Genomic DNA, 72089 nt, shown 5'->3' with positions numbered 1-72089 from the left:
TAGATGTTTATGCCCCATTGACTATATATCTTATTTCCTAGTTACATGCAAAAACTTTTTTTAACATCTTCTTTTAAAACTTTGAGTTCCAAATTCTCTCCCTTCTTCCCTCCCAACCCACCCTTTCTAAGAAGGCAAGCAATTCAACACAGGCCACATGTGTATCATTATGCAACACCACTCCACCATACTCACATTGTGAAAGAGTAACTATATTTGCTCCTGCCTAACCTACCCCCCTTTATTCTATTTTCTCCCTTGAACCTGTCCCTTTTCAAAAGTGTTTGCTTTTGATTACCGCCTCCTCTTATTTGCCCTCCCTTCTATCGTCCCCCCTTTTTATCTCTTCCTCCTTCTTTCCCATGGGGTAAGATACCTAACTGAGTGTGTATGTTATTCCCTCCTCAGGTCAAATCCAATGAGAGCAAGATTCACTCATTCCCCCTCACCTGCTCCCTCTTACCTTCCTATAGAACTGCTTTTTCTTGCCACTTTTATGTGAGATAATTTACCCCATTCTATCTCTCCCTTTCTCCCTCTCTCAATATATTCCTCTCTCATCCCTTAATTTAATTTTTTTAGCTAACATCCCTTCATATTCAACTCACTCTGTGCCCTCTGTCTCTCTCTCTCTCTCTCTCTCTCTCTCTCTCTGTCTGTCTCTCTGTCTGTCTCTCTGTCTCTCTGTCTCTCTCTCTCTCTCTCTCTCTCTCTCTCTCTCTCTGTTTATATATATATATATAATACACATCATCTTTCCATGTAGGAATGTAAACAAAACAGTTCAACTTCAGTACGTCCCTTGTGATTTCTCTTTCTTGTTTACCTTTTCATGCGTCTCTTGATTCTTGTGTTTGAAAGTCAAATTTTCTAGTCAGCTCTGGTCTTTTCACTGGGAAAGCTTGAAAGTCCTCTATTTTATTGAAAATCCATATTTTGCCTTGGAGCATGATACTTAGTTTTGGTGGGTAGGTGATTCTTGGTTTTAATCTTAGCTCCACTGACCTCCGGAATATCATATTCCAAGCCCTTCGATCCCTTAATGTAGAAGCTGCTAGATCTGGTGTTATTCTGATTGTATTTCCACAATACTCCAATTGTTTCTTTCTGGCTGCTTGCAATATTTTCTCCTTGATCTGGGAGCTCTGGAAATTGGCAACAATATTCCTAGGAATTTCCTTTTGGTATCTTTTTCAGGAGGTGATCTGTGTATTCTTTCAATTTATATTTTACCCTCTGGCTCTAGAATATCAGGGCAGTTCTCCATGATAATTTCTTGAAAAATGATATCTAGGCTCTCTTTTTGATCATGGCTTTTGGGCAGTTCAATAATTTTTAAATTATCTCTCCTGGATCTATTTTCCAGGTCAGTGGTTTTTCTAATGAGATATTTCACATTGTCTTCCACTTTTTCATTCCTTTGGTTCTGTCTTATAATATCTTGATTTCTCATAAAGTCACTAGCTTCCACTTGCTCCAATCTAATTTTTAAGGTAGTATTTTCTTCAGTGGTCTTTTGGACATCCTTTTCCACTTGGCTAATTCTGCCTTTCAAGGCATTCTTCTCCTCATTGACTTTTGGGAGCTCTTTTGCCATTTGAGTCAGTCTATTTTTTAAGGTATTGTTTTTTCAGTATTTTGGGGGTCTCTTTTAGCAAGTCATTGACTTGTTTTTCATGGTTTTCTGGCATCATTCTCATTTCTCTTCCCAACTTTTCTTCTACTTCTCTAATTTGCTTTTCCAAATCCTTTTTGAGCTCTTCCATGGCCTGAGACCAGTTCACGTTTTTCTTGGAGGCTTTCGTTGTAGGCTCTTTGACTTTGTTGACTTCTTCTGGCTGTATGTTTTGGTCTTCTTTGTCATGAAAGAAAGATTCCAAAGTCTGAGTCTGAATCTGAGTTCATTTTTGCTGCCTGGCCCTGTTCCCAGCCAACTACTTGACCCCTGAGTTTTTTGTCAGTGTATGACTGCTTTTGGAGTAGAGAGCACTTTGTCCCAATGTTGAGTGTCTGTGCTGTTGTTTTCAGAGCTATTTCTATACAGCAAGCTCTGCCACAGCAGTGCTCCTCCTCCCCCAAGAACCGCCAATCCTGACTGGACTCAGATCTTAAGCAGGCTCTGCACTCCTGCTCTGATCCACCACTTAACTCCTCCCACCAGGTGGGCCTGGGGCCAGAAGCAACTGCAGCTGTGGTTCTGTAGCTGCACTACCCCCGCTGTTCCTGGGGAGGTGGCTGAACCATGAACTCCTTTCACTCTGTTCCCCGCAGGTTTTCCCACTAACCTTCTCTGTTGTCTTTGGTGTTTGTGAGTTGAGAAGTCTGGTAACTGCCACAGCTCACTGATTCAGGGTGCTAGGGCCTGTTCTGCCCGGCTCCTGGACTGGTTGGTCCAGGCGCAGCCCATGCTGGGCTCTGCTCTGCTCTACTCCCAGCTCCATGCGTGATAGACCTTACCCAGTGACCATCCAGTCTGTCCTGGGCTGAAGCCCTGTTTCCCTCTGCTATTTCGTGGGTTCTGCAGTTATAGAATTTGTTCAGAGCCATTTTTATCAGTGTTAGGAGCGTCTTGGGGGAGAGCCCTAGGCAAGTCCCCACTTTCCAGCTGCCATCTTGGCTCTGTCCCCAAGAATCTATATTTTAACACTGGGATACAATACACAAGGGGATAATCCAGGGAAGATCATTTTGGTCGGGGAGTCACAGGGACAGTGAGTGGATATGTGAAGACAATTGACCCACCTTTTAAAAAAAATAAAAAACAAACAAACAAAAAACAACAGTTGTGCTACTGATTTGACAGTTGTTTAGACAACAAGAATTTAAAAGTAAATGGGGAGGGAGAGACATAAAGTGTTACAGGTGGCAGATTGGAAGGAAGCCTAGGAGGTTAAATTTTTGGACAGGCTTTCAAACATAGTGTTAGGTTTGGGCATATAGTGGACATATTGTACTAAGGGGACTAGTCTGCACTAACTCAGTCATTAATCAAGATATGACTGTAGGTCTAGAGTTTCAAAGATGAGCAGGTTAGCCTCAAAAGGACTGAGGACATAGATTTTAGAGGTCCCGGGTGCAGAAGTTTAGGTCTAGTGCTGAGTGTGCTGCTGTGGAATTTAGGTGAGGGTATTTAGCTTGAAGAGAGATGGAGCTCTCTTCAAGTATTTGTATAGCTATTATATGTAAGAATCATTCGACTTAATCTGTTTGATTCTGGTGGGCACAACTAAGAGGAATAAGTGGAAGGTGCCAAGAAACCAAAACTTCCTAAAAACCAGAACTGTCCAAATCTGAAAAGAATAGCCCTAGGAATTAGAACAAAAAACTACATTATGGAGCAGATAGGTGGCAAAGTGCATAGAGCACCAGGCTTGAAGTAAGAAGGACCTGAGTTCAAATTCAGCCTCACAAAGACCTGCATAAATCACTTAAGCCCAAATGCCTCCAAAAAAGCAAAAGAAACAAAGAAAAGAATAACCATATTATTATTTGTGCTGAAGGGATTCTTGTTCAGGGATGTTTGGAAGAAATGTCCTTAAACATTCATTAAAACACTGAAATTCTATGATTCAGGGCCAAGTTCAACTGTCTTAGATTTGATTACTCTTAAGAACCCATGTGTAATGTCACCCTCTGCTTTTGCATAGTATCAGGTCATTAGGTTGAACTAACTTCACTGATACAGAATCCTATACACAAATGTTTAACCTTGAAATTATAAGGATATTTGTTTTCAGTAAAATCAATTTAAATTGATTTAGTTTAAGGTGATTTAATTTTAAGAATAAGCACATGGTATATTCCTAAGAAAATGTAGGGATAGACTATATAAATAAATGTCATTTTATTCAGTTGGTAAACTTTATTCATTTTTTAACAAAGAAATTTACTGCTCAAAACACATTCTATTTTTTTTATTTTGAGAAGATTTCAGATTAAATGGAGATACTGAGATATGCTGTAACTTAGTATCATAATTATCAACCATCATCAATATTATAATCATCATCCACAATCATTTATTAACCATTTACTATGTTCTCAGGCAATGCACTAAGATCTGTGAATACAAAGAAAGGCAAAAATACAGTAACTGCCTTCAAGGAAATCACAATCTAATGAAAGAGGGAGGGAGAGAGGGTGAGGGACATACAGGGACAGACAAAGACAGAGATAGAGAGAGACAGAGACAAAGAGAAGGAGCGAGGGAGGGAGAGAGAGAGAGAGACAGAGACAGAGAGAGACAGAGAGAGAGACAGAGAGAGAGACAGAGAGAGAGACAGAGAGAGAGTAATACCTATTGGCATATGAAATACACACAATCTAATTAGTGTAATGATAAGGTAATCTCAGAGGGAAGGCATTGGTGAGGTGTGGAGAGAAAGAAGACTTAGTTTTTAATTTAAAAATATATATGTATATATATATATATATATATTTGTCCACCACAATGTGTGTGTTGCCCACACACAGACACATACATATTATATGCATACACATGTCTTAGAAATTCCTCTAAAATGATAAGAGAACCTTTAAAAATCTTTTAAAAGAATGCCAGACAAATACTCACACAAATAAGGCAGCTATGTAGAGTAATAAACAGAATTCTGGCTATGGAGTCAGAAAGACCTGAGTTTGAATGTCGCCTCAGACATTTATTAGCTTTGTGACTCTGGGTAAGTCACTTAACTTCTTTTTGCCTTAGTTTCCTCATCTGTAATGATAGTAGCACTTTCCACTTTTGTTGTTGAGAAGAAAATGAGTTAATATTTGTAACACACTTTGTAAAGCTCAAAGCACTAAGTAAATGTTAATTATTATTATCACTATCATAATAACTGTTACTATTACACTGATCATGTATGAAGGTTAAGGAATGTACTGTAATGGCAAAAGTATTGGAACTAGAATTAGAATTCAAAGGAATTGAGTCCAAGTTCAAGTTCTAATTAGCAGTCTGATAAGAGCACATCACTTTACCTCTCTTAGGTAATTTCTTATTTCTAAAATGGCAGGAGTAATAATAGCTTGCACTGCCTACATTGCAAGGCTCTAGTGAGGAAAACAGACTATACACAGTAAAGTGCTAAGCATAGTGAGCTATTATTTTTAACATCATTATCATTATCGAAAGCCACAGAAACTCTGGTTTCTCTGTCCTTGAAAAGTACACCAAGTGCAGATAATACCAGATCATTTGGTAAATATCATATCATCTTCAACAACTAGAATGGAAGGTAATTCCAATTACAGATACTTTAAGTTGCATATGTCAATTAAACAGAGGCCTCACTTGCCTATATCATGAACATTTTATGTGAAGAATAAAAAACAAACCAGTAGATGCTGGATTTGAGAATATCTCTATTCTTCCTTGAATAAATAAGCAATTTAATTTCATCCAAAGCTCTCATAACAAATTAATGATGAGTGGTAGATAGTAGATAAAGGATTTGCATTCTTCATTCATTTGGTTATTAGACACCTGCTATCTATGGTGCCCTGTCCTAAGTGCTGAGAAAGATAGAAAAGTAAATACAGTTCTGCTCTAAAAGAGTATACTATTTGCAATGTAAAACTTACATGCAAATATAACACAAATTAGGGTGCGATACATCCACAAAAGAAACAAAAGTGCTATGAGGCTCTATTATAAATGTACAATGTAAATTATAATTAATTCAGATGAATTAGAGGAAGGTCAGCTTAAATTAGTGAAAACTGAATTAGAGATTAGTTTTAAATATATGCAGTAAGTAAAACTAGACAAACCAAATGTTTTCTATTATAAATGTTTTCATAGCCTATGGGAGGATATAAGCAGAATTTGTAACTTAGCACATGTGCAAGGACTTCGAAAACATGTTCTTGGTACGTTGAGCACCATTAATATTCCAGTCAATCAACAAGCACATATCAATAATCTATGTACAAGGCCTCGTACTAAATTTAGAGGATTCAAAGACAATAATGAAAAGCTGATGCCCTCAGGGAACTAACAGTTTAATAAGAAAAAATATAAAGTGGATACAAGTTAACCTTTGAGGGAAAGGCTCTGGCAGTTGGGAGCATCAGGACATTCTCCAGACAGTGACACTTCGGCTGAGTTTTGAAGTAAATTAGGGATTTCAAAAAGCATAGGTGTAGAAGGAGAGTATTCCAGAAATGAAGGATAGCCAGTACAAAGGGACAGGAAATGATCAAGTATCAGTTGTGAATAAGAGTAAGAAAGTCAATCAGCATGGACTGTGAAGAGTATGGAGGGGAATAGGTTAGGAGACAAGAATGATAGGAAAGGACAAGACTCCGAAGTATTTTGAATGCTAAATTAAAGAGTTATATTTGTTCCTAGAAATAACAGACATTGGCGTTTGTAAACAGTACAAGGGGAAGGGATATGTACAAACTGTATTTTAGAAATATTTCTTTGGTTCTTCTGTATAAGATAGATTGGAATAGGGAAGGAAGAATCAAAGAGGGAGATCAATTGTGAGCCTTTTGTAATTGTCCAAATAAAAGGTGATGAGGGCCTGAACTAAGGAGTTAGCTATCTGAATTGGGAAACGTGACATGTATGAATCATGTTATCTATATGAAAACTGTGACTGGTTGGATATATGGGGTGTGAGACTAAGGAATCAAGGATGAGATTGAAGTTATGACTGTGTGACTGGAAAGATGGTGATACCAATCTGACTGGGTCCACTACAAATTTATATTACATAACCTCAACTAGACCCTCATCGCTGCTAGGCAATCCTTGTCTACCTCCCTAATTAACTTACAATCCCACTGTCCACAGCAGTTCTTCCAAACCTTTTCATCCCTCTTGAAGCTTCCCATGGATCCCCCTACCCCCACTCTCTCAGTTGAGAATTTGACTCATGTTTTACATGAAAAAGCCATTCTCTGAGCTCCTTCTTCTCTGTTCTTCCATCTTCTATCTTCTATCACTCAGGTGCCTTCCACCACTACCTCCTCCTTTCTTCCTATCTCACATGATAAAGTGGCTTTATTTCTTAGTAAGGCTAAGCCCTCTACTTGTTCAAGTGATCCCATGTCATCTTGTCTTCTCCAATAGATTGCCCCCTCTGTCATCCCTATTCTTTCACTTATTTTCAATTTTTTGTCTCTACTAGCTCATTTCCTACTGCCTAAAAACATACCCATGTTTCCCCTATTTTGAAAAAAAACCTCACTTGATCCTTCCATCCTTGCTAATTATCATACCATATCTCTTCTGCCCTTTGTAAGTGAAGTCCTTGATAACAGCCATCTATAATAGGTACCTCCACTTTCTTTCTTCTTAACCCCATACAATCTGGTTTCTGACCTTGTAATTCCACCAGAACTGCTCTCTCCAAAGTTATTAAGAATCTCTTATTTGCCAAATCCAATGGCCTTTTCCCAGTCCTCAGTCTCCTTGACCTCTGCAGGTTTTGACACTGTTGATCTCTGTACCCTTTAGATGTTTTCTTCTCTCTAGCTTTTCAGGATAGTACTCTCTCCTGATTTTGCTCCTGTCTATCTGACCACTTCTCTGCCTTCTTTTCTGAATCCTTCTCCAGATCATTATTTTAGCTAAAAGTGTCCCTCAGGTTTCTGTCGTGGGCCCTCTTCTCTTCTCCTTCTATACTACTTCATTTGGTGATTTAATCAGCTCTCATGGATTTAATTATCATATCTATACAGATGATTCTTAAATCTACCTATCCTGCCACAAACTTTCTGCTGATTTCCTATCTCAAACTGGATGTCCAGTAGTCAACTTAAACTCAATATGTCCAAAACAGAACTCACTATCTTTCTCCTAAAGTTTCAACCCCACCTTCCCTATTACTACAGACTACCAGATTACCATCCTCCTAATTCCTCAGGCTCACAACCTAGGAGTGATATTGGATTCCTCACTATTTTTGCTCTCCCCTCCCCCCATCATATACACCCTTGCAATATCTCTTGAATAAACCCCCTTCTCTCCTCCGACATTGAGACCACTCTAGTGTAGGCTGTCATCACCTCACACTTGTATTATTGCAAAGACCTACTAGTGGGTTTACCTGCCTCATCCCCAACTCCAATTCATTTAGCCTTCAGCCACTAAAGTGATTTTCCAAAACACAAGTCTGATCATGTCACCCCATGATTCATGTGACTTCCTATTGCTTTCAGGGGCAAATACAAAGTTCTCTGTTTAAGCATTCCCCAACCTGTACTCTTTGATCCGGTGACATTGACTCCATGGAAGTTCCATGAATCAGACAAAACATCTTTCACCTCAGGGAATTCTTTCTGGCTGTCTGCATACCTGGAATGCTCTCCTTCTTCTGATCCAACTACTGACCTCCCTGGCTTCCTTTAAGTCACAACTAAAATCCCAACTCTTACAGGAAGCCTTCCTCAAACCCACTTGATTCTTGTCCCTTCCTTCTGTTAATTAACTTCTCATTTATCTTGATATTTGTTTGCACCTTAGATTGTGAGCTCCTGGAGGGCAAGGACTATCTTTTGAATCATTTTATACCTCCAGCACTTAGCACTGTGCCTGGAACATTGCAGGCACTTAATGAATGTTTGTTCTTTGATACTTTCAACAGTAATAGAGAATTTTGGTAGAGGGATTCCTGAGAGGCACAGAGAAGAAAATTAGGTCTGTTTTGGAAATGCAAGTACAAGATGTCCATGGGACATCCATAAATAAATGTCTAATAGGCATTTGATTGTGTTGAAGTAAAACATGGAGAGGAGAGAGAGAGAGAGTGAGTAGGGAGAGGGAGAGAGAGAGAGAGAGAGAGAGAGAGAGAGAGAGAGAGAGAGAGAGAGATCTGAATATATAGATTATATAGATCTTGGAATCATCTATATGGGGATGCTAATTGAACCCATGGGAGCTAATGAGACCACTGAGTGAGATAGTATAGACAGTAAACAGAAAATGGCCCCAGACAGAATCATATATTGTAACCAGTCTTGGAAAGTATAATAAGAAAATATATATATACGAAAAGTTCATAACTAAACAATGGATAGAAAGGATTATAAAAATTGTTCATTTTAATTACATAAAATTAAAATGGTTTGTTGTTGGTGTTTAGAAATAAATAAAATAAAGCAAAAAACAAAACAATTAACTGGGAAAAAATCTTTGTAACAAGTTTTCTCTGATAAGAATCTTCTTTTCAAGATAATAATAATAGTTGTGATAATATAATAATAGCTAATATTTATATTGTACTCACTATGTGCCAAGTGCTTTACAAATATCAAGTTCTTTGATACTCACAATAATCCTGTACAGTTGAGGAAGCTGAGACAAATAAGGTTAAGTGACTTGCCCAAGGTCATATAGTAAGTGTCTGAGGCTGGACTGAACTCATATGTTCCTGATTACAGGCCTGGCACTCTATTCACTTTAACACCTAGCTGCCACTCTCACTTCATAAGGAAGCAATTAAAATTTATAATAATAAGAGACCTTCTTCAATTGACAAATGGTCTAAGGATATGAAAATTCTTTCAAGGAAAGAAATCAGATTGTCAAAGTTAATAAAAAATGATAAATATTAAAGGAGTTAGGGGGAAACAGGTACATTGATACACTAGTTTTGGACCTGAGAATGGATTAAGACTATTCCAAAAAGCAGTTTGGAATTTTTTTAAAGTTACTGTACAGTTCTCGCATTATAACCCAGCTATACCACTGCTAGGCCTCTACCCCCAAAAGAATAAAGAAATAGGAAATTTTCATATCATTTGTGGAGTCAAAAATTGGAAATTAAAGGGATACTCATAGTTTAAGGAATGACTAAATAAATTTTGGTATAAGAATGTCATGGAACACTACTGCAGCATAAGAAATGAGGGAATAGAAGATTTCAGAGACATAGAAAGACTTAAATTAACTGATGCAGAGTGAGGTAAGTAGAACTAGAAGGATAATTTATACTATGACATCAATAGTATAGAAAGAGTAATTTTGCAGACTTTTATAAACTGATGAAGAATGAAAGGACCAGAACCAAAAGAACAATTTGTATAATGACAACATTATAGAAGTAAAGGGCTTTGAAAGTTGTAAAATCTATTATCAATTCAATTACCATCCTTAATTCTAGAGGATTGAAGAAGAAACATAACTAGCCACCTTCTCACAGACAAGTAATAGATTTAGCATGCACAATGAGACTTTTTAACATAGCCAATGAGGGTATTTATTTTGCTTGAATGTAGGTATATTTGTGTAGTATTAATGCCATCAAAGATCTTCCCCACCCCTTCAGGCCTCAGGTGGGTCGAGGTTGGAAAGCTTGATTATATCTTTGTTTGTAAGTAGGCCTAAAGTCCCTAATTACTGCGTACTAAGTTGACGTGGGCATGAAGCCCTCAGGACCCTAAGGGGAGTTGCTAAGACCATAAAATGGTATGTGTACTGAGTTCTGGTCACTGATGAATTCAGCCAATCAGAGACCAGAGTTCTAGCCAATCAGATGGTGGCTAGGACTGTAAAGAAGGAGAGTGCAGAATTGAAGAAGGGAAGCATTGAATGGGAAGTAGAGTGGAAGAAGAGAAGACAATTGGAGAGCAACAGAACTGAGAGGAAGACATTGAGGCAGCAGACATCAAGAGATCATTGAAGAACACACATTGAGAGAACTAGCATCAGCAGAGCTGCAGAAGAGAGTGCTGAGGAGAGATTTAGGATTCACGAGTGATGGTTTACAGGAAGGCCCTAGACGGGGGGAATGTTACAGGATGACTTGGTTCCTTGATATAACACTGTGTTACAAATTCCTTGTTGCTACATTGAGGTGATCTTACTTTGGTTTTGGAATATAATTGCTACTGTATCAAATTGGGAGTATTGGTTCTCAGATTTGATCCTCTGGAGTCTAAATAAATGCAGTACTTCCTCTGCCTTCTACATAGAGAGTTTTTCATACCTTGTGATTCCAAACCATTCAGGCATGTTCATGGTCATCCTCCAAGTCATGAATCTTGCCTTACTGATATGATTTGTTATAAGGAATTTGTTTATTTTCTATTTTTAAATATGGTAGGAAGTGATAGATAAATTAGATATTTGTTACTAATATTTAAGATAAGGAGGTGGGCTAGTGTTTCAACAATCCAGCTAGCAGCTTCTGTGGGGGTGTAAGATCCACCCACAGCCAGCACCCAGAAAGCTGCCAAAAGCACAGTTTCTTTTGATCTGCTTAACTAAGGAAAGAAAGGTGAAGGGGTTGACAAGCTTACTTTAATAAAGCATACAAATATCATTCACTTAGTTCAGAGGAAAAAGCCAGCACCCTGAACTTCAGAACAAAATACAAACAAATTGCAAACATCAACAGACAGACCTTGTCTGATTCAAATCCCAATACATAGTTACCAGAGTTCAACAAAGCCTCAGCATCCGGGTTTACAAGCTGGAGGGCTCCTTAGATACAGCTGCCCAGAGTCTCCTCATTAACACCATCTCGAGAGCCCTGCACAAATGGCTCTGTCCTCCCTTCTTATAGGGCTTCAGACGTCATGAAACATCATCTGAATGACCAGAACTTAGGCTGCTATGATTGGCTCTTGAGTTAGCCCCTCCCCTTAGGACCCTGGGAGGTTTGCATCCACATAGGTTAGGTTAACACCTAATAGGGCATGGCTCTGGGGCGTAGCACCTAGTAAGGCTCAATGAAATACACTGAATTACTCAAAGCAAACAAAAGCCAAATTCTTCAAGGGCACTAAGTGCTAAGGAGCCCATTTTGCTTACCAACACAGCTAGGTACTACAAATGAGGAATGTTGCATTCACTTTCAGATGATGTCACTATATTGTCATTTATATTTAAGTGTTTTACTTTGTTACAAGAGATTTCTAGAGATGAGGGGATGGTGCTATGTAAATGTTTGTAATGTTAAAAAATTAATGAAATTAAAAAAAAAACAAAAAAGCATGACATGAATGAAGATCCACTACCAAGAAAGAGTGGTCAGACAGGTAAGAGAGAAACCAAGAAGAAGCATCCAAGAAGAGATCGGGTCAACAATATCAAATGCTGCAGAGAAGTCAATAATGATGACAATCTCAAAAAGACCATGATTTGACAATTAAGAGATAACTGGTAAATTTAGGGAGAATAGTTTTAGCTAAGTGATCAGACCAGAAACTTATTCAAGAAAATTTTGATGAAGAGTGATAGGAGAAATAAAGATTTCTGGAAGTTTTGAAGTAAATCCCTGTTGCTTTGACTTCACTATTAGTTTGAACCAGAACTATAACTAGATGGTATTTTTTTTTATAAATTTCTTTATTTATTTTTGGTTTACCACACATGGTTCTCCATAGTTTTGAGTTCCAGATTTTCTCCCCTCCCTCCCCCCTCCCTTCCCAAGACGGCATGGAGTCTCATATAACTGTCATGAATGACTTTGCATTGAATTAATTTATGCACTAGTCAAGTCATGGAAAAGAATTTTGACCAATGGAATGAATCATGAGAAAGAAGAAACAGAACCAAAAAAAAAACCCCAAAAACAAAAACAAAAGAGAAGCAGAAAAGGCGAGCATGTAGTGTGCCTCAGTCTGTATTCAAACTTCGCAGTTCTTTGTCTGGTTGAAGATAGCATTCTCCATCATGAGTCCCCTGGAGTTGTCCTTGCCCTTTAGGTTGCTGAGAAAAGCGCAGTATGTCAGGGTTGGTCCTCACGGAATCCACATATCTGTGGCTGTGCACAAAGTTCTCCTGGCTCTGCTCCGCTCACTCAGCATTATGTCGTGTAGGTTTTTCCAGGTTGTTATGAAGTCTGCATCATCCCCATTTCTTATGGCACAATAGTATTCCATCACCTTCATATACCACAGCTTGTTCAGCCATTCCCCAATTGATGGGCATCCCTTTGATTTCCAATTCTTGGCTACCACAAAGAGAGCTGCTATAAATATTCTTGTACATATGGGTCCTTTTCCCGCTTGCGTGATTTCTTTGGGATACAGCCCTAGAAGTGGTATTGCTGGGTCAGAGGGTATGAACATTTCTATAGCCCTTTGGGCATAGTTCCACACCGCCCTCCAAAATGGCTGGATCAGCTCACAACTCCACCAGCAATGCAACAATGTTCCAATTTCCCCACATCCTTTCCAGCATTTATCATTGTTCTGATTTGTTATTTTAGCCAATCTGACAGGAGAGATGTGGTATCTAAGAGTTGTTTTGATTTGCATTTCTCTAATCAGCAGCGATCCAGAGCATTTTTCCATATGCCTGTAGATAGCTTTAATTTCTTCCTCTGAAAACTGCCTGTTCATATCCTTTGACCATTTCTCAATTGGGGAATGGCTTGTATTCCTATATATTGGGCTCAGCTCCCTGTATATTTTAGAGATGAGGCCTTTATCAAAGATACTAGTTGCAAAGATTTTCTCCCAATTTTCTGCTTCTCTCCTAATTCTTGTTGCATTGGCTTTTTTTGTACAAAAACATTTCAATTTGACATAATCAAAATTATTAATTTTGCATTTTGTAATGCTCTCTATCTCTTATTGGGTCATGAATTCTTTACTTTCCCACAAATCTGATAAGTAAACTATTCCTTGCTTTCCCAAATTACTTAGAGTATCAACTTTTACTCCTAAATCATGAACCCATTTTGACTTTATTTTGGTATATGGTGTAAGATATTGGGCTATGCCCAGTTTTTGCCCTACCATTTTCCAATTTTCCCAACAGTTTTTGTGAAATAGTGAATTCTTAGCCCAGAAGCTGGCCTCTTTGGGTTTATCAAAGAGTAGATTGCTAAACTTGTTGATTTCACCTACTTGTGTACCTATCCTATTCCACTGATCCACACCCCTGTTTCTTAACCAGTACCAGGCAGTTTTGATGACTGCTGCTGTGTAGTACAGTTTAATACCTGGTGTGGCTAAACCACCATCTCTAGCATGTTTTTCATTAATATCCTAGATACTCTAGACCTCTTGTTTTTCCAAATGAATATTGTTATTATTTTGTCCAGCTCAGTAAAAAAATTTTTTGGTAGTTCGATTGGTATGGCACTGAATGGATAGATTAATTTAGGTAGAATTGTCATTTTTATTATATTAGCTCGGCCTAACCATGAACAACTGATATTTCTCCATTTATTTAGATGTGATTTTATTCGCGTGAAAAGTGTTTCATAGTTATGTTCATATAGGCCCTGGGTTTGTCTTGGCAAATAGACTCCCAAATATATTATAGTGCCTTCAGTAACTTTGAATGGAATTTCTCTTTCTATCTCTTGCTGTTGGGCTTTGTCAGTAATGTATAGGAATGCTGAGGATTTATGGGGGTTTATTTTATATCCTGCAACTTTGCTAAAGTTGTTTATTATTTCAAGTAGTTTTTTAATTGATTCTCTAGGATTCTCTAGATAAATCATCATATCATCTGCAAAAAGTGATAATTTAGTTTCTTCTTTTCCTATTCTAATTCCTTCAATTTCTTTTTCTTCTCTTATTGCTACAGCTAGTGTTTCTAGTACCAAATTGAATAATAGGGGTGATAATGGACATCCTTGTTTCACCCCTGATCTTATTGGGAATGCATCTAGTTTGTCCCCATTACAAATAATGCTTGTTTATGGTTTTAGGTAGATGCTATTTATAATTTTGAGGAAGGTTCCACTTATTCCTATGCTTTCTAGTGTTTTTAATAGGAATGGGTGTTGTACTTTGTCAAAGGCTTTTTCTGCGTCTATTGAGATGATCATATGGTTTCTGCTAGTTTTGTTGTTGATATGGTCAATTATGCCAATAGTTTTCCTAATATTGAACCAGCCTTGCATTCCTGGAATAAATCCTACCTGGTCATAGTGTATTATTCTCGTAATGAGTTGCTGCAATCTTTTTGCTAATATTTTATTTAAAATTTTTGCATCAATATTCATTAGAGAAATTGGTCTATAATCTTCTCTCTCTGTTTTAACTCTACCTGGTTTGGGTATTAGTACCATATTTGTGTCATAAAACGAATTTGGTAGGACTCTTTCTTCACCTATTTTCCCAAATAGTTTACAAAGTATTGGAATTAGTTGTTCTTTAAATGTTTGATAGAATTCACATGTAAAACCATCTGGCCCTGGAGATTTTTTCCTAGGGAGTTCGTTGATGGCCTGCTCAATTTCTTTTTCTGATATGGGGTCATTAAGATATTTCACTTCCTTCTCTGTTAGTCTGGGCAGTTTATGTTTTTGTAGATATTCATCCATATCTCTAAGGTTGTCAAATTTATGGGCATACAGTTGGGCAAAATAATTCCTAATTATTGTTTTGATTTCCTCTTCATTAGAGGTGACCTCACCCTTTTCATTTTTGATACTGGTAATTTGATTTTCTTCTTTCTTTTTTTTAATCAAATTGGCCAAAGGTTTGTCAATTTTATTGGTTTTTTCATAAAACCAGCTCTTTGTTTTATTTATTAATTCAATAGTTTTCTTGGTTTCAATTTTATTAATCTCTCCTTTGATTTTCATTATTTCTAATTTGGTATTTAATTGGGAGTTTTCAATTTGCTCTTTTTCTAGCTTTTTCAGCTGTATGCCCAGATCATTGATCTCCTCTTTCCCTATTTTATTCATGTAGGCATTTAGAGATATAAAACTTCCCCTAAGAACTGCTTTTGCTGCATCCCATAGGTTTTGGTATGTTGTTTCATTATTGTCATTCTCTTGAATGAAATTATTAATTGTTTCTCTGATTTGTTCTTTGGCCCACTCACTCTTTAGAATTAAATTATTTAGTTTCCAATTAGTTTTTAGCTTATTTTTCCATGGCACTTTATTAAAAATGATTCTTATTGCATCATGATCTGAAAAGGATGCATTGACTACTTCTGCTTTTCTGCACTGGATTGTGAGATTTTCATGCCCTAGTACATGGTCAATTTTTGAGTATGTGCCATGTACTTTTGAGAAGAAAGTATATTCCTTTTTATCCCCATTCAGTTTTCTCCAGAGGTCTATCATATGTGCCTTTTCTAAAATTCTGTTTACCTCCTTAAGTTTTTTCTTATTTATTTTGAGGTTAGATTTATCAAGTTCAGAAAGGGGGAGGTTGAGGTCTCCCAATATTATAATTTTGCTGTCTATTTCTTCCTGTAACTCCCTTAACCTCTCCTCTAAGAATTTGTATGCCTTACCACTTGGTGCATACATGTTAAGCAATGTTATTGCTTCATTGTTTATGGTGCCTTTTAGCAGGATATAATGTCCTTCCTTATCTCTTTTAATTAGATCTATCTTTACTTTTGCTTTGTCTGAGATTAGGATTGCTACACCTGCTTTTTTTACTTTAGCTGAGGCACAATATATTTTACTCCAGCCTTTTACCTTAACCCTATGTGTATCCCCCTGTTTCAGATGCGTTTCTTGTAAACAACATATTGTAGGATTATGGTTTTTAATCCATTCTGCTATCTGCTTCTGTTTTGTGAGAATGTTCATCCCCTGCACGTTCAGGGTTATGATTTCTATCTGTGTCTTTTTCTCCATCCTAATTCCCCCTGTTTATGCTTTTATTTCTCCCTTTCCCCTTCTCCTCCTCAACAAAGTTTTGCTTTTGACCGCCGCTTTCCTCAGTTAGCCCTCCCTCTTTATTCCCCTCCCTTATCTTACCATTACCCACTTGCTACTTCTCCTCTTCCTTCTGCCCTCCCCCCTCCCTTTTTCCCCCCTTTCCCTCCCACTTCCCGTAGGACAAGTTAGATTTCTAAACTTATCAGAGTATGTTATTCCCTTCTTGAACTAGATCAGATGACAGTAAAGCTCAAATACTGCTCTTCTCCCTCCCTTCTTTCCCTCTACTATAATATGTTTTTTTGCCACTTCCTTTGGTGTAATTTACCCTTTTCTACTACCTCCTTACCACTTCCCTCATAGCCCTCCCTTTATATCTCTTATTTATATTTTATATCTTTACATCAGTTAATTTATACAGGCATTCACAACCTATGTATATCCCTTTCATTTGTCATAATAGTTGTACCATTCACAAGAATGACTTATATATGTATATGTATGTATATATATATATATATATGTATATATATATATATATACACACATAAAAAACATACATAAGATGATATAATCCCACATAAATATGTAAACAACCTAAGCTTATTGGTTAATGAGGTTTGTGGGGTTTTTCCCCCTGGTTACCTTTTTATGTCTCTCTTCAGTTTTGTATTTGGAGATCAAATTTTCCATTGAGTTCTGGCCTTTTCATCAGGAAGGTCTGGAATTCCCTTATTTCATTGAATGTCCATCGCCTTGCCTGGAAAATTATGCTTAATTTTGCTGGGTAGTTGATCCTTGGTTGTAGTCCCAGCTCCTTTGCCCTTCGGAATATCATATTCCAATTTCTCCTGTCTTTTAATGTGGAAGCTGAGAGATCCTGAGTGATCCTGACTGTAGTTCCACGATATTTGAATTGCTTCTTTTTGGCTGCTTGCAGTATTTTCTCCTTGAGTTTATAGCTCTGAAATTTGGCTATAATATTTCTTGGTGTTTTCAGTTTGGGATCTCTTTCAGGGGGTGATCGGTGAATTCTTTCAATGACTATTTTGCCCTCTGGTTCTAGGACCTCTGGGCAGTTGTCTTTGATAATTTCTTCGAAGATACTGTCAAGGCTCCTTTTTTCATCGTGGATTTCCGGTAGACCAATAACTCTCAAATTGTCTCTCCTGGATCTATTTTCCAGGTCAGTTGTTTTGCCAATCAGATATTTCACATTTTTTTCTATTTTTTCATTCTTTACATTTTGTTTTATTACTTCTTGATGCCTCATAGATTCATTAGCTTCCACTTGCTCAAGTCTAATTTTAAATGAGTTAGTGTTTACATTTTGCTTTTGAGCCTCCATTTTCAATTGGTTGATTTCACCTCTCAGGGTGTCCTTTTCTCTCTCTAGATTCTGAATCTCCGTAGCCATTTCACCAATCTTATTCTTTAGGGACTTGATTTCATAAGTGGATTTTTTCTCCATTTTTTCCATATTTTCTTTTAGCTCCCTAATTTGGTTTTTAAAATCCTCCTTTAGCTCTTCCAGCAGTGCTTTTTGGGCTGGAGACCAGTTCATATTAGCTTTTGAGGTATCTGATGTATCTACCGTGTCATTGCCATCCACCACCATATCGATATTTTGATCCTGCCTGTCTCCATAAAAAGAATCTATTGTCCTCGGTTTTTTTGTATTCTTCTTCATGTTTGTTGTTTTCCCTTTTCCTGGCGTTAGAACGAATTTCCGTCTGTGGGTCTCAGGGCTTTCTGTCCCAGCTTACTTATTCTGGGGGTTGTGAGTCTAGAATTATAACCTTCAGTTTCCTGAGGTGTGGGGGAGGGGTCTGGCTCCCTGGCGTCTCACTCCCTGTGGGTGCTCTCCAGCACTTGCTTTTCAGCAATGGTTTCAGCTGTTTGTTGTTTGAGCTGATGACTGGCGCTTCCCCTGGGGGAGCAAGATTATGTCTGGGCTCCTGGCGTTGGCCCCTGCAGACTCTTCCCCTCTGGGACTAATTAGGTTCTAGTATTTGTCCTGTGAGGCCCCGCTACTCTCTCCTCTGTTTCAGTTCTCTTTTTTTTTTTCCCGACGAATTCTCTGGGTGGGGAGGGGAGGGATTAGAGCCGTTTACCTGGCCATTGAGTCTTCCGGAAGTTTAAGAAGCCGAGTTACTGGGTTTTGCAAGCATCAGGACTGGGTGTTTTCACGGCTGGTGGCGTTGCGCTGCCTCTCGTCGCTCCCACAGACTGCCGTCCTGTGTTGGGAGGCCTGGGGATCTCTGCCGGTTTCGGGCGCCCAGCTTTCTCCCAGCCCGTCTCCCACGTGGATTTCTAGATGGTTTTTTTTTTTAAGTGGGGTTAAACAATCTCTGCTGAGTCTGAGGGTTGGATTGGTAAGAAGGGAAAAAAAGGCAAAACCCAATATACCTGCATTAGACCATTGCTTCCTGTCGTACCTCAGAGGGAGCAGAAAATGGAAGAGAAATAGCTCAAATAAGCAAATCATCTGGCAGTTTCCTATTTTAGCAACTTCTTCTTGTAAACTATGTGCTAAGAACTATTGTTTCTTTACTACTAGATGTCAGCACTTCTAACTTTAGCACCTTGTGACAAAGGATTAGTTGTCCTGTACTAGTTATAACTCTGGTTTGATATCATTGTTAAGAAAGTAACTTCTTAGTAAAGGTTAAAAACTCCTGTCTAGACCTTATCTAAGTGACCAAAAATTTAAAATTAGTAGTTCAATCAAATAGTTGAACTTTGATTATATTGCTATAAAACAATCAAGAGTTCAGTCTTTTACTTTGTAATATTTCATTGCTAGATATGATTTATATAATTTTATTTTCAGTTTTCAACATTCACTTCCACAAGATTTTGAATTCCAAATTTTCTCCTCATCTCTCCCCTCTCCCAAACCCAAGAAAGCATGCACTCTGATAATCCCTTTCCTCAGTCTACCCTCCTATCTACTGTGGCAATGGCTGTTGCTGCCCTGGGGCTGTGGCCTGACCACCCTCCTCTCTCACCCAGGTAAGAGAGATTTTCCACTGACCTTTGAAGCTGTCTTTAGTGTTTGTGGGTTGAGAAGTCTGCAAAACACTGCAGCTGCCAGTGATTCAGTGCCCTGAGGCCTGCTCCAGTCCTGTCTGTGTGGTATGGCCCATGCTGGGCTGTGTTCTGCTTGGAACCCAGCCCAACCCTTCTTGTTGGCCTTCCAAATTGTCTTGGGCTAGAAATCTGTTTCACTCTATCATTTTGTGGTTTCTGCTGCTCTAGAATTTACTTAGAGTCATTTTTACAGGTATTTTGAGGTGTTTGAGGGGACAGCTCAAGCAGGTCCCTGCTTCTACTCTGCCATCTTGGCTCCACTCCCTCTGCATATGATTTAAAAAAAATGTTTTAGCATGATCATTTGCCTTTGCAAGTATCAGAATTGATTTCCCCCTGTCAGGAAGAGAATTGAGCTTCAAATATTGAAAAGCTTTATACTCTATCATTCATCAAGCCTTACTAAGCTATATTCAGTTTTGCAATTGTTTTCTGTGGAGAGAACTCTGTATCTCAGGTAGCTAGACCTCTGCTATCACCCCCAGTTACATACATTGGAGAAAGACTAGGCATGTCAGCAGGGCAAATCCTTAGCAGAAAAATGTTTTGAGGGAGTACCTCGGAGGAAGGACTATCAATCTAAAAGTTGTGCTATTATTATTATTATTTTAAGTTAAAAGATACCTTAACATTTCAAATGCATATTCAGATCCCTTGAGTGGACAAAATTAAGCTGAACCTCTTTCACAGCTTTTCAGAATTTTACTTTTTTATGAAGTATTAATTAAACATGGAGACATCTATTTAAAATGACATTTCACCTAAATATACTTGTAAGTACAAAATGTAGCTATGTGAGAAAAATTTTATAGATGTGCAAATCTATATGCCTCTACATTATGTGTATGCATATATACATATATATCCATACATATCCACCTACAAACTTATATGTGTTTGTAAACATGTGTGTTTATATATGTGTGTGTGTGTATATGTATAAATAACATCCACATTTTCCAAATTCAGTTTAGATTCACCTAGTACATAATCTTACGTAACTAATATTTTATTCTTAACAATTTATTCCATCTTAATTAAAATATGATGAAAAAGAGGGTATCTAGCTGGCTCCCAGGGGTAGATGTAAATTTCAGGTGTTCAAATAGTCAATTTTCTTAAGAAAAAGTTTAAATAGTCAAAGTTTATACATTATGCAATTTCAAAGTGCTTATGAACTATGAATTTTTTAAAAAAAACAGCTCCTGGGTAGATGTTAGTATTAGATTCAAAGCAGTAAAAGAGGCCTCTCTTGGCACTTCCAATTTTGAAAGCCAGTCCTGCACCCCTCATGTCTGATGAACATTCTTCCCTCCCTACCCACCTACCCCCCAACAACCTTTGATGAATCAGCATTTGATGCACAGAAGATGAATCTATGTTTGATCCTAGTATCAAGCTTTGTGCATAAGAGCAAGAATTAATACCCCTCTGAAATTATGAAACCTGTAATGTCTAATGTTTCTCATCATATGGATTTATCTTTCTTATTTCTTTGCATCAGTTTCTCTTGAATCTTATTCACTTTTAATCAGCAGCCACTGTTCACTGCATTAAAGCTTTGCTTAGCACAATCATGAATGGCATAATTTAATAACAAGAAATGCAATTTGTTAAGTGCCTTTCATGATCTTCCTCTAAGGAAAAGGGGGAAAAAGAAAAAAAAAGTTTTATAAATATAGACAAACTGATGAATCTCATGTAATAAAGAGCTAAGCAAATTCAAAAGGCACACTCACTTGGTTTCATTTGTCCCTTTAGACACAAATTTTTACTTTCTTTGTGCAGTTTCCTTGGAACTCAGAAAAGGTGCTGCAAGGGCAAGAGGATATGAGATGTTTATTTCTATTAATTCTTTGGGAATTTAAGAATTTCAAGAAGATTCATGAATTAACATTCTTATTTCTGGATTTTATACACACACACACACATATATATATAACATATACATATATATATATATTTGTAAATTTTGTTGCTAATGTATTGAATGGTTTTAAGGACACCATTCTATTTCTTGCTTAGTACTAGAGAGTGGTTGCTCTGATAATGCAGTCTTAGAATACTTTCTATCTGCATAAAGAGTCTTCTAGCACCCTGTTGTTAGGAAGTGAGAAAATCATCAATTCACTCTTTGAGACCAGATAGAGTCCTATATAATTCTATAATTGGATTGAAAATGGAATCAGATTGGCCTAGGACCAACTGTCACCAGAGACAATGTTCCCACCTGGCCAACCAAATGTACATGTTGATGATGGTAATTCTGTCCAGGATCAGATTATCTTTCTAGTCCAGTCTCCTCTGACATAAACGATACAGACCTGACTCACGGGGAGAATTCCTAGGGTTGTTATGACAATCCAGTGATGCATCGATGGAGAAATAAGAACTATACCCTTCCCCCACCCCCAGTAGTCCATGAGAGATTGTGTCTCATTGAGCTAAATAGCTCCCTGAGCCTGAGTCATATACTGTATCACTGAAATATCCTGACCCACATTTTGCCAGGGATCATCCCTTCAGGGTTCTTCTCTCTTTTTTTGCAGGGGGTAAGGCAGGGCAATTGGGGTTAAGTGACTTGCCCAAGGTCGTACAGCTAGTAAGTGTGTCAAGCGAACTCAGGTCCTCCTGACTCCAAGGCCACTGTTCTACTCACTGCACCACCTAGCTGCCCCTTGGGGTTCTTCTCTATCCTACCTACTGAATTTTATTATTTATTAGTCTATGTCTATGCTAAACACTGAAGTAGGCTCTTGGGATTTTTAAATTCCTCACTTCTAAATTCCGTACAACAATGAAATCATAGATCTTGACTAAAAAAGGAGGGATGCAATTGAAATAAACTAATAATTTTGGAGAATTTATTACTGTAATTATCCCCATTCAATACATATTTACAAATATACATACATCAGGTACTCATTAACATCAACTCAAGAAAGTACATGCAGAATTGATCAGACATATATATATATATATATATATGCATATATATACATATATATATATATTTAAAATATATCAAAGATAATTTACTAAATATATTGGACATTTAAATGTATACCAGTATATATAGATATATTCCCATACATGTATATATACTAAATTTTCATATATAGTATGCAGCATATGAATAGTTAATTTGAATTGACTGCATTTCTATGCAAAGATTTTATGGTTAGCATATGAAAACTAAATATATATTTAACACTACTCCATTCTCTCTCTCTCTCTCTCTCTCTCTCTCTCTCTCTCTCTCTCCCCTTCTCTCTCTCTTTCTCCCTTTCTCTCTCTTTCTCTCTCTCTCTCTCTCTCTTTCTCTCCATCTATATGTATAAACACACATACATATGTAGCCAATTCATTACTGTTATAATTAAAATATTTCAACAAATTTACTGTAGCAAAACTATATTTTATACTAGGGACAAGTATCTCCAAGATATTGAAAATACACCTCAATATCCCAATGTAATATAAAATTTTGAAAAATCCTTTGTAGGTCACTGAAACAATATCCTATTTGCATCTGTAAATTAAGCTACATCAAATCTAAAAACTGAGAAATGTCAGAGTTAAACAAAAGGGTGAGTGGGTGTTGCAAGGGGTTCTACATACCAGTGTAGCATCTATTTTATTGAATTTAGAGTTAATTTGGGAGAGGATCTACTCAGAGCCAATTATTAAAATGTCATTAGATCTGAAGTGGGCCTTAGAAATTATATTTTTAAACTCCTCTAGAGATCAGAAAACTAAGGCCCAAAAGAGCTGAGCTGATCTGACTTTCCCAAAGTCTTACAGACAGCAAGTGGTAGAAGAAGGAGACAAAAAGTCTTCCGATTCCTCATTCAGGAATCCTTTTTCTGCCTATCTACCTCAAAAACTCAGAATCCACATATCTGCAGTTCTGATACATATAAGTGTTTCTAATTACTTGCCATGTCACCAAGAGATGTCTATCCCAACAATAGATTACTATAATATGGTTGGGCATACTGTAATAATGAGTTAACTCCAATTTCATTTGAATCATAAAAATATAATGATAATAATATAATGGTAATGATGATAAAGTGACTTGTACCTGGTCAGTATAGTGAATCAGAAATAGATGTAGTTAGAAAACTTAGGTGTTCCAGTAATCCACTAAATCATGCCTCCTTTCTGATTTTAAAAGCCCAATAATAATGCATATTCATTAAAGATGTAACAGTTAAAAAATTAAAAAGCAATATATCCTAGCTGCCTAAGAGAGAACAAATGGTTCTCACTTCTAGTCATTTTCCTTTCTTCAACTATAGTATTTCCCAAGATATTAATCTCATATATTACTTCTGGAAATTGTTGGTTTTAAGCCTCTATGAATTGTCAGAGAACTCTTCCTTGGCCTATGGTAACAAAAGATTTTTTTAACTGCACCTATGATTTTATTGGTGGAGTAAACTTCCAGTGAGGAAACTCCCTTTAGTAATGTAGATGAATAGCAGCTTTAAAACTTGTATTCTTAGAGATTTGCCTGAGACACTGAGAAATTAAAGACTTGTCTGGTCATATAGCCAATATGTGTCATAGGCTAGGCTTGAACACAGATCTTCCTGACTTTGAGTCCAGCTCTAGGAGCCATGTTTCTTTTATATTTAGCTTAATCCTTTTATTTTAACAATATGAACAAAGTTTTTTGGCTGGACATATGATTTATAAAATAATTTTTAAATGAGTCTCCCAAAGAGGAAATTCTCTCTACCAAATAGAGATCAGCTATTTTCCCTCAATTTTACTGAGACACAGAAAAGCTAAATAACATGGCTGGGGGCACATAGTCAATACATGTAAGAAATAAAATTAGGACTTAGCTCTTGTCTCTGAGTCGAAGTCATTATACACTATGCCAGTGGGTTCTCAAAGTATATTCTGGGGACTCCCAGGTTCTTCAGGAAACTTTAAATAAATCTATAAGATTCAAACTGTTTTCTCAAAAATACTATTTTAATTTCTAATATAGTAAATATCAATAGATAAAAGCAGCATAAGCAAAAATTCTTTAGGAGTCTTCAACAATTTTTAGGAGTATAAAAGGACCCTGAAAAAACCACTACATTTTGCCACTGTGCTTTTCTGACAAAAAAAAGTATGTAATTGGCTAATATCATCTAAGAAGAATGAAATTTTGCAAAATGTCTGTGGAAAAACAATTTTCTCTTAATAAAGAGTGTCTTGGGGGAAAGTAGATGTTGAGAAAATAAATGACAGTAATCTTGATAGTCTATTGAAAAATCACCCTGAAGTAGATTAAGACCACCAGAACTAATGGAAGAAATTGGGGTTATGCTTTGTTTTGAAATCTTATAAACTTCAAAAGGACATGAAAGGAATCTTAGAAGGATTATTTGACATGTGATGGAGATGCCATAAAATAAACCAGCATTGGATTATATTACTTAACTATTAGGAGCTGGACAAGAAGATCGGGCAGAGTGTTTGCAGTTAATTCTTGCCCATGGAATAGGAAATCCTGAGTTACACTATATTTATAGTTTTATTGTTCAATTAGCCAAGGATCTGTGATTTTGTCAATAATGTGAGTCACAGCTGCAGCAGGTCGCAATTCCCCTACCCTTAAGAAATGACCTTTGAGAGTTGCCAAAGCTCAGAAACATCACCTTGTAGTTAACCTCCTACTAAATCTCTCTGAAACTTTTTAGGTAGACCTTCAGACAACAGGCACAAGTCTTCTGCCAGGGCTGTATTAAAAGGTTCTCCATTTCAGTCAGACCTGCCAGAGCTTCTGCTCTGGGATATAGCCTTTGAAAACTTCCTGCCCAGACAAATAGGAAGAAGACTTTAACACAGTTGTGTTAATATCACAAAATGACCAACTTAGGATAATGTCTTAGGACATTATCAGAGGTTGTCATTTTGTCATGCTATGAACAATCACTTATCTTGGTTTGGATTACCACCTTCAGTGGTCTGTGATGATGATGCTAAACTGATAGTCAAAAATACTGTAAGATTCTTATCTGTGCCATAAGAAATGGGGATGATACGGACTTCGTAACAACCTGGAAAAACCTACATGACATAATGCTGAGTGAGCGGAGCAGAGCCAGGAGAGCATTGTACACAACCACAGATATATGGATTCCATGAGGACCAACCCTGACAGACTTCACTCTTCTCAGCAACGCAAGGTGCGAGGACAACTCCAGGGGACTCAAGATGGAGAAGGCTATCTTCATCCAGAGAAAGAACTGTGAAGTTTGAATGCAGATTGAGGCACACTACATGCTCGCCTTTTTACTTCTCTTTTGTTTTTGTTTTCGCATTTTTTTTTTGGTTCTGTCTCTTCTTTCTCATGATTCATTCCATTGGTCATAATTCTTCTCCACAACTTGACTAGTGTATAAATTAATTCAATGCAAAGGTATACATGGTAGTTATATAACATTTCATGCCATCTTGGGGAGGGAGGGGATAGGGAGGTGAGAAAATCTGGAACCCAAAATTATGTAGAACTGTGTGTCATAAACTAAAAATAAAAAAATATTAAAAAAATAAAATAAAATAAAGATTCTTATCTGTTAGTTCTGGATATTCATCTCTGAGGGTCTCCTGGAAATTGATCTGTGTTGAAATAGCATCAAATTTTGGGATCATAGATGTAAAACTATAAGGGATATAAACATCCATCTAAATTAGCCCTCTCATTTTTGCAGTTGAGGTAACTGAAAAGCAGAAAGGTCAAGTAACTTACCCAAGTTCAGACAGCTAATGAATAGTAGAGCTGTGATTTTGGCACAGATCTTCATACCATATTTCACTGAACAATCATTGCCACCACATAATCTTTGCACCCTGTTTTTTCAGCCCAAAAATTAGTTTATAACATTTCTACACATAATCGTCGTATGATATAATTCTGTTCATCATGCTGCTTAAAAGGTAAACAGAGCAGCAATGTATTCACCAGTGCCATACGGATGTGCATGTATCTCTTGAATTGTGAGTCATGAGCCTAAAATTCTCAGTGCACCATGCATTCAGTGTGTTTCTGAACGCCAACTTGTGTGGTTTGTTTAGAGCACTGTAGTACTAATGGTATTGTCACTCAACCCAGTGAAGAGCCGTAGGTGCAACGGGAGCAGGTAGGAAGGCAAAGCTGCCATGAGTAAGTCACATGATATGGTAAAGTTTGCATCTTCCCAATTTTAATGTATATTCACAAGTATTCTGTGAATCCTAATCTTGTACCAACGACAGTTTACTAATAAATGGTTTTTAGATACTATCAGCAGAATTTTTTAAAAAAGCTTCACATAATAGTTGTACCCCACTTTTCCACAAAAAAAAATTTGACATAAAATCTGTGATGATTATGTGGTGAAATATAGTATTTGATAATAAAACGAGATTTCCGTTAAATTATCTATCTGATAATCAGAGAACAATGAAATTTAAAAGATTAAATAGAATCAGATACAATAAATAACTTGATTAAATTAATATATCCCTTTAAGTCAGTGACCTCAGTTTTTACTGTGGTTATCCCTACTTCTGCTTACCAACTACTGTCATATTTCAGAAAAGATACAGAAACTTACTGAATAGGTTAGGAAGAAAGAATGAAAATATATCATGTTTCCCAGAAGCCACACTGACAGCCAGCAGCCAATATTATGAAACATTAAAATGCATTTTTAGCATTAAATACTTTGCATGGTTAGAATTTATGCACTTTACATATAAAACACATTAAAGGTCAGCAAATCAATCAGCTAAGTTTTACTTGTCATGCCTACTGGGTTAAGCCAATATAAAATAATGAATACTGCTCTGTATTACAGCTCTGTCCTGGCCTGATTGATTCTCTATAAACCCATTATAAAGGTCACAGTATGGTAGGTCAAAGGCTGCTTCAGAAAGAAAGAAGGGAAAGTGAGCACGTGTAACCTATCCAGCCATAGATTTAATCCTTTCTATAGTTAGTGAAAACTCAGGAAAAGATCTCAAAAGCCTAGAGAAAATGTTTGTATGTCATAGGACTTTCTACAACATGGAAGCACCAACATCCTCTTTATCTACCAGAGAAAGTATCTGTAGCTGTGGGAACTTATGATATGGAAATTTATTGAACCAAAATGCCAAAAAGAGAATGCCGTAATTGAATTGCCAAGAATAAGTGAATTTCACCTTTATAGTACTGTATTGGAAAGAAAATTAAGATGTAGAACAAACAAAATGCCTTTTACTATAAGTGAGCTGCTATCTACCTTTTGGAGTTCTTAGTGGATGAGATGTGGTAAAGAAAAGGAGCACATTAAACTATAGCATTTATCTAAGATATAGATAAAATACATGAATGCTTTGTGGGCAATATTAGCGGTTTTATTGGACTATAATCTTTTATCTGCATACAGGTACCACTGAAAGGAAGACTTACAGGAGTCAATAATAAATTACATTCTATTCACAGGACTCTTGAAAGAGACAAAAAATTACAAAAGGTTTACAATAATAGTAATAATTCACATTTGTACAGTATTTACCAGATATAATGTAATACTTTGTACATATTATCCTGTTTGTAAAGCTTATGGAACTTACTCAAAAAGCTACATGCCATTGTTCATTTTAACTCATAGTAATTATAACCATTTTACATCCATGATATTTATATTATTGAAAGTTCTTCCCTATATGTAATATTAGTTAATTCTTGCAACAACACCATGAAAGTCGCAGGTCAAGTTTCACTATCTTCATTTTACTTCTTTAATATTTCAAGAATTTGTGGCTGTCGGTGATAATATGCCTCCAGTAAAGGAGGTGACAATCCTTTTTTACCAGTGCCTAAGTTAAGTCTTTATTTTGGTGACAAAATAAATCAAATCAAAGCGAATCTGTTACTAAAGTTTAGCAAAGCTGAAGCTTGAACAACAGGAATACAGCCTTTCACTGGATCCATGTTCAAATGAGCCTTTCCAAGCTTGACAATAAATCCCTGGCTTGTACTCCATTTTAATAAGGTAGCTTTGGAAAATCCAAGGTCACCTCCAGGTCACAATGATATATGCCAATAAGGGTTTAGTGGAGGTCCCTACTTGTAAATGAAGAGAATGAAGCCTTTAGGTTTGGTGTTTTACTTAATATAACACAATGAGTTCATGATATCTAAGGTTGAGCCCTAGGCATACTGAATTCCAGTTGAACAAAGTCTTTCTATTCTACCATACAGTTTTGGTAGATATAAATGGTCTACGTGCTTTAGGATATTTCTTTGGTGTTTAGCCAACTTGAATCTGATCTTCAGTCTTCTTCTTTGGACTCATGAATGAACCACTAGGCATCCTTTTGAGACTCTATTTGATTAAGGACCCTTTGCTTAAGGATGCTCAGAGTAAACTTACATTGTCCCTTGCTTCTATGATAACTTGCCCCATTCTCTTAGAGGTCTTATAAACTCCAACCCTTAGCAATGAAGTCAAATTTTCCATGTGTGTGAAGGGAATAGAGATAATTACATAACAGTTTTTTCTTACGGCACACCTTTAAATCAAATGCTTATCCAGAAAATATTACCTACCTGGGTATTTCTAATTCAGTCTTGTTACTAATGTTCTATAGGTGCTTCATCATTAAACATTGCTCTTTGAAGTGAGAGACATCTTACAAATCTTTGAAAAATACCTATGGTACTTGGGGGAAAGCTCAGAAGTTGAAGAGCAAAAATTTGTTTTAATTGCATATTATCCTTGAATGTTAGTGATGAATTTCTAAAGAAGTGACTTCAAAACAAGCACAAAGAAACAAAGATAACTCTCTTGGTCAACAGAAAGACACAAACTGTATGAAGACTAGTCGCCATAATTACTGTCTCTGTATGTGCCAATCAGAGGATGACATGTTTCAATAAAGTGGAATGGGAATAACCCAGTAAATATATGTCTAGAAAGACAGAACAGAGAGTTAACAAGAAAAGTCATCAATAGAAGGATGCCCATATTCACCACCCCCACCCTTCAAACCTGTGGTAAAAAAAAAAAATTATGAGGAAAATCAAGAGATTTATTTTCTAAATTTTTCATACATTTAGTAAATATATCATGACTAATTCACTGTTGTCAGCTCAATTCAATTAAGAACTTTATTAATCACCTAATATGCTCAAGCATTGTGCTACACTTTACTACACTAGGTGGACTTAACCTTTTATAGGTATAAGATTTCCTTTAAAAAAAAATCTTGAATCAAAACTGCCTGGTACTGGTTAAGAAACAGGGGTGTGGATCAGTGGAATAGGATAGGTACACAAGTAGGTGAAATCAACAAGTTTAGCAATCTACTCTTTGATAAACCCAAAGAGTCCAGCTTCTGGGCTAATAATTCACTATTTCACAAAAACTGTTGGGAAAATTGGAAAATGGTAGGGCAAAAACTGGGCATAGATCAATATCTTACACCATATACCAAAATAAAGTCAAAATGGGTTCATGATTTAGGAGTAAAAGTTGATACTCTAAGCAATTTGGGAAAGCAAGGAATAGTTTACTTATCAGATTTATGGAAAAGTAAAGAATTCATGACCCAACAGGAGATAGAGAGCATTACAAAATGCAAAATGGATAATTTTGATTATGTCAAATTGAAATGTTTTGTACCAAAAAAAGCCAATGCAACAAGAATTAGGAGGGAAGCAGAAAACTGGGAGAAAATCTTTGCAACTAGTATCTCTGATAAAGGCCTCATCTCTAAAATATACAGGGAGCTGAGCCAAATATATAGGAATACAAGCCATTCCCCAATTGAGAAATGGTCAAAGGATCTGAACAGGCAGTTTTCAGAGGAAGAAATTAAAGCTATCTACAGGCATATGGAAAAATGCTCTGGATCACTACTGATTAGAGAAATGCAAATCAAAACAACTCTTAGATACCACATCTCTCCTGTCAGATTGGCTAAAATAACAAAACAGGAAAATGATAAATGCTGGAAAGGATGTGGGGAAATTGGAACATTGTTGCATTGCTGGTGGAGTTGTGAGCTGATCCAGCCATTTTGGAGAGCAGTTTGGAACTATGCCCAAAGGGCTATAGAAATGTTCATACCCTTTGACCCAGTAATACCACTTCTAGGGTTGTATCCCAAAGAAATCATGCAAGCGGGAAAAGGACCCATATGTACAAGAATATTTATAGCAGCTCTCTTTGTGGTAGCCAAGAATTGGAAAGCAAAGGGATGCCCATCAATTGGGGAATGGCTGAACAAGCTGTGGTATATGAAGGTGATGGAATACTATTGTGCCATAAGAAATGGGGATGATGCAGACTTCATAACAACCTGGAAAAACCTACACGACATAATGCTGAGTGAGCGGAGTAGAGCCAGGAGAACGTTGTGCACAGCCACAGATATGTGGATTCCGTGAGGACCAACCCTGACATACTGCGCTTCTTTCAGCAACCTAAAGGGGCAAGGACAATTCCAGGGGACTCACGATGGAGAATGCTATCTTCATTCAGAGAAAGAACTGCGAAGTTTGAATACAGATTGAGGCACACTACATGCTCGCCTTTTCTGCTTCTCTTTTGTTTTTGTTTTTGGGGTTTTTTTTTTCTTGTTTGTTTTGTTTTTTTTTTTGTTTTTTTTTTTTTTTTGGTTCTGTTTCTTCTTTCTCATGATTCATTCCATTGGTCAAAATTCTTCTCCACGACTTGACTAGAGCATAAATTAATTCAATGCAAAGTTATACATGACAGTTATATGAGACTTCATGCCGTCTTGGGAAGGGAGGGGGGAGGGAGGGGAGAAAAACTGGAACTCAAAACTATGTAGAACCGTGTGTGGTAAACTAAAAATAAATAAAACACCTTTAAAAAAAAATCCATATTTTGCCTTGGAGCATGATACTCAGTTTTGCTGGGCAGGTGATTCTTGGTTTTAATCCTAGCTCCATTGACCTCCAGAATATCGTATTCCAGGCCCTTCGATCTCTTAATGTAGAAGCTGCCAGATCTTGGATTATTCTGATTGGGTTTCCACAATACTCAAATTGTTTCTTTCTGGCTGCTTGCAGTATTTTCTCCTTGATCTGGGAGCTCTGGAATTGGGCGACAATAGTCCTAGGAGATTTCTTTTTGGGATCTATTTGAGGAGGCAATCGATGGATTCTTTCAATTTCTATTTTGCCCTGTGGCTCTAGAATATCAGGGCAGTTCTCCTTGATAATTTCTTGAAAGATGATATCTAGGCTCTTTTCTTGATCATGGCTTTCAAGTAGTCCAATAATTTTTAAATGATCTCTCCTGGATCTATTTTCCAGGTCAGTGATTTTTCCAATGAGTTATTTCACATTGTCTTCCATTTTTTAATTCCTTTGGTTCTGTTTTATAATATCCTGATTTCTCATCAAGTCACTAGTTTCCACTTGCTCCAGTCTAATTTTTAAAGTAGTATTTTCTTCAGCGGTCTTTTGGACCTCCTTTTCCATTTGGCTAATTCTGCCTTTCAAGGCATTCTTCTCCTCATTGACTTTTGGGAGCTCTTTTGCCATTTGAGTTAGTTTATTTTTTAAGGTGTTGTTTTCTTCAGTGTATTTTTCAGTATTTTTTTGGGTCTCCTTTAGCAAGTCATTGACTTGTTTTTCATGGTTTTCTCGCATCCTTCTCATTTCTCTTCCCAATTTTTCCTCTACTTCTCTAACTTGCTTTTCCAAATCCTTTTTGAGCTCTTCCATGGCCTGGGACCAGTTCATGTTTTTCTTGGAGGCTTTTGGTGTAGGCTCTTGCACTTTGTTGACTTCTTTAGGCTGTATGTTTTGGTCTTCTTTGTCACCAAAAAAAGAATCCAAAGTCTGAGACTGAATCTGGGTGTGTTTTCGTTGCCTTGCCATATTCTCAACCAACTAACTTGACCCTTGAGTTTTTCAGCGGGGTATGACTGCTTGTAGACTAAAGAGTTCTATGTTCCACGTTTGGGGGGGACGTGCCAGCTCTGCCACACCAGCACTGCTCCTTCCCTAAGAACCCCCAACTCGGACTGGGCTTAGATCTTCAGCAGGCTGTGCACTCCTGTTCTCATCTGCCACTTAATTCCTCCCACCAGATGGGCCTGGGGCCGGAAGCAACAACAGCTGTAGCTGCCCCACCTCCGCTGCCCCCGGGGCTGGTAGCCGAACCTCGAACTCCTTCCACTCCCGCAGCTTTTCCCACTAACCTTCTCCACTGTCTTTGGTGTTTGTGGGTTGAGAAGTCCGGTAACTGCCGCAGCTCACTGATCCAGGGCGCTAGGGTACCTTCTGCCCAGCGTCTGGTCTGTTTGGTCCTCGCAGCTCACGCTGGGCTCGGCTGGGCTTGGCTCCCCATGGCTCCCCTCTGCTCCCAGCTCTGTGTGGGATAGACCTCACCCAGAGACCATCCAGGCTGTCCTGGGCTAGAGCCCTGCTTACCTCTGCTGTTTTGTGGGTTCTGCCATTCTAGAGTTGGTTCAGAGTCATTTTTTATAGGTTTTTGGAGGGACTTGGCAGGGAGGTCACACTAGTCCCTGCTTTCCAGCCGCTATCTTGACTCCGCCCCCCCAGATACCAAGTATTTTAATGTCAACTATATAAACGCTCATTGAATTGAATTGGTTTCTCTGTCAATAAGATGAAGATGCTTTGTTCTAAATAAGATCATTATTTCATGAACGCTTGTGATTTAGAAGAATATAAGATTTATCAAAAATGTATCAAACCATAGGTTTGCTTATGTCATCATACCTCCAGCAGTGCCAATAGCATATACTATAATGAGTGAAAAAAAGAAAATAAAAAAAAAACCAACAGCATTTCATCTATCCATTCAGTGATATGCTAGTGTACAAATGGGTACTCATTAGTGCTATCCAATTTTTTAATGAATACTTAAGGTGCTTAAAGTGAAGTCATCCAGTGGGGAAATGAATGCATAAATCTATAGGTTGAAACTATTTAGTATAGTTTGATCTACATGGCAAAATTTAAGTTTAAAATTTCAGTTATCAGCCCACAGCATTTGCCCTTTGCAAAAGGACAGAAAGAGGGAAAAATATAACTTGAGTTTTAATTTGGAAATTTTATCTGGGCTTTACCTTTCATGATATTCATTCAAAATGATCATGTTAGGCAAATATTTTCTAACCCATTCTATTGCTTTATGTGAAATAGTTTTCCCTTCTCTCTTCAGACAGCGAACCTGACCAGGTGTGATCCACTGACAGCCAAGTAGGGGGTCTTTGTTGTGTACAGCTCCTCTCAATGTGGTACAACTTGTCAACGTGAAGAAAATGTTTTGATGTAACACTCTGGGCCAGAAACTGTCTCCACATTAAAAAACAAAACAAAAACAACAAAACAAAAACAGTTATACTCATGTCCATAATACTTGAGCTAAATTCTTCCACAAATATGTATTTACTGTCAGGTAAAAACAGCCTAGGGAATGAGTTTAACATTATTTCAGACAGGCTGTCTTAATATGACTTTATGTGTACATACATATGTATGTATGTGTGTATGTATACCTAATATATACCCTATATAATAACAACACACATATATGTATAAGTATGCATATGTGTGCATATGTGTTTATGGATCATTTCCTTACATTCCAGTTTTACAGGCATGTAGTATAGGAGGTCAACTGTATAGTATGATTCAGTTACTAACATGGCTCCATCAAAAACATGCTCACTCAGCTCTTTGAAATTCCTTTAAATCAGGAGATCAAAGCCTCTCTAGTCATCTAGGTTGTAGAGTATCACTGAATCATAGAATATAGGGAGAGGATTAAAGTGTAAGCAGAGTGGAAAGATAGGAATGGGCCAAGTGACTAAGGGCTTTACAAGCCAAAGAGAGGATATTACATTTGATCTTGGAGATAATAGAGATTTCCTAGAGTTTATTGAATTCAGAAGATATGAAGATGACATGGTCAAACCATTGCCTTAGAAAAATCACTTTGATAGCTGAGTAAAGGATGGACTAAACTGGGGAGAGATGAGGCAAGGAGACCAATGAGCAGACTATTGCAATAGTCTAGACATGACGTAATGAAGGCCTGCATCAGGGTGGTGGCAATGTCAGAAGAAAGTCCGAGAAGGGCATGTGTGTACATGTGTGTGTGTGCACACATGTGTGTATCTGTATACAGATACACACACATACAGATATAGATATAGATATAGACATGATAGTACGAAGGTAGAATAAAGATCTCTTGATAACAGATTGGATTTGGGGGTGACAGAGTGGAAAGTCAAGGATAACACCTAGATTGAGACTGTGCATGAATGAGAGGATGGTAGTATCCTTTACAGTAATAAGGAAGTTAAAGAATGGGAAAAGGTTTGAGGAAAAGATAAATATTTCAGTTTGGGTTGTTGAGTTTAAAATGTCTATGGGATATCTGAGACATATCAATTGGAGATGAGATACTCGAGGTCAGGAAAGAGGTTGGGACTGGATAAATAGACCAGAGAATCATTAGCATGGATATATTTAATCCACGGAGGCTGATGGGTTCATGCAGAGAAATAATATGGAGTGAGAAGCAGACTCATACCATAGCCTTTGGGTATACCCACGGTTATCAGGTGCAAAATAGGTGAACATACAGCAAAAGACACTGAGAAGGAATGATCAGATAAGTAAGAGGAGAAGCAGAGGAGAGTAATGCCATGAAAACCTACAGAAAAGAAATGTCAAGAAGAGGGTGGTTGACATAGACCACAGAGATGTTGGCAAGGATGAAGACTGAGAAAGGGACCTTAAATGTGTCATGTGAGAGATCACTGATAATTTTGGAGACAGCAGTTGAATGATGAGGTTGGAATACAGAGGTAAGAAAAAATTGAGAGGAAATAAACCCATCAATTGTAAGTGGCCTTCTCAAGGAACTTAGCCGCAAATGTGAGGAAAGACCTGGAATAAAAGCTAACAGGGATATGATGTAAATATTTATGAAAGAAGTTAGAATTTACAAGTAGAAAGGAGGGATCCAGATAAAGTGCTTTGGAAAATATGAGGAGAGATTTCTTTCAACAGAGGTATCATGGAGGAGGTAGCATCTAAACTGAATCTTAGAGAGAGGGATTTCAATTAATTTCTGGCATAGAGGATACATTTCAAGGATTCATATACATAGGTTAGTATAGGACAAGAGCCAGGAAAAGCTAGTAATCCAGTTTGGATAGAATGTAGAATATATGAAGGTATGAAATATGAAAGGCTATGGAGGGCTTTAAATGCCTAGTGAAGGAGTTTACATTTATTCTATTGCAAAAGAGAACCACTGAATTTTTTGAAGCAAAGAAATGGGATGGTCAAATCTGTTCCTTAAGAAAATTAATGTCATAACCTCCACCTGGATTTCAAAGGCTGTTACCATCTAATACCACACTGCTTATCCTATTTTATTCTCATCATGCCCATATGAAAGTTTCTTTTCCAGGCAAGCTAGTTGTCTCACTGTCTTGTACACATATTATGTTCATTTGGGCTTCTATGTCTTTAATCAGATTGACTTCCTTCAGTTAGAGGAAGTTAATTTTGTTCTCCAGATATGTAAATTCAACCTATCAGTCTAGGCCCAAGTTGAAGCTACTGCATCAATGAAATCTTCCCAAATTACTACAATCTTTTAAGATCCTTTTATTGTTCCCCCTCAACCCCTTTTTATAACCTCTAAAAGATCAAATTAATGTGGAAAGACCTTGAACATAGACCCAAAAATTAGTATTTCAGTCATCTGGGAGTCAATGTAGTTTGCTAAGTTTGGAGAGACTCAACAACTTAAGACTTTTTAGGTTAATCTATTCAACTTTGGACACAGAAACTCATGAAGATCATTTCCTAAGGGCTACAAATCTATTTTGGAAGAAACAATGTTCACATTGACAATGTTGCAGATCTTTTGAAATATCCTTGGTTTGGAAAATAAGTTGAATAAAAATGTTAATGATAACTTACTATTTTAACAAATAACAGATACATAACAATTATGAAATCACAAGTTCATTGAGTTAGAAGAGACCTTAGGACATTTGTTTCAATCCATACCAAAAGAAGAAATTCTTCTTTCACATGCATAACAAGTAGATAATCTATTAATCAAAAATCTCTAATGAAAGAGAATCTGTTTGTTTCTAAAGGAGTCCATCTCCACATTTGAATGGCCCTAGTTATTTTTTGGCTATTTGGCCTATCAATCATATCTAAATTTGTCTCTCAGTCATTTACAGTCATTATTTATAGTTCTTTCTCCTGAGTTCAAGAAGAACAAGAAAATTACCTCTTCCCTGTCATTACTCTTTAACTACTAGAAGGTGACCCATTATGTTCCACCCAAGTTTTCTATCCTCCAGCTTAAACATCTCCAGTTCTTCATTTGTTCCCTTTATGGTATGAACTTGAGGCCTTTACTGTTCTGTTTCTCTTTCTTTGGCACTCTCCAATTAATCAGTGATGTCCCTAAAATGGTCCTTGGCCCAAAGCTATTGGAATGGGACTTTCTTTTTATTGGTAGAGATGAAGGCCCAGCCTGCTGTGAGGGGTGGAATGGAAGAGAGCTCAAGCTTTCATCAATATCTTTGGGTCTCCCTAAGTGAGAGTTCCCTTCGAAACTTTTCTGGTCCAATTCAGCCTTTTGGGATTGGTGAGATTTCAAGTTTTTCTGAGCAGCAAGTAGGCTTCTAGCTTCAAGAGAGAAGATGTAAAAAGCCAATTCCATTTCATGCTACTGAGGCAAAAAAGACTCTGGGAAGAAATGAGAAGATTGAGTAGGCTCCATCATTTCTCTATCCCTGGCTTGATCCTCTAGGGACTCGAGGAATTTTACTTTGGATGGGGACCTATTTTTGATGAAATTAACATTGGCTCTTTGTGATCCCAACTTCCTTTTCCATTTGTTTACTAAGTTTATAAAAGCACTCTTTAATTTTAGGAAGTACACTCACTGACCTATAGTCAGGAGACTATATTTATCTATTAGACTTTATTTATCTATTCTTTCTGAAAATCTAGACATTTGCCTGTCATCGATATGATCGTTCCTCTCCTATTCTTTCCATTGTTCCAAGATTCTTAGCCACAGCTCAGCAACTATATTTTAGGACCCTAAGAATGAAGTTTATCTGAGCTTGATGATTAGTACTCATCAGGAAAGCTAAATGTCTTTTTTTCTGTGCCTCCTTTTGTATCACACTCTCCCCCCTTTACATTTTGTTCTGTTGATTTTAATGAAATTTTAATTTAATTTATTCCTTTTGGCAGTAAAGTTAGGCTTGAGAAGATCTATCATTTCTCTCTTGTCAGTTGTCATCATCCCATCTACTTTAAGCAGTATTCCTAGCCTTTTTGACCATTAAAAAAACAATAATACTTTATTTTTTTCAAAACACTTTTTATGTTCTTAGCTTTCCTTGCCAGACTCAGGTCGTTCTGAGTTTTAGCATTCATAACACTATTTTCATAGTAATTAAACATGCTTTTGGCCTTGTTTCCACTATTTGCATGCGACTTGAAAAAATTCCAGTTTGGGGATTTCCCTAAGTTTCCACATCAGGATCCCTATACAGCTCAATTTTTAAGTTTTCCTACTCATTGTCCTTGTTTCTCTAATTTTCTCCAGGATTTTATTGCAGAGTTTACTGTCTCTCCTGGGCTGACATTCTGTGTGCAATTTTAGGCCAGGAGATTTTACCTATCTTTACTCTTAACCATTTGAAACTGGCTATCCCAAATTTTAGGATACCTATCTAGTGATGCCTAGCTTTCTTCTTCTTTTCTGTTATAAAATTTAAGACTCTCATCATCCAACACCTGGACTATTTCAATAGCTTCTTGTTAGTCTTCCTGCCCCAAATGTTTTTATACTCTTGTTCATTTTGCCCTCAGCCATCAGATTAATCTTCCTAAATCACAAGTCTGACTATGTTCCATGATCACCCCCTATACAATAAATTTCAGTGGCTCCCTATCACCTGGAGGATCACGTATAAAATCTTTATTGGGCTTTCAAAACCCGTTATGTCCTAGTCTACTTCCTAGATTTCCAGTATTTTTATTCTTTACTCCCCACCCATCACCACCGCATTCTCTGATTCAGCGATGCTGCCCTTCTTTTCCTTCCACAGGACCACCATCATCCACCTCTAGGAATTTTCACCAGCTGTGCCCCATGCCTGGAAGTCTTCCTCTCCTTTTCTTCATCTAATAGATTTCCTGAAATCCCAGATAAAATACCTATTTAATGGTAGTGCCTTGTCTGTTGATTATCTCTACCTGGCTCTACATATAACTTATTTGTACATCAATATTTGCGCGTTATCTCCCCCATTAGACTGTGAGCTCCTTAAGGACAAGAATATTTTGTTTGTTTTGTTTTGTTTTTGCTTTTCTCTATATACCCACCCCTTAGCATGGTGCCTGGCCCTTAACTAATGCTTGTTGACTTTACTTGATTTAAAATAAAGGATCTCTTCCTGCCAGAGTTGATATAATTTCCACTCTAGGAAGTTCTTCCTTGTTGGTCATAATCATTCAGAAGAGAAGTTCTTGTTGGTTTCTTTGAAAGAATGAAATTATCATTAATGCAAAGCAAGTCATTATTAGCTTTTTGCTTATCTATCTTTAATTGATAGGAATTATTATCAGAAATGTGGACAAATTGTATCCTCCATTCTTATCCTATCACCTTCTATGACAGGTTTGATATCTGTGTCCCAAACTCATCCATTTCTTCTTTCTGTCTAGATGTTTTCCAATATATTCCAATGTCAACATGACTGCACTCATTGATTCAACCAGATTCTTTGCATTATGCTTTTTATCAATGATTCCTGGGTCCCCTTAATGATAGAGCTAGAAATGAAGCATTGTAGAAAGAGCACTTGACTTGGAGTCAGAAGCCATACATTTGATTCCTTTCTTGATACTTCCTATCTGTCGGATTGTGGGAAAATTACTTAACCTCTCAAAGCTTGTTTCCTCATCTGGAAAATTGAGGTCATACAACTTGACCTATATCCCCACTTCATGGAATTTTTGGACAAAAATGTCTTGTAAACCTTAAAATGTGAGTTACATCTACTACAAAAATACTTTGTGATAATTTAGCAGCTGATAAAAATATTTGTTTCTTAAAGGATGGATAGAAACATTTTTTAAATTTTAAAATATATTTTATTACAGGCAGTTAAACAATAAACAAATAATAAACGGGAATGGCTTATTAAACTACATTTCTATAGAATCAGTCTTCAAGGATGTCCTAATAGAAGTTCAGTCACTAGCACGTCAAAGTCTTAATAAGTAAATGAGAGGTTCATTTCAGGTTTCAACCATTAAATGTTAACATTTAAAGAAATTATTTTGAAAATTTCATTGTAGTGGTGGTAGTTTGCCAGAAGATTCAAATGAGAAAGACTATATAGCACAGGGAATAGAGCATTGGGCCTGGAGTCAGGAAGACCTGAATTCAAATCCAGCCTCAAAAACATCTTAGCTGTGTGAACTGGGACAAGTCACTTAACCTCTGTTTGCCTCTATTTCCTTAAATGTAAAATATAGATAACAACTGCACTTACCTCCCAAGGTTGTAGTGAGGATCAAATGTTATAATTGCTTAGCAAAGTACCTAACTTAATGTTTAATGAATGCTTATCTCTTCTCCCTCCTCCTCAAATAATATACATTCATCTAATGTAAACTTAGGTTTGGGATAAGGAAATGGTAAGAAATGTGGTACACTTCAGAATGAGATAACTAGTGAGGGAAAAATACAGTGTGTAATGAGGACACACATATATATGTCTATATGTGTATATGTATATTCATGTATATATATATATACACATATATACACATATGCATATACACATATAGACATATATATGTGTATGTGTGTGTATGTATATATGTGCATGCATATGTATGTGTGTGTGTGTGTGTACAGGCTTATATACAAATGAACGCAAAAGCACTCATTGAATGTTTTAACTGAGCCAGTCACTATACTAAGTTATGTATATTCAAAGACATAAAAAGACAGGAAAGTCCCTGTACTCAAGGAGCTTGCTTTCTAATAGGGGAAGACCACACAGAAGTAGTAATAAGGGAAGAATATTTTGAACCAGACAAGTCAAAGGGAAAGCTGATGAAGGTAGAGGTAGAGACATTACCAGTGGATAGAGCACCAGCCCTGGAATCAGGAAGACTCAGCTTCATGAGCTCAAAGATGGCTTTAGACACTTGTTAGTCATGTGACCCTGGGAAAGTCACATACCCCTGTTTGCCTCAGTTTCCTCATCTGTAAAGTGAGATGATAGAGAAGGAAATGGCAAACCACTCAAAATGGGGTCATGCAAAGTTGGACATGACTGAAAAGAGTGAACAACATGAAATATTAGCAAACATGAACTACACATTGCATATACACAGGAGTCCTAGCAAACGATTTAGATTGACATATCTTGGAGAGCTATTAAAATAGGACCATATGCCTGATAATAAAAGTGTGACGACAATTGAGACAGAAGAATGACACTTGGATTGGGCTTTAGAACTTGTGAAGAGCAAAATCTATATCAGGATCATAAGGGACTCACAGACACTTACTCCCCCATCCCAAAAATGAGGCAGAAATATTGCCTATATTTGGGTGGCTTATAGAAAAGCACTATGTCATTACCTGCTTTTTTGTGCCTTTTTGGTTTCTGACTAGACAAAATCACTCACCCTGCTATCTGATCACCGGGGATTAAATGTGGTTATTACTGACACTTGGGAACAAAATGCCTGAAGCCAATTTAGAAACAAAATGTAACTGGAAATGGGAGAAATTATTTGTTTTGTTATGTTTTTAAAGTTTAAATGATGTTCTTTGCTAAGCAGCCTCCAAGCATAAGTAAAATGAATAAAAAGATAGCATAAATAAAATTATTTAAAAGACAGCTTGCGGGAACATCCAAAACAGAAAAAAACAGAATTAGAACATCAGATAGTAACTTTAGGTTAATGTGCTCTCAGTTATACTTACTGGAAAAGAGAAATCTTGAACTCTGGCCTCTTTTTTTTTTTTTAAAAAGTGTGTGAGCTAATAAATTAGATTTGTCTAAATGATTAAATCAGGTGTAGGTAGCTAATAAAGGTAACTTAAGAATTAAGAATGAATCCAAACTTTGAGAACATTTGTGATTAGAAGGATGATAATATCCTTAACAGAATACAGGAAGTTAAAAAGAGGAATGAGTTCAGGGAAAAAAAAGATATTGATTCCAAGTTCTTCATGAAGCATTAAGATACCCTAACACTTCACAAATGACTAAACTATGTGTATACATTTGTATATACATATGAATATCTACATGTAGGCAAATATGGGTACATGTGTCAATACACATATATATGTATAATTTACACATATTTTCTGCTGTTGTATGCATAGATAAATTTTCCTAAGCAATACTTTAAAATTCACTAGTGATGCACATAATAAATGCATTATCATCGTATGTATGTTTATAGTATTTCTTGTAGCTGTGCAGTTAAATGGAAGGGCTTACATAAGCTTTCCTATGATAGACAATCTTACTGATATAGATTTCAAGAATTAAGATCAATGAAGAATAAAATTCTATTACACATCACTGCATAAAGATAAAAGTACTCTGAATGTTCCTTACTCCCACAGCCAGGATTTCCAAATGATGGTTGCAGAAATCTACAGAAAAAAGAGTAAACATTAATATATAGAAGTATCTAATGATGATTTAGATTAAATAACATAATAGTTTTATATACAGTTTTATGGTACGATTTTATTTTGATGCATGAGAATCACATGTGTATATTCATATTCTCATAATTTAATTGGTTTGTGATATAAGCATAATTATGTATGTATGTATGTATGTATGTATGTATACGTATGAAGGGGAAGGGGAGGAGAGAAAGAGACACAGTTAGAAAGACAGAAAAAATAAATGTTTGGACTCCTTTAAAATTGGGTCTTTGTTTTGTTGTTGTTCAGTCATTGTTCAGTCATACCCAACTTTTCATGAACCCATTTGGGGTGTTTTTGACAGAGGTACTGGAGTGGTTTGCTATTTCCATCTCCACTTCATTTTATAGAGGAAGAAAATGAGGCAAACAGGGTTACATGATTTATTAAGGGACACATAGCTGATAAGTGGCTGAGGCTAGAAAATGAGTCTTCCTAACTCCAGGCCTATCACTCTATCTGCTGCAACACCTAGCTGCCCCCCAAATTGGGTAATAAGGTGGTGATATTTTTGTAGGGGGATGAGGTATTAGATAAAGAGGTTAAAAGCAAGGAAAAGTACACATAATTTAAGGTTTAACTGTTTTTTTAATTGTTGTTGGTCCAGCATGTGGGTCCTAGTTAAAGCAGTTTCAAGTTCCTATTGCCTAATGAAATTCCATTAATACCAGAGAGACTTAAGACAGAGCAGAGAGAGCAGTGAGTGAACAAGAGGGAGCAGCACAAATTCTATGTTAGCAGAGCAAGTCTACAGTGTGACACCTGTTCCTGGCTCTACCGTTCCAGGATTAGATTAGTCTCACAATGAAAAAGCCATCTATGACATCCTTGATCAGTCTGCATTAGTTTAATTTAACTCTAATATTGATCCAGAAAAGAAGGTAAATAGCATTTTAACCAAATTCATAGATTATACTAAATTCGGAGTTTTGAACACTACTAAGAACAGAGAAAAATAGAAAGGAAATGAGATAGGTTAGAGATATGAGCAAATAATAAAGTATGATTCATTTTTTAAAATAAAGAGGCTATTACATCTGAGGATAATGTATCCTTGACAGAGATATTCAATATGAGAAAGAAATCTTAGAAATATCAGTGCTGAAAAAGATCTCTGAATAACAGTGAACTGAAAATTAGATATAAATTTGCAGTTCAGTAACGAAAAGTAAAAAGGTCAGTTCAATTTGGACCTACAAATCCAGAAGGACTCTATAGAAGAGTAAGTGATGTGTGTGTGTGTGTGTGTGTGTGTGTGTGTGTGTGTTTAACCTAAATATATGTCTTCTATAACTGCATCTAATCAGGTAATGTCTTAATTTGGGAGGTATATAAAGTCACCGTGTTCTTGAAATTCAGCTTCTCACAATTTTAACCATTACCTGAATGAGAAAAGGGCATAAAGAAGCATACTGTTGCTACATTTTCAAGGGGATTGAAAACATATTGTTATGAACATTATGTTCTTGAATTCATTATCATTGACAAGGAATATATACATATACAACTACCTATGGAAACCCAGTGTTTTATACTGGGAAAGACATAGAGGTGGGAATAAGGAGACTTTGCTTTGATACTCTTAATTCTGCCATTCATGTGTTGTTAAATAGTCATTTCATTGCTTTGAGCCTCAATTTTCATATCTGTAAAAAGAGGGTCAATAATATTTGCCTTTATTACCTGATTAATATCAAGTGAACACACTCAAAGAAAAATAAGTACTATATGAATATAAACTATTATTTTATCCCCACATGTCCCTACGTTCACAAAAATATTCAGCCAATATAGTTTCATGTCAGCATGAACTTGGAGGCATAATGGAGGAATATGCTGATTGAAATATAAATTTTCTATTTAAAAAAAGAGCCACTAAATTCCATGAAGAGGATAAAACAACAGCCAGAGTTGATAACATGAGATCGAACAACAACAGAAGAAGAAAGCTACATCAATACCACTTCCTCTGCCATGGTAGGAGAACAAATTGCCATAAACCCAATTAGAATCTCACTTTTCTGTCAACCATATTTATTTCCTTTTCTGGAAGTCTTTTCACAACTCACCTTCTTCATGAAGTTTTGCCAACTAACCCCATTTGGTGCCAGTCATTCAAAATAACACTCAGTAACATTTCACTCATGCCTGTAGCAGTATACCCAGATCTGTCTACCATCCTTTCCACCTCCATGGTGTTTGATTATTTAGTCCATATAAATACTATATTATTGTAAGTTTATAATTATTTTATATTTTTGTACACTGTTGTATATTTCTGTTCGAGAATAGGTTTTGCTTTTGGTTATGATTGTTTTTTAGTCACTCAGTTGATTTTAAGCTCATTGAGGGCCAATGCCCTGCTGACATTTTCTGGCAAGTTTGGAAGTGTGATTGGTTAAATAATTCTCTTTTATCTGCATTCCAGAGAGTTAAGGGAGAGAAACAGATAAAGAAGGAGTTTCTTGGCAGAGATTTAGAAGTCAATAGTCTCCTTTCTACTATACTCACGCAGTTGTCAATATTGTGTTTCCCTTATCTGAGCTGTTTCTTCCTCAGGCTAGTCTTTTGGTAGTTTAGTGCAAGATCTGAACAAAATGAGACAGTTTTTTATTCATTCAGTAGTTAAGAAAAGGATATTTACTCAGCCACGACAAAAAGATATACAACAAGGATAGGTATTGAGGGTACCTCAGGGTGATTCATCTGAGCAAAGCTCCCATCAAGATCCATGAAATACTCATCTGAGAGCCCCTCGCCACCTCTTGGTTACTTTATCTTCAGGTGATAAGAAAATGACACCAACAGTCTGAAATCTGAATCCCCTGAGCCAACCAGATCTCAAGATACATCTCAATATTCTTTAAGGAAAAAACTAGCCTAACCTGCATGGATGATATTGCTCCTATTACAATCTCCAAAGAGAAAATTGTATTGAAATAATTTGTAACAGAACTCTTCATACAAAGGGCTTCCTTTGCAACAACCTTGTAAGATAGATAACATAAGTATCACTGTGACCATTTTACTCATGGTATAATGGAGACTCTTAGTAGGTAAGTGACCTTTCCATGTTCACACAATTAATAATGAGTTGAAGCAGTATTCAAAAAGAGCTCTATGATTCCAAATCTGACATTCTATACATTGAACCGAATTGCTTCAAGTTAATTTTTTACTGCCAGTGTAATTTTTATTTTAACTGACATAATGTTCAAGCACTTTGAAAACTTTAAAGGGTTATAAAAATGTTTCACCATAGTTATACTTATCTCATTCCTCTCCCTTTTTAAAAATTCAATTCAAATAGAAACAGGTTGGAGATAAGTCACTAGCAGTATTTGATGCACTTTTACATTTAATTTAATGACTTTTAATGGTTAAATAAAAGTATCAGGAGGTAAGCTCATCCTCTGTAGGCTCATTGAAAACGTTCTTGCTATGACTCTCATAGCCAACAGGATGTGATATGTTCCTCAATATGTCACCTTAATATGTTTTCACATGATTTTGATCTTCTCTTCCAGGTTAACAAATTTGATAGCTTTTCATTCCACATAATTTAGAAAGCATGGGCATTTAGGATGACAACATCTCTTAAAACATTTTTCTTAAGTTTTTTATCAATTAATGTTAAACTTTGCTCATTATCAACAACAGTTAAGGCTTTCATAGTAGTCTGATTCTAATATGGTTTATTTGTTGAGTTCTCAAGGCTGTGTTAAGGCCTTTATTGCAGTATAGTGATGTGTCACCTTAGGTTCATGACAGACAATGAACAATTGTAGCTACCAGGTGATGTATTGATAGATATTTGCGTTTTTCAGTGTTCAGTGATATGTGGTACAGCTGGTACTTTTTGTACTGTAACCTGCATTAATCAGTAAAACCTGACTACTTAAGCACAACCTATCTGTAATTTCTGATGCTAATGGCCTAAAATTGCAATAATAAGTCCCTCTATTTCAATGAACAAATCCATCCACAAGATCCAGCCATTTATTCAACATTTCATTATTTTTATCATGACTATTTCATTTGGTTTACATATTATACTGTTGTTGCTGGTGGTGATGATCCTTTGTTCTTGACGTGGACCAATGACATCACAAAGGTGTTGTTGTGACTTGCACATGAATTGGATTTAAGTAAGGCAGAGCTGTGCAAAGTCATCAGCCTCACTGCTCCAGAATCATCAAAATCAATTGGCAAGACAAAAGTCAAGATGACTGGTGGTGGCCCAGGATGCACTGGATAACCTTGGACTTTCTGAATTAAGATCTTTCATGGACCTCAGTTTATCTGAAGCAAAACTCATTCAATGACTAATGGCTAGCTAAGAATTGAGACAAAAACTGCCTAATTTACTTAGGCTTTGTTTACCTAAAGAAACAATAAGCCAATAATTTTTAACAAAACATTTGAAAAAATGTCTCTTATGGGCTAGAACATAATAGATTGATTCAGCATTAATTGAACCATTACTGGACTCTTGTAAACTTGAAACAAAGTCTCTGGTAGAGTATCCCAAGGATGCATTCCTATTTCTGTGCTGTTAAAGATTTTGTTCTTAATGACTTTCATAAATCCAAAGAGAATATTATCAAATTTTTGGATCATACGATGTTTTGAAGAATACACAGTAGATAGCTGAATCAAGATGCAAAAAATATTTCAAGAATCTAGAAAGTTGTAGCAAATCAACTAAGATGCAACTAAACAGGTAACAATGTACGTTCTTTAAATGGATTTCAAAAATCAAATTAGCAAATATGTTACACATATATACATATATAGTGTGTACATGTATATACATGTATATACACATTGAGCAAAGAATAAATACACACCAGTTTCTATTTTAAAAAAAACAACAATAACAATAAAACTTTAGGTTTTAATAGGCTGGTCTTCATTCTTTCTCCATGTACTGGCTCTAAATATACCTGTATCTCCCTAATCTTTAAAGACACCTTATTTTACCATCCCCTCAATATGTTTTTTTTTTCTTTCACAGCCAAACTTTTAGGAAAAGCTATCTATATATATTACTTCCACTTGCTCTCCTCTCACTTGTAAGTTTTTTTGCTATCTGACTTCATTCATTCCACTGCTATCTACAAAGTTATCAGTGATATTTTAAATGCTAAATTCTTTTTTTTCTTTTTTTTAAATTTATTTATTTAACATATTTGGTTTTCAGCATTGATTTTCACAACAGTTTGAATTACAAATTTTCTCCCCATTTCTACCCTCCCCCCCACTCCAAGATGGCATATATTCTGGTTGCCCTGTTCCCCAGTCAGCCCTCCCCTCTATCACCCCCCCTCCCCTCTCATCCCCTTTTCCCTTCCTTTCTTGTAGGGCAAGATAAATTTCTATGCCCCATTGCCTGTGTATCTTATTTTTTAGTAGCATGCAAAAACTTTTTTTTTGTTTTTGAACATCTGTTTTTAAAACTTTGAGTTCCAAATTCTCTCCCCTCTTCCCTTCCCACCCACCCTCCCTAAGAAGTCGAGCACTTCAACCTAGGCCACGCATGTATCATTATGTATAACCCTTCCACAATACTCATGTTGTGAAAGGCTAACTGCATTTTGCTCCTTCCCAACCCATCCCGCTTTATTGAATTTTCTCCCTTGACCCTGTCCCCTTTCCAAAGTGTTTGTTTTGATTACCTCCACCCCCATCTGCCCTCCCCTCCATCATGCTCCCTTTTATTGTTTTTTTATCTTCCTCCCTCTTCTTTCCTGTGGGGTAAGATACCCAACTGAGTATGTATGGTATTCCCTCCTCAGGCCGAATCTGATGAGAGCAAGGTTCACTCATTCCCCCCTCACCTGCCCTCTCCCCTCCTCCCACAGAACTGCTTCCTCTTGCCACCTTTATGCAAGATAATCCACCCCATTCTATCTCTCCCTATCTCCCTCTCTCAGTATGTTGCTCTCTCATCCCTTAATTTCATTTTATTTCTTTTACATATCTTCCCTTCATCTTCAACTCACCCTGTGTCTTTTCTCTCTCTTTTACATATATATATGTACTTACATATATAAAAGCACACATATATATATACCTACATACACATGCATACATGTACACATAGATACATACATACATACACATTCACTTATATATATACATAAACATATATATATGCATATTCCCTTCAACTACCCTAATACTGAGGTCTCATGAATCATACACATCATCTTTCCATGTAGGAATGTAAACAAAACAGTTCAACTTTAGTAAGACCCTTGCAATTTCCGTTTCTTGATTACCTTTTCATGCTTCTCTTGATTCTTGTGTTTGAAAGTCAAATTTTCTATTCAGTTCTGGTCTTTTCACTGAGAAAGCTTGAAAGTCCTCTATTTTATTGAAAATCCATATTTTGCCTTGGAACATGATACTCAGTTTTGCTGGGTAGGTGATTCTAGGTTTTAATCCTAGCTCCATTGACCTCCGGAATATCGCATTCCAAGCCCTTCGATCTCTTAATGTAGAAGCTGCCAGATCTTGGGTTATTCTGATTGGGTTTCCACAATACTCAAATTGTTTCTTTCTGGCTGCTTGCAGTATTTTCTCCTTGATCTGGGAGCTCTGGAATTTGGCGACAATATTCCTAGGAGATTTCTTTTGGGGATCTATTTGAGGAGGTGATCGATGGATTCTTTCAATTTCTATTTTGCCCTGTGGCTCTAGAATATCAGGGCAGTTCTCCTTGATAATTTCTTGAAAGATGGTATCTAGGCTCTTTTTTTGATCATGGCTTTCAGGTAGTCAATAATTTTTAAATGATCTCTCCTGGATCTATTTTCCAGGTCAGTGATTTTTCCAAGGAGATATTTCACATTGTCTTCCATTTTTTCATTTTTTTGGTTCTGTTTTATAATATCCTGATTTCTCATAAAGTCACTAGCTTCCACTTGCTCCAATCTAATTTTTAAAGTAGTATTTTCTTCAGTGGTCTTTTGGACCTCCTTTTCCATTTGGCTAATTCTGCCTTTCAAGGCATTCTTCTCCTCATTGGCTTTTTTGGAGCTCTTTTGCCATTTGAGTTAGTCTGTTTTTTAAGGTGTTATTTTCTTCAGTGTGTTTTTCAGTATTTTTTTGGGTCTCCTTTAGCAAGTCATTGACTTGTTTTTCATGGTTTTCTCGCATCCTTCTCATTTCTCTTCCCAATTTTTCCTCTACTTCTCCAACTTGCTTTTCCAACTCCTTTTTGAGCTCTTCCATGGTCTGGGACCAGTTCCTGTTTTTCTTGGAGGTTTCTGTTGTAGGCTCTTTGACTTTATTAATTTCTTCTGTCTGTATGTTTTGGTCTTCTTTGTCAGCAAAGAAAGAATGCAAGGTCTGAGACTGAATCTCGGTGCGTTTTCGCTGCCTGGCCATATTCCCAGCCAACTAACTTGACCCTTGAGTTTTTCAGTGGGGTATGACTGCTTGTAGATTACAGAGTTCTATGTTCCACGTTTGGGGGGGGAGGTGCCAGCTCTGCCACACCAGCACTGCTCCTTCCCCAACCCCCAACCCAAACTGGGCTTAGATCTTCGGCAGGCTGTGCACCCCTGCTCTGATCCGCCACTTAATTCCTCCCACCAGGTGGGCCTGGAGCCGGAAGTAACAACAGCTGTAGCTGCCCCACCTCCGCTGCCCCTGGGGCTGGAAGCCGAACCACGAACTCCTTCCACTCCTGCAGCTTTTCCCACTAACCTTCTCCACAGTCTTTGGTGTTTGTGGGTTGAGAAGTCTCGTAACTGCTGCAGCTCACTGAATCAGGGCGCTAAGGCCCCCTCCGCCCGGCTTCTGGTCTGGATGTTCCAGGCCGCTCAGGCTGGGCTCTGCTCCACTCCGTTCCCAGCTCCCAGCTCCCAGCTCCGTGTGGGATAGACCTCACCCAGAGACCATCCAGGCTGTCCTGGGCTGGAGCCCTGCTTCCCTCTGCTGTTTTGTGGGTTCAGCCATTCTATAATTGGTTCAGAGCCATTTTTTATAAGTTTTTGGAGGGTCTCCGTACGGAGCTCACATTATTCCCTGCTTACCAGCCGCCATCTTGGCACCTCTAAATGCTAAATTCTTGAACTTCACCCTTCTTAACCACTCTGCAACATTTAACATTATTGACTCTCTCCTCTCTTGGTTCTGACAGTTCCTATTTAGAATACAGCACTTTTTGCTGGATCATTATTCCTACCTTATCTTGGTCATTCTTTTCCACATATAACATGGAGAATAAAATACTTTGTAAACTTTAAAGAGCCACTCAAATGTTTGCTATTTGTTTTTATTATTATTATTTGTGACCTCATCATCTCCAGTAGATTCAATCATCATCTCTGCAAAGACAAATTCTACATCTCTATATTCAGCTGACCTGCTTTGCTTCCATGCCAGCTGCCTATTTTCCACCATCCCTATCCCCAACTCTTCAATTTCCTCTGTATGTTTTGTCTTTCTCAATTAGAATGTAGGCTCATTGAGAGTAGGGAAATATCATTTTCTTGTTTTCATATGCCCAGTACTTAGTGTAGGGTCTGGCACACAGTGAGCACTTAATAAATGCTCTATGTTTCCACCTAAATACAAACAGGCTTTCAATCATATGATGGAAAAATATCCCACACAGAAGGAAATTTGGATTCAGTTTACTATTTTTTTTACTTCTCATTCTCTTATAGGGGTAATAGGAATAGGGTGGTTGGACAGGCAAGATTGATAGCAGATTCTACAGGTTACCTTACTGGTGAGGAAAGGAAGCCAATGGGGCTTCCTACCAGTACCTAGATATTTAACCAACAGCATTCCTGTTACTTCCATTTAATCAGTGCATAGTTTCTGGCCAATTCTAGTCAATCTGTTGTCACCCTTTACTTGTTTCCATGGCTGGCTCCTTCTTCAGCTCTTCTTAGCCCCCTATCCTTGTTCCTGTGGCTCTGTGGTGAGTAGTGGCAACCTAACATGTCTGTTCATCAGTCATTTGGACAAGAAGTATTCTAGCCTTGCATGGTTACACTGACTTGTTCTTGGAATTTGTCTCTCTCCCCAAAGCCAATGAGAATGGAATGACCTGGCACTTCATGAGTGAGCTGCGTTATCTAGTCTTCCATCTTCTCACCTCTTCTGTCCACATCTCTGAGAGGAAAGACAGGTTACAATGATACCTGTACATGTTATTTCCCCTGGTGGAATCTCCTTGAGACTATTTAATTGTTACCTTTATATCCTCAACACCTAGCCCAATAACTGGTACATAGTAAGTGCTTAATAAATGCTTATTAATCATTTCCTTGTTCACTTACTTCTGCAAGCCTATTAGCTATAAGACTTTGGCCAAGTCACAATGTTTCTGGGCTTTAATCTTCTTTTCTGTAAAATGAGATTAGACTCTATTACCACTAAGGGTACTTTCTTCTCTAAATATTTACATGATAAAGCAGTAAAAAAAAACAAACAAACAAAAAAAATTAACGTGACCATAGACTGCATTAAGAAAGGGATAGTACCTAGAAAAAGGGAAATGTAGGTGTACTGTAATCTGCTATGATTAAATGACACCTGAAAAATCATAGCCTATTCCAGGCCTAATGTATGACAAATTGGTAAATATTCATTAGAATACAGCACTTTTTGCTGGATCATTATTCCTACCTTATCTTGGTCATTCTTTTCCACATATAACATGGAGAATAAAATACTTTGTAAACTTTAAAGAGCCACTCAAATGTTTGCTATTTGTTTTTATTATTATTATTTGTGACCTCATCATCTCCAGCTGGTTTGGTGAAGGATAATCTATAAATGGTGATGCAGTATAAAGATCAGTGGAAAAAACTGGGAAGAAAAGACTTAGACATGAGAAATTCTTCCAAACTTTGAAGAGCTGTCCTGGGAAAGAATAATTAGACTTGTTCTACCCGGCTCCAGGGGCTAGGAGTGACAGCAATAACTAATAGTTAAGGAGAAACTTAAAAGTAAGGGAGAAGAACTTGAAATGAAATCAAAAACAAGAAATGCTTCCTAGCAATTAAAGCTGTCTAAAAAGGGAACCAGTCCCCCTTCATGGAAATTCTGCCAACATCTATGATGGGGGCACCTGTACACGACATTTGGAATGGAAATCTTATGCAGATATAGGTGGCATGAGATGCCCTCTGAGATCCCTTCCAATTCTTAGATTCTGTCATTAGATTCTGTGATATAGTCAGTTGATAGGTACAAAGGTTTTACTAGAACAAGAGTATTCATCCACCTTGATTTTTTTTTCCTACTTAAGGCCTATGCACCTAATAGGTTACTGGCTGGAACTAATTGCCAGGTGTGACTATGCAAATCTTACCTTCAGGCAAATCTCAGCAGTTCTAATCTTTGCAGAAAGAATTGGCTATATGAACACCAAATTGCACTAATAACGAAATACTTTAAGTTTAATCCTGAATTACTAGTTCTTAAGCACCCTGGTGAATCCCGCAGGCTCTACAATTTATTCAAAGCTCTGAGTCTCAGGACAATTCAATGAACATTATTCATATGTGCCAGGTTATGCTGATGAAACTATTCCTTTGGACCTGAGAAGCATTTTGTTGTTGCCGGTTTACATATAGATACTTTTCCCCCATCAAAATAGTTATTTTCTTTGCTTTCCTGGCCACAACAATACCTTGTTGAAAATATAAAGCATCTGTCAACAAGCGAATTGTTTGTTATTACTGATCCTCCACTCCCCAAACGAATAGAATTGACTTTTTATTATTGCTTTTAACATGAATACTACTGTTTCATGTATAAAGTAATTTAAAATTTACATGGATTACTCATTTGATTCTCATGACTCTAAGCACCTTTTTTTCAAGAAAGATAAAAGAAAGGCATCTGTAAGGATAATTGATTTTGATTTCTGGCAAAATTCTAGAAGGTAATATTGAATGAAGTATTTGTGAACACTGAGAAAATTAAGTATTAATGTTTTCTTAAACCAGCAAGACTACATCAAGAGGTCACGCCTGACAAATCATTTTCCCTTTTTTAAAATAATACCAGTAAACTAATAGATCAGGGGAATGCTATGGGTATAGTTTTGCTAGAGTTAAGGAAAGAATTTGATAAAGTTTCTCATGTTATTCTTGTGGAAAGATAGAGCTATGTGGGTTAGACCAAAATGAGGTAGATTCAAAACTAATTGAATAGCTAGACTCAAAGAAGGACGATTAATGATTAGATTTAAACTTGAAAGGTCTCCAGTAGAGACCCACAAGGATCTTTGTTTATCCTTTCTTGTTTAACAGGCTTATCAGTGACTTCAAAAAAGATATAGAAGAAATGTTTTTCAAATTTCAAATGAAATAAAGCTTAAAAGGAAGAATGGGAGAAACTGATACAATGTATGCCAGGGTTTGGATCCAAGACTTGACAGTGCATTCACATTGAACCTAATCTTTTAATAATGTAGAGTCTTATGTCTAATAAAAATGTAAAGCTTTATGTATTAAAGGCTGATAAAATGTAAAGACTTATGTTTAGGTTCAAAAGAGTCAACTACAGAAGTATAAGGTGTGGGAAACACTAAATAGCATTTCATCTGAGAAAGAATTCAGTGTTTTAGTTCTAAGTCTTCAAGTTTGAAATGAGTCAACAATGTGACATTTTAGCCAGGAAAACTAATGAGATCTTAGGTTGCATTCAGAGAGGCACAGGACTCAAGAATAAGGAGGAAATAGTTCTGTTCTGCTCTCCCTTAATCAGACCGTATCTGGTACAGTGTAATCAGTTCTGTCCACCACATTTCATCAAGGACTTTGAACTAAAATCTCTTTGTAGAGACATTAGTAGAGGTAGGGAGACTTTAGGTGAAGGTTCGGTTGGAGTCTATCAAAGCAGATTGTTGAAAGCTGCAGAAGTTGGTGAGCCAGTGAGGTGAAATTAGCAGCTTCCAGTGTTGAATTAAAACAAAATAATTCTGGTTCACAGCTTCTTTGTCCCTTTGTATCCTTTGAAAAACTCACAAAACATAAAACCAAAAAACCTTTCCATTCATTTTTACTTTTATTCCATTAAAAGCAACTAAGAAGAGAGGTTAAAAGAAAAGGAGGAAAAATCAACCTTGACTGTTACATTATTGCAGTATGCTATGTGAAGTATTGTTTCTTATACTGTGTTTTAAAAAATGGACAGTCACAGTGATATTACATCTTATGAGTTGGGAGGGTTAGGAAGGTTAAAAATCCACTCAATAGAAAAATGAGGAGAAATATATTTTTGTAATTTTTGAGTATTCTTTAGACTATAACCACTAGATCGCCATTAAACCTGAATCAATTAAAGGGGGAGGGGAGAGTATAGGCTATTCATCAGAAACTGGCATTCATTGTGGGGGCCACACAATATCCCACCCTTCATTCAGCCTGCGTAGTAATTAGCAGATGACAGCTGTCATCTCTCTAGAAGAACACAGAGCAAAGGAATGAGCTGAGGTAGTCAAAGTTGTCAGTAGTTCACCTTTTAGACTGGCTCTACTACTTTCATTCAGCATCTTGTTGCATAGATTCCCTGATAAGCATTTACTGTTCAGTTTTTTTACATACATATAGGCTTCATTATTCATATGATTTTCTCAGAAAAGACTTTGTATTTATAGATAGATAGACGATAGGGCATGTGTACATATGTGAGCCCACGTATTTATTTATTTTCTGTCTCTGGCCCAGGGACTTTCTATTTTCCATTGACCTTGAGTCCCTAAGATTAACCTGGAAATCAAGTCAATCACCTGGAAATCAGGTTAGTCAGATTTTAGTTCCTATGATATAACATAAAAGATCTCCTTATCCAACCTGACATCTGTATATTCAATTCTAAAGACAACTCATTATTCATAAGCGACACCAAACATTAGGTATGTATTGATGAAATAACTTGAGCACTATTTGACATCAAGACCTGATAGATAAAGCATTTATCTAAAAGGCTTTCCACCTTTCCATAAAACCAGGCCAAAGAAGTACTGCAATAAGTTTGCCCCCTGATTCCATAAGTAGTATATGGTGTTTAACTTGGAAATAGAAATGACAAAGCTTCCTTCCTATATTCAAAGACAGAATAAAGCCCCACTTCCCCTCTTCTTGGATTTTAAATTACTTGTGCCCCAGCTGTTAGCACTTACATTGTTTAAGGATCTGCAGTGGGCCTTAAGACAGGTATTCCATAGGCCTGGAGGGATAAACCTTGGTGTGGGAGTGATCTGTGGACCTATTTTTCTCAGTGAATGATATTTACTGCAATTTGAGACCAAAGATCAGTCAACTATACCCCAATAGTTTATCTCTATTAGTTTGGCTTCAGATGCAATTTTATGTCTGAGGTTCTTTTTGTATTTTCACAATAACTTAACGCAAAAGGCAACCACTTAGAGAATATTAGATGATGCAGTGGATAAAGCACCAAGTTTGGAATCCAGAAGACTCATCTTCTGGTGTACAAATCTGGCCTTAGACACTTACTCTCTGTGTGACCCTGGGCGAGCCACTTAACCCTGTTTGTCTCAGTTCCTCAAGTGTAAAGTGAGCTGGAGAAGAAAATGGCAAATCACTTTCTTTGCCAAGAAAACACTAAAATGGGGTGATGAAGATTTGGGCACAATTAACAACTCAACTAGAGAGCATTTGCTGGTAGCTGGTGAAAAACTAAATATGCATCCATTATCTATGTAAGTATTTATTTACATGTTGAAATTCCCTGAAAGCTGGCTGTTTGGTGGGGGGAGGGGGTTGTCCTTTTGCTTTCATTTGTATTCCTAGGGCTTATCACAGTGTCAGGCACATGGAACTTAATGAATGCTTGTTGATTGATCAGTTTATCAATAAGCCACGCCCCAAAATTACAATGTACTCCTCTTCTCTTTATTTAATGAGATCATTTTCCATGCCCACAACCCCCTATACTTGCCCTTAATGAAGTCATTTACATAGTTTCTCATTTTTAAGTCATCAGTGATATATTGTAATTGAACTATGCCCATCAAGTGTCTGTTGATCCATAACCCTCTAAATCATTTCTAATAGAGAATCTTGCAAAAATGGTGATTCATAGTCTTATGATACCATGCCTTGTAGCCGAAAAGTATTTTCTAAGAATATTGGAGTTAAAGACATAGGTTTTTTTGTTTTATTTTGAGTTAGTGATTAGTTCAGGATTTATGAAAGCATTGTACCTTTTCACAAATGTAATCCAACTTGATCTTCTCTGAGTATCCAATTATAAGGTCAATTATTACCTGTGGGTAAATTCATTTACCTTGGCAGTATGCTTTCTAGGGATGTACATATTGATAATGAGTTTGACACATGCATTACCAGACCTAGATTAGTATTTGGGAGGCTCTAAAGGAAAGTATGGGAAAGGAGAGGTATTAGACCATCTACCGAACTGAAGGTCTGCAGAGACATTGTGCTGACCTCATTGTTGTATGCCCGTGAAACCTGGACAGTCTACCAGCACCATGGCAGGAAAATGAATCATTTCTATTTGAATTGTCTTAGGGAGATTCTAAAGATCACCTGGCAGGATAAGATACTACACACTGAGGTCCTTTCTTGAACTACGCTGCCAAGCATTCAAACTCTACTGCAGAAAGCACAGCTTTGATGTGCTGGCCATGTTTTTTGAATGCCAAACATACACTTTCCAAAAAGACTATTTTATGAAGAACTCACACAGGGCAAGTACTCACATGGTGGTGAGAAAAAGCAATACAAGGATACTCTCAAAGTCTCTCTTGAGAACTTTGGAATTGATTGTCTGACATGGGAAACACTGGCACAGGAGTGCCCAATGTGGTATGCCCCCAACAAAGAAGGTGCTGTGTTTTATGAGCAAAGCAGAACTGAAGTAGCTCAAAGGAAACATGAGATGTGCAAATTTAGAGAATCTACCCCAAACGTTCATATGGACTATTTGTGCCCAACTTGTGGTAGAGTATTCAGAACTTGTAATGGTTTGATCAGCCACAGTCAGACATACTGTAACAACTCTAGAATAGTGATGTCATTTTAGTCCTCTTTGAGAACAAAGGACAACAACCAATAAGGTCAGTTCATTGCCAACAAGCAACACCAGAGATCGTGGTATATATTGAGGGAATGATTCAGGCCCTCTTTACTTGCATGGGACGTGGGAGGGTAGGACCTATGATTTCATTACTGCTAAATTTCCTAATGCAGAAACTCCTTCCAACAATACAGGTAGGCCTCATCCATCTGTTCCTTATAATCTTCCAGAGGTGCCAGTATCACAGAGAAATTAAGTGACCAGCCTATAATCACATAGCTATCATGTTCAGAGATGTGACTTGAATCGGGGTTTCTTCCTTTTTGTTAATTGATAATCTTTATTCCATGAAATTATAATTCCTTTTTTTTATTAATTCGCAATTATTACAGAACTTAGTAATGGGGGAAAATAGCCAAAAAATGCTAAGTTGGCCTGGGCATGATTGAAAATTATTAACTAATCCTATTGTTTTTACATGTATTTTAAATAAAGTGGAGGGGAAAATACTTTTTAGAGGGAAAATAAAGAGAAATCAACAGAAGTGATGAGGATTCTCATTGTCCTCACTAAGTTACTTTGACAGTCAACCAATGATCTCAAGCCAGGCATGGTCTACAACCAAACCATAATGGATAATATCCTAAGTCTCAGGATGTGACATAGGGCGGTCCTGAAGCATCTTCTAAAAATGAAAACAAACTCTTCCTTTTTCCAAAATACTAAATTTATAAGATATCACTAATTATATTGGGACCTGTGTTCAAATGGATGATAAAATAATGAGAATAGATTCCAAACTGTCTTATTATTAGTGTATGCAATCACAAAACACTCAGAACTCATGAAAATTTCAGTTCTTTACTGTCATAGTAAATATAACTCAACTAGAAAAAAGACACTATAAAGTGAATGAAAGTGAGTGTGTAAATACACTTATCTTCAACATGTCATGCAAAATAATAGTTCCAAACTTCTTTGCTAAGTTCAAATCCCTCCCAGGTGCTCTCAGTTATCCACAATACCCAAGTCATTTTATTTCATTCCTTTAATGCTCCTGGTACAGCCTTATTTTTAGCTGAGATCTTTTAAAAGATCTTGGATTTTATTTTCTCTAGACAGAATTTACAGCTGAAGTTACATTCTAAGCTTTCTGAACACCTCAAGTCAATATCTAATACACTAGCAATGTTGTTTCTAAAAGAGTTCAGAGAGAGTTTGAAATATGCCCTGGATAGATATTGGTTATGTTTATCAGACTTTCCTGGGGGATAGTTAAACTAACACATTTTCATGAAATATTCAGGTTTCTTAGGTTTCTGGAGTCTATTCTTTTTTAGGTCTAATGCTTTGTGGGGGCCTATTGTTTACACCTATTAGTAATAGGCAGATAAACCACAGTAGGTAATTACAAAGAAATTTATGACTTTATATTTATTTAACAAAATATTAGAAATTCTTTCTTTCTTCTTTTTCTCTTGTTTTCATCTTCCTTCACTCAAATGCCCTTCTCAGAGGCAGGTAGGTCAAATTATGAGTAAAGCACTGAGCCTGGAACCAGGGAGATGAGTTCAAATCCAGCTTCAGACATTAGCTGTGGGACCCTGAACAAGTCACTTAACCTTTCTCTGCCTCAGTTTCCTAACTGAAAAGATGTGGCTAGCAATACACCCTACCTTCCAGGATTGTTGTGAAGATCAAATGAGATAATATTTATAAAGTGCTTAGCACAGTGTCCAGAACATAATGGGCACTTAATATATGTTTATTTTCCTCCTTCATCCTGCAAGTATGCAATTTTTTCCCCTAGAGGAAACAAATGCATAACAACAACAAACATATTATCTTGTTAGGAGAAAAATATAGAGAACCATTTCCCAAATATGGGTTTGGACATTTGATTATAAAGATGTATCACATTAATTTTCAATGAAATTTATAACATTAAATATAAGTGGATAATGACTCATTAATAAAATGATAAATGTTAAATTGTATATCTTAAATGCGACACTGATTTGAGGTAGTGTCTCATATTGCATAGGTACCTAGCACTAGTACTACAAAATATGGTTGAAAGTGATAAGAAGATTAAATAATGATTCCTACCTTTGTCTTAGTGCTTTAAAAGGCTGCATAAAGATGGGTTCAATACTTTTGCTGGGAAAATCTTATCTTACTTACTGAGTAAATCACAGACATTACATCAGCATCAGGCTGACCCAGCTTTGATATGCTGGGAAAACCTTTCCCAGGGACACCCTCCATACTATAAATAACTCATTAATAAATCATATGAAATAAGTCTGTGCCATTATACTTCCTTAGAAATGAGATTGTTTGGCTTAAAGGAAATAAGCAATCACATCTTGGCTACTGCTTTGAGTAGTGCAAAATGAATCCATGTATTATTCTGTAAATAAGATGATAATACAGGAATGTGTGAGGTCTTACATGTAACATGAAAGACCCATTAGGTGTTAATTAAGCCTTTCTGGATTGAAACAAGCTATACCAATTAAGTATTGAATATTCAGGAATAAAAGGATGCACTGAAGCACATCTTTTGCAATTTTGTTCTCTATCCTTTCTAATGTTTTCAGTCACTATGCCTGTTAAATAAGTCCTTTGTTGAATACATCAAAACACCTGCAAGCCTTTGATAAAAACCTAATGAAATTCATAAAAATTTTTTTAGCTCTTTAAAGAACTTGCATGTATAAGGGAAAGACTGACCTTATAGACCTTAGCATATCAGAACCTGAAGTAACCTGGTAAGATTTTTTTTTTAACCATATGGTGTTAAGAATGATTGGGAAGTCATTTTTTATGGTGCTAGAGATTTCTTTTCAGAATACATGTTGAATTTTATATGGGCCATGCATTTTATCTATACTTAAAGTTAATGCTAAACATTGTTGTAGATAATATAGCTAGTATAACTCGGAAATATCATGGAACTATTCAAAAGAAAGTTCTATTTCAGATTACTAAAATGGATTCCTGAAAGAAAGACGGGGATGCTTTATGGGGAACAAAATTAAATACTGATAGGTTTCTTTGAAATGCATGTAGTGCCATTCATTCTGTGGAAGCCCATTGCTTGCTGAAGCCAAGTATTTGCTCCAAAGTGCACATCTACTACAATGCAGTGTCAACAACAGCTTCAGTTTTTAAAAGTGAGGTCATGGTGCACTTGACACCTTGGCTGACAGGGCTCCCACACGTGCAGCATGTTCTGTCAGTACACCACAATTTAATGACGGTTGTGATAAATGGCAGCATTGTGTCATCTTTAATGGAAAGCTGAATTTTGCTATGAATGAGTATACAAAATAGCATCAAATTCAGTTCTTCTTTTTAGAACAATCAAAACACAAATTGGAGTTGATAAACAGATTTATCTCAAAATGTATTTAGATAGTAGCAATGCAAATGAAATGTTCTAAGTAAAAACTTTTGTGGCATCTGTGAGGGCTGCCTAGGCAAACAAAGGTGTGTTAACATTCTGCCCAAAGTATTTCCAAATTGAAGGTATTCAAAATCTAAGTATCTTATGCTTATGGAAATAATGGAGAGACTTTAGTTGGACAATAATGTAATTATAATAGGTGGATCCAAAAGTGATTTAAAGGACCATTAATTTAGAGCTGAAAGGGACCTTAAAGGATATCAAACTCAACACACTCATCTTACAGATTAGGAAACGGCAGCCCAAAGAGCTTGCATTACACAGAGAAAATTACAAAGATAACAAGTGAAAGAGAAAGGCTATGAACCCACCCAAAAACAATGCTCTTTTCACTTCATCTTGTTGTTGAATGGCTGGACCTCAAAAGTAGTCATTAATTGTTGGATGTCAGCATGAAAGGACATCTCTAGTGTTGTGCCCCATGTATCTTTGTTTTGACCTTGTACAAGTCACTTAACCTTGCTTGCCTCAGTTTCCCCATCTGTAAAATGAGCTAGAGAAGGAAATGGCAAATGACTCTACTATTTCTGCCAAGAAAATCCCAAACGAGGTCACAAAACATCAGATATGATTGAAATGACTAAACAACAACAACAAAAAATAGATGGCATGCTTATCAGTTTCAGAAATGACACATAGCCTAGAAGGATATCTAAAACACTGTATGATGCAAGTCAGTAACCAAATAAACTTTGATAGGCTAGATTTTGGACTGGACCAAATAAGATGAAATTTGATAGGGACATACATAAGGCTCAAAAATCAGTTTCCCAAGTATAAAACAGGAGAGGCAGCATTAGGCTTCAGTTTGTCTGAGGAAAGATCTTAAGAGTTTCATTTGACTGTATGCTCAATGATTGTCCCAGTGTGATATGACAGGCTATGGGCATAGCATCTAAGTGTGATTAGGGGTTGAATAGGACTTATGCAAAGTTGCCCTTTATGTGCTAGCTCACCACGTGAACACTTTGGGGAGGTCAACTTTTCTGGCTGCCTCTGGCTATGTGGCAGCTCAGTGATGAGAGCACTTGGTACTTTGGTATGACAAAGCAAACCATTTGTAGTCTCTTGGTTTCCCTCACTTTCCCATGACAGTGGCAGGAAGAGAGAGGACTATATTTAAGTTTTAAAAAGAGAGACAGCTCCCAGCTCATTCTCTTCCTTTGATCTTCCAATGTGTCAAAGTAGCTCTGAGCAAAATTCCCAGGAGCATCGAGGGGGAGCATGGTACCCCCTTTTCCTCCACCTTAGTCTAAATGGCAGCTTGGCTGGGAGCCTGGCTGATTTTTACTTCTTTAATTGACTAAGTGCCCTGATCTCAAGATAACCATGTCTCCAAGTTTGGATTTCTTAGAGATCCCAGGTTATCTGGTGGAACTAATTGTCCCTAGGGAAGACAACCACTAACAAGAGGAATAGGAAGTTCTAGTCTATTTGGCCAGTAGACATAGACCTTGAAGTGTTGCTCAGTGCCCAGCCATGATGAACTGTAGCAATACTTATACTGCCATTCCTCAAAACATTTTATGCTCTTATGAAGTTTAAGTGTCCACCTCCTTAGCAAAGTATAATAGTAGGTTGTATTGCCACTTGTTTTGTTTATTTAAGTCTTTTTGTCAATGTGTGATTTTGAGTGTTTCATATTAAACACTACGTTTTTTTGTAGGGAAAAAGACCTGTCCCATGTCTGGCTCACATTATGTATTAAGTATATTTTACTCACACTTTGGGGAGAACTTAGATATGATCCAAAAGTTAAGTTTTGATAGAGGCATAATAAGCCAAAAAATATTGAAAAGGGAAATGACTCCCCCATCCCCCATTAGAGTCTAGGCTCCTTCCAGAATAAAACCTGGTCCAAACCACTAGTGTAGATCCAGAAGAGAGGGTCCCTTAGGTGGACAGGGAGTAGGTACAGTGCCCTACACAGGTATGAAGAACCTGTGGCCTTGAAGCCACATGAGGCCCTCTAGATCCTCAAGTGTGGCCCTTTGCATCCAAACTTATGTAAATTTTGGATTCAAAGGGCCACACTTAAGTCCCTAGAGTGCCACATATGGCGTCATGGCCCAAGGTTCCCCACCCTTGCAAACCCTCAGGGCCCAGAAGTAGTTCCTTATTATTAGGAAAAAACAAGGTAGAGACTGTCCCAACCTAATCTTTTCTGGTCAGATCAAATCTGAGCCATTGTGTTTAATCCTGGGCTCACATTTTAAGTGGGTGATTAAGAAGCCTGAAAAAGAGACCAACCAAAGGAAGGTCTTGACTTCAAACAATATAAGGAACAAGTAATGAACTAGGAGTGTTTAGGATGGAGAAGAGAAGACTCAATGAATATACACTAGCTGTCTTTGAATATCTGAAGATATGTTGTAGGAGGAAAGATTAGACTTGCCCTATCTGGGTCCAGAGAACAGAATTAGTAGCAACTGGTAGAAATGGCAAGCAGGCACATTTAAGCTTGATGATTAGGGAAAAATCCTAAAAAGTAGAGCTGTCCAAGAATGGAATTGGCTGCTCTTAAAAAAGATGCTGGAGACCATGGAGCAAAAATATTAGAATGGAGTTTCCTTTCCGGAGTTAGGTCAACCTTGATGGCCACTAAGATAGATCCCTTCTAAGTCTAAAATTTTGTGATTCTCTAAACATCTCAGGCATTTTCTTTACCTTTGCAATCTGCTATCTCATTCTTCTTCTTGACATTTCTGATACTGAACCTTTGTGCCTCCCTAACTCCTGTTGCTCCATTACCTGGGTATCTAATCTTGGTTTATAATCTAACTCTGACTTCCTGTGCTATTAATCCCGAATCTTGCTTAATATGTCTTCTTGTCTTCTCAGTACTGGCCTTTATATGTATGACTTGAGTCTGGGAACCTTAATTGAGGGAGCTAGAAGTGTGAAGAATAAAAGTGAGCAAAATTTAGATCAGAGAATTCAAGGTCACTTAAGTAGCTTGGAATCCTTGAATAGCTCATTTAATCTCTCTAAGCCTCAGTTTTCTGATCTGTAAAATCAAGTTTTAGAATAGATAATATCTAAGGTCTCTTTCAAATGAAACTTTGCTATCTTAAAGCTCATATTCTTCTTCAACTTGGTTCTTATACAGGCTCAGAATATCCTTAGAATTGAATCTTTCTAATAAAATCATGCAGTTAAGAACAACTAATATTCTTTGCCACTTAGCCATTATAACACATTTATTTATATTGTGAGGCAATTAGGGTTAAGTGACTTGCCCTAGGTCACACATCTAGTAAGTGTCTGAGGACAAATTTGAACTCAGGTCCTCCTGACCCCAGGCTGATGTTGTGTCACCTAGCTGCCCCTAAGTTGTTTTTTTTTTAGAACTACATTCCACTCTCCCTTTTAAAGTCCATGGGACAAAGGAGGGATTCCTTTTTACTTTCACTAAATAAATGTTTGATTACAGCCATAGTTTTACTTTGGTGGATGTCTTTGTATTTTTGATTTTTAAAACCATGACATCTTGGATTGTGTTATGTCAAAGTGTGTAATCTAAGTATTTGGCAACCCCAGCTTTTGCAGTCATTGTCTGAAATCCTAGTCAAATGATAGACACTAGTACAAGTGTGGGGAACCTGTGGCCAAAAGCCCACATGTGGCCTACTAGGTCCTTGGGTGAGGCCATTGGACTGAGACTAAGTTTTACAGAACAAATCCTTTTATTAAGGGGATTTGTTCTGTGAAGTTTGGAATCAGTCAAAGGGCCTCACTTGAGGACCAAGAGGGCCACATGTAGCCTTGAATCCACAGGTTCCCCACCCCTGCACTAGTAGGTAGAAAAAGATGAAGTTCTAGGAAATAGATTGGAGGTCAGAATGAATTACATTAGCAAGGAGACCTGTAATCATCCTGGTGGGAAGGGGTCACTGTTCAACATTAAAATTCCCTTTGTTGGCCAACTCCCTGAGCAGCCATCAATTGGAAGTAGCCAAGAACAAAGGTAAAGATGCCTAGGAAAGGGGGTGGGAGAAAGCAGAAAGAAAATTACTTAGAACTCTGAGACATTATGCAGAGAAGGTAAAAAATGCCAAAGAAGTGATAGTTGTATGGATTGTATTTGCTTTGAAGTACAGAAAAATTCTTAATTAAGCAATTCTTTTAAAAATTTACCTTGAAACACTGCTAACTTCAACCTTTACAGTATTTGCACTTAGTCTCTCAAGACCCTGGGGGTGTAACCCTAGAAAAGCTGGAGGGTTGACCTTAAAATAAAGGTCCTTTAAGCCTTTCTCTTTGCAGTGACATGGAAAAATCAGATCACAGAGAAGTGCTTGGGGCTGTTAGGACCTTTCTCTGATTGTTCTGCCAAAAAAGTTTTGATCTGTACCTTACATTCAGCAGTTTTCTTTTCCCACTCAATTGCAATTAAATGTGGTTCATTTAAATGCTTTTTCCCCACAATATTTTCAAAGAAGTAATTATGCATTTTTCTTATAAAAAGAAATGAAACCCCACATCATTAAAAAAAAACACATAAGATTGAACTTTTAAAAAAGCGCCACAGAAAAAACAATAAACAAAAACAAAAATAAACCTAAAGCAACATGCCAAACATACTGGGCAGATGATCAGAACTTGAATTGAAAGAAAACTCATGGGAATATGATACAACCAGTTCTTTTTCAAAATAAAATCATCAGTTCTGTATATATTTTGAGATGATCAAAGAGGGAAGGATTTTTTTCCACATAGAATGTTTACTATCTGAGCCCTGCAGCTGATTCTCAATTCAAATGGACTATAAGCCATGAATAGGAGAGCAAGTGGGACAGAGTCTCTCAATAATCCATAGAAAATGCATTATAGTTGCACAGTTAATTACTTAGTTCAATGTTTGTCAGTGTTTCTATTCTAAAACTCTATTTTCCAGGGTTTATAATTGAAACATAAAATTTTGCTTGTGGCCTCACTCATTTTATTTTCCAGCTAGTGATTTTATTTATTTATTTTTGGTTGACTACATTTAAAAAGTGGATAAAAATCCTGCCTTATTTTAGTTTATTCTAAAATGAAAGAAGGAAATTCATACGACAAAAGTAAAGACTCCCTATCTAGGAAGCTTTCAATATTTTTAATTAACAAGTCTATGTTACATTGAAAAGTAATATGAGGCAGAACCCAGAAAATAGCAGAGGGAAGCAGGGCTCCAGCTCAGGACAGCCTGGATGGTCTCTGGGTGAGGTCTATCCCACATGGAGCTGGGAGCTGGGAGCTGGGAGCTGGGAGCTGGGAGGGGAGTGGAGCAGAGCCCAGTGTGAGCGGCGCGGACCAACCAGACCAGGAGCCAGGCAGAGCGGGCCCTATCACCCTAAATCAGTGAGCTGCAGCAGTTACCAGACTTCTCAACCCACAAACACCAAAGACAACAGAGAAGGTTAGTGGGAAAAGCTGCTGGGGACAAAGTGTAAGAAGGAGTTCAAGGTTCTGCCACAGCCCCGGGGGCAGAGGAGGTGGGACAGCTACAGAACTATAGCTGCAGTCACTTCCGGCCCCAGGCCCACCTGGTGGGAGGAATTAAGTGGTGGATCAGAGCAGGAGTGAAGAGCCTGCTGAAGAACTAAGTCCAGTCCTGGTTGGGGGTTCTTGGGAAAGGAGGAGTGCTGGTGTGGCGGAGCTGGTGCATCCCCCCAGGCTTGGAACATAGTTCTCTTAACTCTACAAGCAGTCATACCCTGCTGAAAAACTCAAGGGTCAAGTTAGTTGGCTGGGAATATGGCCAGGCAGCAAAAACACACACAGATTCAGTCTCAGACTCTGGAATCTTTCTTTCGTGACAAAGGAGACCAAAACATACAGCCAGAAGTCAACAAAGTCAAAGAGCCTACAACAAAAGCCTCCAAGAAAAACATGAACTGGTCTCAGGCCATGGAAGAGCTCAAAAAGGGTTTGGAAAAGCAAGTTAGAGAAGTAGAGGAAAAATTGGGAAGAGAAATGAGAGGGATGCGAGAAAACCATGAAAAACAAGTCAATGACTTGCTAAAGGAGACCCAAAAAAATACTAAAAAATACACTGAAGAAAACAACACCTTAAAAAATAGATTAACTCAAATGGCAAAAGAGCTCCAAAAAGCCAATGAGGAGAAGAATGCCTTGAAAGGCAGAATTAGCCAAATGGAAAAGGAGGTCCAAAAGAACACTGAAGAGAATACTACTTTAAAAATTAGATTGGAGCAAGCGGAAGCTAGTGACTTTAAGAGAAATCAGGATATTATAAAACAGAACCAAAGGAATGAAAAAGTGGAAGACAATGTGAAATATCTCTTTGGAAAAACCACTGACCTGGAAAATAGATCCAGGAGAGATAATTTAAAAATTATTGGGCTACCTGAAAGCCATGATCAAGAAAAGAGCCTAGATATCATCTTTCAAGAAATTATCAAGGAGAACGGCCCTGATATTCCAGAGCCACAGGGCACAATAGAAATTGAAAGAATCCATCGATCACCTCCTCAAATAGATTCCAAAAAGAAACCTCCTAGGAATATTGTCGCCCAATTCCAGAGCTCCCAGATCAAGGAGAAAATACTGCAAGCAGCCAGAAAGAAACAATTTGAGTGTTGTGGAAACATAATCAGAATAATCCAAGATTTGGCAGCTTCTACATTATGTGATCGAAGGGCTTGGAATACAATATTCCGGAGGTCAATGGAGCTAGGATTAAAACCAAGAATCACCTACCCAGCAAAACTGAGTATCATGCTACAAGGCAAAATATGGATTTTTAATCAAATAGAGGACTTTCAAGCTTTCTCAGTGAAAAGACCAGAACTGAATAGAAAATTTGACTTTCAAACACAAGAATCAAGAGAAGCATGAAAAGGTAATCAAGAAGAAGAACAAGAAAAAGAAATTGCAAGGGACTTAGTAAAGTTGAACTGTTTTGTTCATGTTCCTACATGGAAAGATGATGTGTATATTTCATGAGACCTCAGTATGGTGAAAGGGGAGAATCTTGGGTAGCTGAAGGGAATATGCATATGTATATATATATATATATGTTTACGTATACATATGTACATGTGTATGTATATATGTATATGTATGTATATATATACATATATATATAGAGAGAGAGGGGGGGGGCACAGGGTGAGTTGAAGATGAAGGGAAGATATCTAAAAGAAATAAAATTAAGGGATGAGAGAGGAATATATTGAGAGAGGGATAAAGGGAGAGATAGAATGGGGTAAATTATCTCGCATAAAAGTGGCAAGAAAAAGCAATTCTGTAGGAAGAGAAGAGAAGGCAGGTGAGGGGGAATGAGTGACTCTTGCTCTCATCAGATTTGACCTGAGGAGGGAATACCATACATAATCATTTGGATATCTTGCCCCACAGGACAAAAGGAGGAAGAAGATAAAAAGGGGGGGATGATAGAAGGCGGGGGGGGTGGAGGTAATCAAAAACAAACACTTTGGAAAGGGGACAGGGCCAAGGGAGAAAATTCAATAAAGGGGGATAGGTTAGGAAGGAGCAAAATATACTTAGTGTTTCACAACACGAGTATTGTGGAAAGGTTATACATAGTGATACACATGTGGCCTATGTTGAGTTGCTTGACTTCTTAGGGAGGGTGGGTGGGAAGGGAAGAGGGAAGAGAATTTGGAACTCAAAGTTTTAAAAACAGATGTTCAAAAACAAAAACAAAAAAAGTTTTTGCATGCAACTAGAAAATAAGATACACAGGCAATGGGGCATAGAAATTTATCTTGCCCTGCAAGAAAGGAAGGGAAAGGGGAATGGGAGGGGAGTGGGTGACAGAAGGGAGGGCTGACTGGGGAACAGGGCAACCAGAATATACGCCATCTTGGAGTGGGGGGGAGGGTAGAAATGGGGAGAAAATTTGTAATTCAAACTCTTGTGAAAATCATCAATGCTGAAAACTAAATAAAAAAAAGATATTTAAAAAAAGAAAAAAGAAAATATGAGATGCCAGCTTTACCTTTAAAACTATAACTTCTGACTTTTGTTGTGAAAGTATATACACCATAGGTTTATATATTTGTACATCTAGATGTATTTATGTGTGTATATATATCTATATATATTATATATATAGATATATATATATCCTCCATATAGCAGTCAAACTGATATTTCAAAGTATAGGTCTCCCTCTTGCCATTAGAATTTTTTATTTAAAAAGTGTCTATTTGTCTGAAATCTTGATAATCTGTGACCAGCACACTTTTCCAGATTTATGTGCTATTATTACCCTTTGGGTACTCTATATTCAATCAATAAAAGGACCAACAAAGATTTCATCAATGCCTTGCAGGTGTTAGTCACTGGGGATACAAAAAATGACAAAAAATAATTCCTATCCTCAAGTGGCTTAAATTCCACTGAGGAGATTAAAATACGTTCTCAGAGAGCTGAGCAAAATATGCATACAAATGAAATACAAAGGGAAAAAACAACTGGGGAATTTTTAAAAGCCTCTTAGGTAGGTGGCACTTGAGGAGAACCTCAAAAGGAGCTAAAAGTTGTTACAAGCAGAGGTAAAAAGGGAGGACATTTCAACCCAGGCGGGCAGCCTGTGGAAACACTGTAGGTGTAGGAAATGGAATTACGTGTACGGAAAACAGCAAGTTGGTCAGTTTGATTAGAGTGGAGTGTAAGAAAGGAAATAATATAAAATCACCATTAAAAATAATCTGGAACCAGATTGTTAAAGGGTATCCAATGCCAAACACATAAACATGTATTTTCCTTTCTGTGCAAAAAAAAAGTTATTGATGTTCTCTGAATGTGGGAGTGAATATTAGTGTAGCAATGTGGAAACAAAGTATAAGGCAATTTCAGTAGGTGTAGGTCCAGGCAAGAGGTGATTAGGACTTAAAGTAGGTTTAAGTGAAGGAAAATGAAACAAATGCAAGGGATATCGTAGAGGGCAAATTGCCAAGATTTGGTTATTAAACTATTTAAAGTCAGTAAATCTGAGGAATTGAAAGTGGCCCCTAGGTTAGAAAATTGGGTAATTTGAAGACTGGGACTCTCCTTGACAGAAAAGGAGGAGTTATAAGGAAATAGTTGATAGACAACACTATTGAGTTCTATTTTAGACACACTGAGTTTGAGATTCTTATGAGCTTTCTAGGTAGAAATGCCAAGCAAGTAGTTGGAGATGTGAGACTAGAGATAAGGAGAGAGATGAAGGCTGGAAATGTTTAAAGGGAAATCATCTTAACAGAGATCTCAGATGAACCCCTGAGAACGTGTAAGATCATCAGAAAGAGAAAATAGAGAGAGGGGGAAAAATGAGAATAAGCCCCTAGATAGACCATGAGTGCGTAGATGGTGGGACATGGATAATAATCCTAGAGAAGAAGTGGAGAAAGATAATTCAGATAAGCTGGAAAAGAACAATGGCAGAACAATGACACAAAAACCCAATGGTATAGAGTGAATCACCCAAAATGAGGGAATAGGCAATAATCTAACTCTGTAGACAAGTTAAGAAGATTGATAGCTAAGAAAAGGTAAATAGATTTAGCAATAAAAAAAAATCTGTGGGTGCCTCGGAAAACGTAATTTCAGTTGGGAATGGGAATCATACTGCTTGAAAAGTGAATAAGAGGTAAAAAGTGGAATCACCGAAACAACAGTTTCTAAGAGTGGCTCAGAAAGGGAACAGAGGAAAACTCTGATCAAAGCAATAATCAACTATGTTTCTAGAGGACCTATGAGGAAGTACGTTACACATCGTTTGACGAAACGTGATGGGCACAAAATGCAGTGACATGAATTTTTTAAAAATTTGGACAGTATATGGATTTATTTGCCTGATTGCATTCATTTGTTAACAAGTTGTTTGTTCTTTTAACCACCTTTTGATTATTTGGGGGAAGGGATGTCCAAGGAAGAAGAGGTTAGCCACAGGTGCGCATGTGCACCTGTGTGTGTGTGTGTGTGTGTGCATGTGTGTGTGTGTGTGTGAGAGAGACAGAGAGAGACAGACAGACAGACAGACAGATAGAGACAGAGGCAGAGACACACAGAAAGACACAGAGAGACAGAGACAGGCAGACAGATAAAGACAGAACCATTTCAACATATTCAAAGAATAGATAGGACAGAAGGAAGTACAGACAGGCAGGACAGTTTTGAAAGCAATGTTCAAAACTTATATACTTTTTTAAAGGAGATGTTTGAAATGAACATTCATGTTTTCATACTGAATCAAAGTCTGTTTTTCATTATGAGAATTTACACCTCTTAAGTCAGCAAATGCTACAAATCAGGGCTTGATTTATTGTTTTATTTATTGTGAGATTTAAGAATGATGAAGAAAATGTCCATAAATCAAATTAAACTTGAAAGTTTGTTTAGTATATTTTCCCTTACAGAGCTTAAACATTTATCAGCATGTCACTGTATACAATTCATTCTCTCTCTCTCTTTCTTTCTTTCTCTCTCTCTCTCTCTCTCTGTGTGTGTGTGTGTGTGTGTGTGTGTGTGTGTGTGTATCTCCAGTGTGTATGAAAATATTCTTTTTTGGTATTTAAGTTCAGAATAAAAATACAGTATTTTAAAAGAAAATTATGGAGAGAATGGGAGTGATCAAAGAAGTAGGCTCTTGGAAGAGATGTAACAAAGTGGAATAATGGAGCAGAACATAAACATTTGCAAGGTTAAGAGTCACCTCTATGAAACTGAAGCAGGGGAGTGAATGAGAGATACTGAAGAGATGATTTGACATACAGAACTGGAGAGAAAAAGGACCTTGCAATGTATGGGCTGTATTTCTTCACCAAAATATGAGGTGAGGTTCTCTGCTGATAGAGAACTGGAAGGGTGTGGTTTGGAAAAATCCTATTAAGTAGTATGACAGAGATAAGCAGGGAAGAGTAAAAGGATGGGTATACAGCAAAGAGGGTTCATGTGAGAATACATGGCTTAAATTTTAGTGGAACCAGGCAGAAAGAACAGAAACAAGATAGTTGTAGTAATGTAGGATTGTTATTTGAAAATGACAAAGATGATGGACACAAGGTACAGTGTTATTGATACAGACAGTGATAATAGGATGAGAGACTCAAAGGTAGAGATAAATATAAACTTCAAGATTTTGAAAGGAGAGAAGTCAGGCTAGAGCAGAGG

Source organism: Trichosurus vulpecula, chromosome 4, assembly GCF_011100635.1.
Source record: "Trichosurus vulpecula isolate mTriVul1 chromosome 4, mTriVul1.pri, whole genome shotgun sequence".
In the NCBI taxonomy this organism is placed as follows: Eukaryota; Metazoa; Chordata; class Mammalia; order Diprotodontia; family Phalangeridae; genus Trichosurus; species Trichosurus vulpecula.
Note: the sequence above shows the minus strand (reverse complement) of the source record.